At 40.1% G+C, this 70,509-nt stretch overlaps 2 protein-coding genes across 7 annotated transcripts in view; one reads left to right on the top strand and one right to left on the bottom strand.

The window, feature by feature from the left end:
* Positions 1 to 3,505: 3,505 nt before the first annotated feature.
* ECPAS (Ecm29 proteasome adaptor and scaffold) lies at positions 3,506 to 53,275 on the top strand. Of its 2 annotated transcripts, XM_026040772.1 has the most exons (49): positions 3,506 to 3,525; positions 3,946 to 4,076; positions 8,573 to 8,689; positions 9,765 to 9,883; positions 11,021 to 11,173; positions 13,411 to 13,582; positions 14,548 to 14,687; positions 16,218 to 16,299; positions 16,548 to 16,667; positions 16,857 to 16,942; positions 17,199 to 17,277; positions 18,332 to 18,381; positions 18,913 to 18,979; positions 19,071 to 19,193; positions 20,330 to 20,433; positions 21,243 to 21,366; positions 22,962 to 23,042; positions 23,791 to 24,019; positions 24,601 to 24,692; positions 25,942 to 26,076; positions 27,766 to 27,931; positions 28,322 to 28,494; positions 29,018 to 29,119; positions 30,652 to 30,775; positions 31,763 to 31,908; positions 32,786 to 32,840; positions 32,944 to 33,058; positions 33,963 to 34,028; positions 34,264 to 34,381; positions 36,208 to 36,375; positions 37,341 to 37,420; positions 38,107 to 38,212; positions 39,443 to 39,490; positions 39,947 to 40,068; positions 41,166 to 41,316; positions 42,325 to 42,390; positions 43,953 to 44,042; positions 44,491 to 44,557; positions 45,414 to 45,505; positions 45,600 to 45,666; positions 45,897 to 46,088; positions 46,988 to 47,196; positions 47,328 to 47,371; positions 47,871 to 48,063; positions 48,551 to 48,695; positions 49,310 to 49,415; positions 49,572 to 49,660; positions 50,776 to 50,847; positions 51,597 to 53,275. In XM_026040772.1, the coding sequence occupies exons 3-49, from the start codon at positions 8,576 to 8,578 to the stop codon at positions 51,734 to 51,736; spliced, it is 5,382 nt and encodes a 1,793-aa protein (XP_025896557.1). In that variant the 5' UTR covers positions 3,506 to 3,525; positions 3,946 to 4,076; positions 8,573 to 8,575; the 3' UTR covers positions 51,737 to 53,275. The 2 variants fall into 2 exon arrangements, with proteins under 2 accessions (XP_025896557.1, XP_025896558.1); XM_026040773.1 differs by lacking the exons at positions 3,506 to 3,525; positions 3,946 to 4,076; positions 8,573 to 8,689 and having other exon boundaries at positions 9,862 to 9,883; positions 11,086 to 11,173; positions 51,597 to 51,736.
* A 3,463-nt stretch (positions 53,276 to 56,738) lies between these two features.
* Positions 56,739 to 70,509, bottom strand: part of SMC2 (structural maintenance of chromosomes 2) — a 17,877-nt gene continuing 4,106 nt past the window's right edge. For 4 of the 5 annotated variants that reach the window (XM_026040777.1, XM_026040774.1, XM_026040775.1 and 1 more), the window contains 18 exons: positions 70,198 to 70,431; positions 69,453 to 69,602; positions 68,548 to 68,781; positions 67,659 to 67,818; positions 67,015 to 67,132; positions 66,137 to 66,275; positions 65,771 to 65,890; positions 65,246 to 65,450; positions 64,410 to 64,545; positions 63,219 to 63,343; positions 62,146 to 62,339; positions 61,710 to 61,853; positions 61,239 to 61,433; positions 60,495 to 60,695; positions 59,713 to 59,829; positions 58,883 to 59,043; positions 57,725 to 57,872; positions 56,739 to 57,283 (listed from right to left, as the gene is read on the bottom strand). In XM_026040777.1, the coding sequence (XP_025896562.1) occupies positions 57,089 to 57,283; positions 57,725 to 57,872; positions 58,883 to 59,043; positions 59,713 to 59,829; positions 60,495 to 60,695; positions 61,239 to 61,433; positions 61,710 to 61,853; positions 62,146 to 62,339; positions 63,219 to 63,343; positions 64,410 to 64,545; positions 65,246 to 65,450; positions 65,771 to 65,890; positions 66,137 to 66,275; positions 67,015 to 67,132; positions 67,659 to 67,818; positions 68,548 to 68,781; positions 69,453 to 69,602; positions 70,198 to 70,431 (2,976 nt within the window). In that variant the 3' untranslated portion in view covers positions 56,739 to 57,088. Of the gene's footprint in view, positions 57,284 to 57,724; positions 57,873 to 58,882; positions 59,044 to 59,712; positions 59,830 to 59,983; positions 60,057 to 60,494; positions 60,696 to 61,238; positions 61,434 to 61,709; positions 61,854 to 62,145; positions 62,340 to 63,218; positions 63,344 to 64,409; positions 64,546 to 65,245; positions 65,451 to 65,770; positions 65,891 to 66,136; positions 66,276 to 67,014; positions 67,133 to 67,658; positions 67,819 to 68,547; positions 68,782 to 69,452; positions 69,603 to 70,197; positions 70,432 to 70,509 lie in introns of those variants that run through there. The other variant, XM_026040778.1, reaches the window with a different exon arrangement.

The raw sequence follows: 70,509 nt of genomic DNA on the forward strand, positions 1-70,509 counted from the left end.
GATATATCCTGTTTTCTTGCTTTTTTAGTTCTTTTACATATGGTGAAATGAAAGTTCTCATCATGTATATAGTGCTTGTTTTTMATTTTTTTCATATTTATATTCATCCTTTTCAAAACATATTTTCCAAAAAAGCACAGTCAACCTGCCTTTCTGTTGCATGAGGAACAGTTCACAGCACTAAGGAAAAMGCTGTGATTTTTCATCCAAAATACATCCAGTCATACCAAAATACTGAATAGCTGTTAAAAAATATGCATGAACTTAACCATAAGGATATTTGAAATAATTGTATTCTTATACTTAGGCAGCTCATTCCTTGCTATTTATTTAATTCTTAGTGTGTGTTGATATTCATAGGTGTGGTGTAGTTACCGTGTTTCTAAGACTATTTCTGTTAAACCAATTATGTTCTTTATAATGCAGTGGGAGTGTTTTCCTTAGGGCTGTGGTTGCATATACCTGATAGCCAGATTCTGAGCGATGTATTGATCACATTTCCTTACAGAAGTTGCAGCTGGTTTTATGCCTGATAAAGGGAGACTTGCAAGAGAATCCCACCGTAATGAATTCAGAGATGAGCTGAATGGCAGTATGGAATTAATCTGATTAAAATTATTCCTTCTAGAGAGACCTGCAGAGCAAAAGGGTCTCTGCTGTTGGCTACCRAAGATGAAGTCTGAGAGGTGCAATGACTTTTCTGTTTTTAAATTAAATACACTTACGGACAAGTTAAGATGAGCTTGTGTAGGAGTAACTTCAAATTCTGAGTTTTATATGATTGGTGATTGTATCCTTTTTGTGGCAAAGCAGTTTAGGCCCTCTTACTTTAATAATTTTTATGCTAACAGAACCTAATAGTCCTACACAACCCTGTTATTTTAGGGGCTCTAAGATTAGAGAAGGCTTTGACTTCATTCTTAACAAGTTGTGAGGTGTGTGTTGCAGCAATGYGAGATGGATGAGCAGCAAGTCCTTCGTCATGCTTGGTGCCCGTTTCCCTCTCCCTTGTGCAGGCTGGAGCAGGGGCCTGGATAAAGCTTGTGGGAAGAACTAAAGCACAGGCAGAAAAGGAGTTTTCCTCAGCATTGMGTCTTGATCCTCTCTCCTGGACCGGCATGTGCGAACCTTTAATATTTAGGATAACAATGCTGTCCAGTAATGAGCACTGAGCTCGAGCGGCAGTCTTAATTATTAGTGAGTAAAACTGCACCAGTGAAGTTTATAGTCCTGCAGCCACATTCCTTTTGTTTGTTTTCCTGCCCCACGGCTCTGGATACAGCTGGCATCTGCAGCACGGGCCAGTGGCTTGGCGTTGATCCGGCAGATTTCTGACCAAGTTTTCCCCTCTAGCCAGGTGGCTGGTCTCCTTGGATTTGATGACAGGTCCTTGCATTTAGGAGAAGGGTACCTGATTGTGGCACTGGGGCATAGCAGGCCGGGTAAAGCAGGCCGGTACCAAACGTGCTTCGCAGCCAGAGCGGACAAGCAAGTAGATTTTGTTCTTTTCCCTCCCAGTCTGTTCTTAGGCCAATGCTGGTTGCTGCCTGTGGCAACAAAAAGCTGGAATAATCTGGGAAGGAAGCAGCTTCTTGCAATTTAATACATTTTTTGCATTTCCTATGGACAGACATGTAGAGGTTCCTGCCSCTTTTGGAAATACCCGTATTATGCAGAGTCTGAGAGAACACGTCCTTGGGAAAATCCCTCAGCAAATTACTTTGAGGATGGTGGAACTGCAGCAACCTGATGGCGTCCTTGGTTCAACCAAGTGTCCCAAGAAGGATCCTAMTGGTTGTCCTGGAGGTGCTGGAGAAAGGAAGTGCAATATGACACAAAAAGGCAGGAGGAGAGAGAAGGGACTTGTTGGGACCTTAGGAGAAAATACAATCTCATAAGGTAGATACCTCAAAGTTGTTGAGCAGCTCACAGCACTAATTTCAATAAAATTTTGTCCGGGAAAAAAAAAAAAAAGAGGGAAGTATTAGCGAATTATTTTGCATTATAGGTGCTGCATAGATTTGTCTTGTAATATCTCTTACGGTAAAACTCCATAGTCCTCTATCTTTGCAGGAGCCTGCTATATTTGTTCAGCAGAAAATAAAATACTGGAAATGATTTCAGTCTGCTTGGACTGAAGCCATAGTGGAGGGATGATGCTGCGAGGAGGCTTAATACAGGGATAGGGCAGATTAAAAAAATAGGACAGTAGCGGCTTCTGAAGCTACATAGTGGGAAGCTTTATAGCTAGAACTATACTTGAATTTGAACATCTTTTTTTATCCACTGGAGTCTGATAGATAATGCCCAGTCTGGTATATCCACCTGCATCTTCTCCGTTTAACTCTGCCCTAAGTTGTGCTTTTCCCCCTCTGCCGGCGGGCTTCCTCGCGCCTGTCCAGGGACTCCCCTCTCCCTGGGAGAGAAGCCTTGGGCCTGCCTGGCTCTCAGCTTGCAGCGCCCGCCTCTTGCTGCGTCTCCGTGGGGATCTTCCCTTTGGAGCTGCAGGATCTCGGGGGCACTGTCCTGCTGCCCTCCGCCSGTGGTCGCCTCCAGCCTCGCTGAGAGCGCAGCTGCGTCCCCGCGCCCAGAATAGGCTCTGTTCCCTTCCTCTGCAGGAAGGCACATGCTCCGCAGCCCTCCTGCCTGAGCTGCTCTGAGGAGGTTTTGACCTTATCTGTTTCCCTGAAATGATCGCTTGCTGGCTGATTGAGAAGGCATTTTGTTTTCCTCAGTTCTTCCTCACTTTATCTGCTAAAAATTGCAACTCCTACGTCTTTGTTGATGTTCAGAGATTTTTTTTTTAAGTCCCATCCTGGGTTTGGGGAGAAGACCTGCTGGTGGGAGGAAGATGGATGAATTCATTACCACTCTCCCACAGCTTCAGAGTGATAATAGGAACTTTGTCTTTTAAGCTGCAGCCACACGTCCTGTGTTCCACAATTGCTGTCTCATTCTCGCTGATGATAATGATGTCTTTTAAAAACAAGGATAACAAATTGGAACAAATCATTAACTGATTCAGTCAAGATTTCTACAGCTTCATAAAAATATTTCTGGGAGAATTAKGTAGCTTAACAAAAAACCAGTCAGAAAAACAAGTAAGCCTGTGTCAAGATGTCCTGTGAATGCATGGCCAGCATTTAGAAGTGATTTTTATCATGCTCCATCAATAGCAAATTTACTTTACCACAATGGTCTCAGGTTTTTGTGACTTGTTTCTTGCTTTCAGGTGTACAGCCTGTTTATTTTTCAGCTGTGCAACTTATTTATTTTTTGGGTGCACAGCCTATTTATTTGCATGCAGCTACCATGGTCCTTGCCTCAAGTTTGTAGCAAGTGCTTTGTCTGGACTCTTTCCGTGATATTAGCTGTTCTCTTGGGCCTATTGCACGCGGTTAATGTTTGTGTTCTGTTTACACAGTGTATACAATAATAGGGTCCTGCTGCATATCTGGAACCYGAAAAGGAACAAGAAGAATAACAAGAATTTTTGCCCCCTAGCTTTCTAGTCGAGTATATGAGGTACGCTTGCTGTGACCAGAATATGACATCAGACATAGCCATTAAAAACTAGCAACCTCACAACTCATACCACCTTTGCACTCACAGAGGGCAGAGCACAGCATAACTAGATATGTTAACCTTTTTTTTCCCCCGTTGACCATGTTCTGGCTCTTAGCTGTAGCATGGTGTGGAGTAGCAGTAAGGAGATCTTGCTTATTTCTGTCTTTGATAGGACTGGTCTGTACATAATTGTGTAGTTCTGCTCTGGAAGCCTTTGGGCTGGTTTCTGCCATCAACAGTTTCTCAGAGAGTGTTAAAAATAGAAGATGGATCTGTGCTGAGTTGTTTACAGATGCATTAGGAGATGTTTAGAAAAAGTTGTTTTCTTGATGCCGTAATTTTGAGATTCAACACTTTTTTTTTTTTTTTTAATTGCAGATCAACTTGAACGTGTGTTCTTGCGCCTTGGCCATGCAGAAACAGATGAGCAGTTGCAAAACATTATTTCCAAATTCCTCCCTCCAGTTCTCCTCAAGTTGTCCAGCACACAGGAAGGAGTTCGTAAAAAGGTAAGGGTGCAGTTTAACATACGACTAAGTTATTGTGATGAGGGAGAAGCAAATGGCCTACATGTTGCTGCTCTTTGATGAGCAACTCCGTGAGGAGTTGTATTCTCTGAGGAAATGTCATAATTTTGATAGAAAGGTGCTGTCAAAACTACCAATGCTTAAAGAAAACCTGAGTCACTGTCTTTATCAGCAAGGTCTTTTGCAGATGTGTGGAGATTATAGTTGTTTCAGCTTGGAGCCAGCTAACTATCTCGGGATAGCCCGAGGCCAAGATTTTTGGCAAGGGACAKCTCTAATCAATCTGTAACTGGCTGTTACGACCATGTCTGTTAGGTGACCGTGTCACTTAACCATGAGGGTATAGTCATTAATGTCATTTACTTGTCTAGTTACGGGGTAGGAACAAGGACCAAGCAGATTTGAAGATAGAATTTAGTATCTGTCTGAAGGAATTCTGTGATGTAGCTGCCTTCAGTAGCAGRAATTCCTTTTACTAGGAGTTTTTTGTTTTTTCCAGGCCAACAGCTTACAAAAGTATTGTGTTATAGATGTTGTGTGATTGTATGARAAGATCAATAAAGCAGATATGACCTGATTTGGATTTTCAGATCGAAATGTTTACTGCTCTACAAGGAGTATGTTACCATAAGAGACCCATGAGGCAGTAGAAGATATTGCAGAATGGTTAAGGTTGGAAGGGACCTCTAGAGATCATCTAGATCAATCTCCCTGCTCATAAAAGATTTGACTAAGTCTACASCCATTGGGTAATAAAGCAGAGGGTGAATTCCTTGCAGCCCTTTATCAGAAAGAGCTGCCTAGTGACCGACTTGAAAAAAATCACAAAAATCTTTTTTTGTTTTGTTTTTTTAGCCCCACCTTCATCTTAAGGAAATGACGTGCTATCACTAGACTTTCAGTAGATATCAGAACTGGCATATAACTAAAACATAGTTATTCCAAGAATTCTGCAGCAGAAACACAGTGTCAGAACCACACCAGAAGTGGTGCAAAGGAGTCTCTACATGGGAACTTTTTCACTGTGCTGAGAAAAGATTTTTTTGTTTTGTTTTTGTTTTCCCAGAAGAGAGTTTTTCTGAGTACATGCTTCTCATCTGCACTTGAAACAGTAAGGAAGGGCATTCACTAAGAAGTGAAATTCCTTGAGGTGTTCATGTATGGTGTTTTTTCATTAGTAAACTGGAATGTGTTACTTGTTTCTSTGGAACCTTGTGGGGTTCAGGAAAGGGAGAAGACTATGCCACTGTGAAAATGTAATTCTTACAGGCCTCCCCAAAACACACATCAGTCTGCTGGTGAGTTGTAATTTTTGTGTTAGAAAAATGAAACAGAACTTGTTTCCTGTTCCTCCTGGTGTATATTTAACCTTTAGATTGTCATTACAAGACGATGGTGGTATCCTAAGCGCTTAGAACAATTTCCTGTGCTTTCTGCTGCCTGTCAAATCCATGGTAATCAACGAAATCACCCGGAATCGCACTCTTGACATATCAGTGAAGGGAAGTTGACTGGCTTAGTAATCTGTTTTCAGAATAAATTCCAAACTGGACTAAAAACCTATTTAGTTGTTGTGCTTTGTATGTCTGGGTGATTTTTGTTATTATTGTTTTTTCTTTTTACACAGGCAGTGAACTGATTTAAATTAAAACAGATGAGGTGAAAAACTGACTTTTTTTTTTCCAATATTCGTTAGGATTGACTGGCCAGGGTGTGTCTTGCAGATAAAGCTGTTCAAGATGTGCATTGCCTTTTTCTGTAGCCTTCATCTAAGCTCAGCTTTCTAGTCTTCTGCTCTTATTTTGCCTGTAAGTAGCTGAGAGGAAAAAAAAGCTCAAGAAAAAAAAAATCAGTATTATTTTTTAAAATGCTAATGACTTAGAAACAAAAAGTATATAGTTGTCCTTTGCTAACTTTGGCCAATGGACAACAAAGAATGTCCGTCTTTCTTCAACTCCAACCTCAAGATCATATGAAGTCAGTGGAAATAAGTCAGAAGATTAATGATTTTTTTTTTTTTTTTAAGGAGCACACAAACCCTTGGAAAACGAAGGCTAATAAAGCAGGTGAAATAGAACAGAAGGACAAACTCTACTCATCCAAGGACTGACTATAAGCAAAGCAGTGTCATAGCATGGCTTGTCTCTCTCTTGCAGTTACTGTAGTGATTAAGAAAAAATCCATGTGCCAACACAGTTAATTGCAGGTTGAAAACTTATGCCAATGTAATTGTACATACAGGATATGACTGTTAATTGTATAATGTGAGCAAAAAAATAACATCTSTGCATTGCCATCTATTGTATGAGGAAAGACCAAGCGAGCTGGGCCTGTTTAGCCTGGAGAAGACTGAGAGGGGGTCTGGTTAGTATGTAGAAGTACCTGAGGGGAGAATGTAGGGACGAAAGGGCCAAACTCTTCTCAGTGGTGGACAGTGATAGGACAAGGAGCAATGGGTAGAAGTTGAAACACGGGCAGTTCCATCTCCATGTGAGGAGGAACTTCTTCACTGTGAGGGTGCCCGAGCCCTGGCACAGGCTGCCCAGGGAGGCTGTGGAGTCTCCTTCTCTGGAGATCTTCCCAACCCGCCTGGATGCCGCCCTGTGCTGTGCGTGTCCCTGCTGGAGCAGGGGGTTTAGACTAGGAGATCTCCTGAGGTCTCTGCCAACCTCAACCATTCCGTGATTTGTTGTGATTCTTTGTGATTGCCAGTATGCTGTTACTGTTGAAGTACAGATCACCAAGTTTCAGTACTTGCCTTTACCCAACTGGAGGAGTGCAGTGCACTTGCTTTAGTATATTGCCTCAGTTTTGTGACACACAAGGCAATATTACTGCCCTATTCAGTTTTTTGAATTCTTTGTCTGTGGAAGTTTTTTCAGGTGTGGGATATAATCGGGATGTGAAGATAAGCTTACAACACCTTTATCTTCTTAATCAGTTTACTCTGAGAGTTAATCCCTTTTCATGCCTCGGTTTGACAGTTGAGTAAATTCAGCACTTGGGTTTCCTTTACCAAATGGCTTATCTCCATCATGGGACTCAAATAAACAATCCAGTGTAAACTCTGCTGATTCAGATGTGCTTGAAGAAATGTTGCACTGGAAATACAACAGCATTTCCACCAGACCAGGTGCAGTCTGTGTCTCTCCTTGCAGTCTGTGTGCGTCTGGCACGAAAGCAGGCCCTGATGAGCCCCACAGACTGCAACATGTGCCCGAGCCAGGCCAATGAGTGGTGCTGGGTGAGTTGCTTAGTGCGTTGGTTGATGCTGGTGGTTGGAGAAGCAGGACATCAGCCAAGCCCTGGGCATACCAGGCCCTTTTTTCAGTAGCCCCCTTGGATAATGTGAACAGGCTCCTGCAGCTCTGCTGTTAGTCSCATGTGTATGTGGTTCTTGTCTTACAATAAAAGATTGCTTTGGTAATTTTTCTTCCATATAAAACAATAGGAATGTCTCACTGTGKTTTTAAGACCTGCATTTTTTTTCTTTTAGCTCAACTTTACTTGTTTTGTTAGCTATGCTCCAGGCTCCATCACATGTTTGTGCTCAAATGTGCTGTTCATCTGTGTTATATCTTGCCAGTGTTATTTTAGTTGTTGCCTCATCAGGAAGTGGATGCAAGAATCATGAGCTGATACCAATCTTCTTTCCATGGCCAACCCCAGTGACAGTAACTTAGCTGCTTTTCACCATGTGTAACAAGCTGGCGAATCACTGAAAGCAGGGGACAGTGTGACACGCAGGGTCTTTGACATGAGTTCCTTGGAGTCCCTGTATGTCTAGGACTCCTTAGGGCTGACTCTGTCTGATCTTAGTGGAGCAGAGGRGATTCCACTTAATGTAACTAATATTTCTGGGCCCCTGTGCTTGAGAATCTGTTTCATATCTGATAGACACATAGATAGATAGAGATGTAATGGAGATTTAGTAGTAGGACAGTTTTGTCTATGATTTATTGGATTCTTCTATTTGGCTGTGAAATACTCTCACCTGAAATACTTCATTTCTGTCTTGTTCAGAACTAAGTATCAGTACTTAGTATTTCATATACTTTTTAAAGACATTTCATATGAGTATTTTTTCCATTAGTTTCTGATACAGTCGCAAGAGAGAGCAGACAGTAGCAATGCAAAATTCCTAAGCGTGGCTCAACCATGAAGGTTTTCAAGTAGTTGTGTGGAATRAACTGGCTGTCCTCAATAATTAGCGTTTCCTGCAATTCTGCTGATGGAAGCTATTGATCATGGAATGAATTTGGGGAGGTTTCATGTGTGTGTCCACGGTGACGTGAGGTTATCAGAGTGGCTCTGAGATTACACAATGAGTAATTGCTGTCATTGTTTTAGAGATGGAGTACATCAGGCACTCTGCGTTGGTGTTTAGCAGTCCCGTGTAGTGTGCTGGGAATATGTTGAGCCCAAATGAAATAAAATTAATAGTGGTGCTTTCAAGTTTGCTGTTTTCTTCCTCTCAGGTTATGGAGCTGCTGGTCCATCTGAACAAGCGCATCAAAAGTCGCCCAAAAATCCAACTTCCAGTGGAGACACTACTTGTGCAATATCAGGATCCTTCTGCAGTGTCTTTTGTCACTGTAAGTATCTGTTCCTCCAAGGCTACTTGCTGATTTACTTGTATCAAGTGGATTATTTTTCAGGTCTTCTGTATTAAGCTGTCACTTATCCTTAGAAGCAATGTTACTGTAATGAGATTGATGCTTTACGTGATTTTTTTTATTCAAACTAAACTTTATAGTCAGTTGTTAGTGAAACTTATTTCAGAAAGCTGCTATACCACCGATCAAATTACTGATAATTACTCTTCTCATTTTTGTCTTTTATGAATGCATGACTTGTAATTGCTTTTAATGTAGAGGCCCTATTGTGCAGACAGCTACAGAGAATCAGTCTTTATCCTACTATGTGCAGGATCAGGTCTTAAGTTAGAAGAAAAATTGCATTGCTCTGAACTCATAAGAAAGTAAGCTTTTATGTATTTCTATGGTCAGGGTCTCTGTTGATCAGAAAACAGAGGAAAAATAACTTCTCTTTTGTAGGGAGGGAAAATTGAGTGATGGCTCCATTTAATACATGATAAAAAATAGAAGTCGCTTTAAAAAATTGTTAAACTAGTGAAAAAGATTATTGTTTCAACTATGGCATGTCTATTGCAATTCATCATTGTGAAAAGGCAATAAATTCAGGAGGAAATTTTCTTTCTTCTTTGACTATCAAGTCCTATATAGTCTTAATGGAAAATATCACCTCTTAGAAGGAAAGATCTTTGCATGTTAAGCTGTAGTCATATAGAATTAAACTCAGATCGCTTTTCAGTAAACGAGGTTGTCCAGAGTTTGCTTTTGGTACATGGCCAGGGTCTGTAACCTGCATGCATTCTGTGCAGCTGTAAAAGGAAGTGAGAACATTGTATTTGCTTTATTTGAAGATGCTGCTTGGTGCCTTTTAGTGAAAGTCAGTAATTCCAGCCTCTTCTGAGTGCATCCTGTCCTTTGGAAGCTGCAGATTCTGAATGATTTTAGAGTTAAGGCGCTGGACCTTCCAAAACACAAGTTGTTTCCAACACCAGTTCAGTAGCATAACTTAAGAGTTTAAAGAATAGCTATTTCCTTTGTGCTGTTACAGTACTGTGTTATTTTCCTACCCTTTTAGAATTTTACCATAATTTATGTTAAGATGGGATACCCTCGCTTGCCTGTGGAGAAACAATGTGAATTGGCTCCAACTCTACTCACTGCAATGGAAGGGAAACCTCAACCTCAGCAAGATAGGTATAATTATTTATTTATTCATGGAGTGAACTGTTTGTATCATTTTAGCACAGCATGAATTTTCCTCATGGTTGAAGCTTGGTTGCTTAGGATATTTTTGATTTGCACAATTCAGATGAGTTTGGCCAGAACAAAGAAGTAAGATAATGTAATAATAATAATAATAATATTGTTATTATATGTAATAATAATAGTACTACATAATAATAATATATGACATGCACTGCAGCCAACTCTCCTTATAAGAGGTCTGTGATATGATGTATATGACCGTCTATATCCCACATCTTCATCAAATCATGAGTTTGGGTTTTCCAGGCTAGCRCCTGACCTTCAGAAAATACTTTCTGTCTAGCAACAGCTGTAAACGTCCCATACTGATCACTCTAAATTGTGAAAATGTCAAAAAAAAAAAAAAAAAAAAGGCAGGACGACAAAGGTTTGAAAGTGCTGTGTACCAATCACTTCTAGAAACTGCATTATTAATTATGTGCTGCTTTTTATKTATGCTGAGTCTGGTTTCCATCATGTTGGCAGTGGAAAGCGATCTCAAAATCCTACCTTCCTTCATTTTATAGCACTGTGACAATATAAAGATACTTTAAAATAACCTTACTGCAAGGTTMTCTCTGCTCTGGGGTCATGATTTTGCCCTGTCTCAGAAGCAAGTAAATATATTAAGAGATCTTCGGGCAATCTGTATTGTTCTAAAATACATTTGTTGGCTTGTGCTGTTTTGTGAATCTAGAGAGCRTGGATCACCTTCTGCTCTATACAGAGTCCCATCAGAAACTTAGGGATGAGACAATCCTAGACTATGCTTTGTAAAGCTGGGTTTATAATGTACTTAAAAACATTCAGCGCGTGGACACAAGCAACRACTTCATCTCGTTAGACTTGTGTGTTCATATGTAAATGTTTTGTTTTGAGTTCAAATTCTATATTATGTCCTGCCTTGCAGTGTTAAGTGTGTTAGGTGGCAAATAGAAGCCACTGAGTTACGAGTCTGTGTGGGATTTATAATGAATTTTTGCTGTTTTAAGAACCAGATGTATTCTTAAAAGTTTCTCTCTTTAATGTTATGACAAAAAATGTCTTTTTTAAAAAATGGTTGCAGTAAATACAATTGTTTTTCAGCCTAATGCATCTTCTAATACCAACCCTTTTTCACATGAAATATCCTGCTGAACCACTGAAAGCAGCAGCTTCCCCATTCAATCTTGCTGAAAAACCAAAGACTGTACAGCTGCTTTTGGACTTTATGTTGGATGTCCTTCTTATGCCTTATGGGTAAGTACAAGTAGCAGTCTTGTTGTGTTATGACACGTTCTCATGTGTGAAGAATATTGCAACTGCACTTAGATGTTGAACTGTTCTGCAGGTGATGTCCTTTGACATCAAAAGGAGACTGTAAGATATATGGTCTATATAATAAAGATATAGATTAAGATATATATATAAAAAAAGATATATAAGAATATAAAAAGATATCTATATCTATATATATAAAAAGATATATGCAAGATATATATATAAAGATATCTATATTTTTTATATATATATAAAGATATATCTAAAGATACAGATATATATCTTTATAGATAAAGATATACAAAGATCTTACAATAACTTATAAAATAAATATYCCTTTCAACTAAACTTACAAAATAGGATAATCAAATCATATGCTCATCTTCCTGCAGTTGGATTTTGTTGCTTAGTTTTCCATGGTCATAAGCAAGTGYTATCTTTCCAAAATATAACATTCAAAGACAAGGTTGGTCTTGCAGTGAGAAAATTTTAATTGTAACGGCTTGTTTTGGTAGAAACACTGATTCTAAGAGCAACAATTATTAGAGAGCAACTTGAATTCCTAAACAGAGCCTTCTCAAAAGACAYTTTCCATTTTTTGTGTATGTGACTTTATTTATATTGCTTGGGAATTTTTGCTTTGAAGTAGGGAAGTAGAAACAATTGCAATAGAACACTTCTTTTTGGATAATTCCTTGAATCCAGTAAGGTTTCTGTTAGATGTTGGATAAACTCTAGCTTATCCAAGTGGATTAACCTCTTCAAAATAACTTCTGAAATAGTGAGTATGTGACATATCTCTTAAATGGCGTAGCTCTGCCAGAGGCTGTGTTCCTGTCAGACTTCTTAGGAGTAACTTCCTTACCCTTTAGGTGAGTGGCCTGCTGTAGTTTACWGATTAAAATGCACAGCCTACTTCASACAGCTCACAGGCTGCATTTTGCCCCAACTTTACACTTTAATTTCACCTCAGCACTCCTGTAGGTGTAGCTTCAGGAGAGAAATCCTCTGGTTCTTTAGTAAGATCATAGTTCCCTAGGTGCTTTTGTACCCTGCAGAGCATGACAACTGATTTTTGAATACTTAGACCATAAAAAAGGTGGGGACTGAGTGACAGAGTTTTTTCCAGTATCATTTTCTTTCCAAAAGGTGCTCAGACTGTGTCTGCAGTTGCCCCCTGGCTCTGTCTCTTTAAGTCTTGGGCTCTGGAGTCAAGTGGTTTGCAGCTGTTTACAGCTRATTTATGCCTGGTAGAATTTGCTTAGTCATTACCTGGATGTGAATTAGTCTCATTGCTCTGCAGGTGGTAAAACAACAGAAAATTTAACTGTAGGGCTTAAAGCTGAAAATTACGTTCAAGTGTTCAAACTTTTGACTACTTCAGAAATTTCTCTCCAAAATTTGAGATGAACATTTATGAAGATGTGCATTTGTCTTCATAAGTAAGCACTTAGATAGGTACTGAGACTTACTTCCTTTCTTTTTATTGCTATAATCTGTTCTAGCAGATTATGACATTTTAGAGCAAAATAATTCTTACTGTTCTATGGTTTTAGTGTCTGTGTGTTTATCCAAACTCATGGAGAGTGGCACTTTTAAGAGTGGATMCATGTGCACCAGGTGGCTGGACTAGCCAGCCTCTAAGAAGATTCAAGTATGTGAACTTAATCTATCTGGGTTTTGCCTTCCTTCCYTGCTCAGCACTAAAACAGTGAGCTATTTCTGGTACTTTTTTTTGTATGTATTTTTGATATGAAGGATTGTTTACTGGTGTTTCTCCCTGTTACATAGGCTTCATTATTTCCCTTGCTGGCTTTCAGGCTTTGAAAGAAATCATGCAAAATTTGCTAGAGCTTTGAATATAAATTTGTTAAATCTAGTATTTCTTGGGTAATTACTTCTTATGTAGTGGATAATTCTTGGTGCTTCATTAACCACTAGCTCTTCTCAGAAATGTCAGTGAGCCCTTCCCTTTCTATATAAAGATTTATTTCCAAACAGTTGCAATGAAATCCCTATGGCTCTTGCAGTATATACTAAAATAATTGGTTGTCAAAGCCCAGGTGAGTAAAATTCATGTCAGGGCCACAGGTTTAATTAAAGAAGAATATTTGAAGCTGGACAGGTTCAATTTATTCCTCTGTACCAGCATCTAATTCAGCTGTTGGTGTGGATTGGTAAAGCATTTAACAACGCTCCTTTTCTGTCTTTCCTAGGTATGTATTGAATGAATCTCAGACTCGACAAAACATGCCCTCAACACAGGGCTCTTCATCCAGTATTAACATGGCAGGTCCTGGAATCCCTCAGCCTCCTCCAGGGATGAGCTTCTATGCAGCTAAAAGGGTAATTGGCGATAGCCCGTGGACACCAGAGCAGCTGGAGCAGGTACTTGGCAGTCACAGAGGCTTATCCTCAGTGCAGTGGGGTTGTGACAAAACTAGTTACACACAGGGAGGGGTAGAAAAAGAATTGRTAACTGTTTCTGATAAGGTGCTGAAAGGATTTGTTAGGAAACTGTTAACTGATGAATTAGGAAGTTCAGGATAATGAGATGGAAGCTAAAGGTGCCTCCCTCAGCCTGCAGTAGTTCTTCAAAGCTGATCAGGGAACATGCACAACTACAATCTACTCCCATTTTCTTCTTAAAGGTTATAAGGTTGCCAAACTACACTATGTTGACAAAGTCAGTGTTTTTTAGAAGAATCACAGAATGTTTGAGCTTGGAAGGGACCTCTGGAGATCATCTAGTCTATCACTCTGCTCAAGCAATGTCACATAGAGCAAGTTGCTGAGATCCTTGTCCAGGTGGCTTTTGAAAATCCCCAAGGATGGAGCCCCCACAACCTCTCAGCACAGCCTGTTCCATCACTCTCACAGAAAAGAAAGTTTTCCCTAGATTCAGGTGGAACTTCTTGTGTTTAAGTTTGTGCCTGTTGCCTCTCTTCCTGACACTAGGCYGTACTGAAAACGGTCTGGCCCCAACCTCTTTACACCCTCTGTTTCATTTATTTATGCACAGTGATCCCCTGCTTAAGTCTTCTCCAGGCTGAGGAGTCCAGCTCTCTCTGTCTTCCCTCATAAGAGAGATGCTCCAGTCCCTTAACCGTCTCAGCACCTTTGCTGACAGGCAAGGCCACTCTCATGTCAATATGGTAATACTCAACTGCAGATGCAACTTTGACAGGAGGCAAGAGGAGAGTACTGCTAAAAGGTGGAAAGCATGTTACCTTCTATATAGCAAGCAAGAGCCAACATTCCAGATAGTTGAATAGTTGAGTTGCTTTGGTTATCGTAACAAATTGGAACAAATGCTGACTTGAAAGTAATATTGCCCTTACTTTTCACAACAGTGCAAGCTGGGGATTGTGAAATTCATTGAAGCTGAGCAGGTGCCTGAACTCGAAGCTGTTATACATCTGGTTGTAGCCTCCAGTGACACAAGACACAGTGTTGCCACTGCAGCAGACCTTGAATTGAAAAGCAAACAAAGGTATGGCCTTGGGTGTTGAGAGAAGATGCTGCTGGTGTTTCCAGCAATGTTAACTGAAAGTGATGTACTGCTCCAGAGGGGTGCACTGGAAGGCAAGGGGCTCTGGACCCCTGCTTGGCTCTGGAGCTGTCACTGTGTGTGTGTTCACACAGGGTTGGAACGGGCTAGGCAGTGCTCTTTGCAGCTGGGAAGACACTCAGCTGTGGTGTTTAAGGTTGATCTCTCTGGCTTCAGTCTTCCTTAGTATTGCTTTTGTGCCATTTCCTTAGCCCTTGGTTTCCACATTGCTCTGTGTGGATTACTGGTAGCTTACAAGGCCTTAGTAAGTGGACCATATCAACAAAGCTACGTGGAACCATGGAGAAGTGTATTTTAATGTAACTTAGTAAGGGAGTAAAGAGGATGAAATAGTAAAGGCTGACAGTGGACCACAGTCTAGCTGATGCTGTCTGCAGTAGTAAAGCTTCTGGCTTGTCTGCAGCCCACCTTTCATCCCCTGAAGCACGAGGCCAGAATTGCTGTTGCAGAGGCACTGACCACGTGAGGTTCATTGGCCCATGTTGGAGGTTTGGAATGGGATAGGCCTGCCCGTGCAATGTGCCTTTGAAATGTGTGGGTGGCTTCTGTATTTTTGGAACTATGGAACTAATTAATTTTAAATCAAACATGTCATAATGCTATGTGAAACGTCTGCTCAAGTCTGTTCATGCACCTCAGTCATGACCAGGGAACAATTTTGCTAAGTGATGACAGTGYAGTTAGTGAAGTCAGTCTGTCCTTTGCTGCTTGTCTCTTCTTTCCCTTTGTGGTGATACTTTGCTATGCTTGCTCAAAATGCCATTAACTATGCACACTTGTTTGGAAATCTGAAGCCTTAATGAAAGAGGCTCATCTGTCTCCTTTCCTGCTGAAACATGAGTGCTTTTCTTTTAATTTTGTGTGTGTGTGTGTGTGTGTGTGTGTGTGTGCGTGCTGTTACTCAGGAGAAAGTCTCAGCTCAGAGATTCAAGCTCCATTAGATTAGAGGAACATTGTTCTGATTTGCTTGCTGAGAAGTTCTCCATGTGACACGGAGCTGAATCAGTTTTCTCCTGTAAATGGATTTGTACTGGAAGACTCAGAGTAGTGGTTACCCTGTAGGCTGACAGATTTTTCCTGAGAGAAAGTGAAAGAATCCTCTTACCTGTACTGAAATGTGGAAAGGTTTGTTAACAAGTGAGTGCTCTGTGTTCATTCCATAGACCGTCACAGTCAATGTATCTTACTTCAGTGAAGGACAAGGGATCTTGTAGGTTTCTCATGAATTACTTAGGATCTTGTTACCTGAGTTTGTGCAAGTGATTTGTAATCTCTTTTTACCCTTTATTTGGTGATTATCTGTTATCTGGATGTGGGAAGAGTGGCTAGAGTTCAAACTAGATAAAGTTTAGGTTACACTGTGAATATTGTGCAAAATGATGTAAAATTTATGTATATTGGAAATTAATTTAGAGTAAGGATCGTAACAAATTGTTTTTTCTTTCCCTTTAGTTTAATTGACTGGAATAATCCTGCTATCGTCAACAAAATGTTTAAAGTGTATCTTGGGGATATACCACTGAAAACCAAAGAGGTAAGTGTTCTTTTCAGAGTTGCAAACCTGCTTAATAAGAAAACGCTTTATGTTAACATAATTTATTTTCTGGTGAAAATATATAGGCAATTAAATTTGTTGCTTTCTTTGATATCAGATTTTACTGAACATTTTTGCTATTGACTAATTTTTTTATGTACACTCTGATTTGCTTGGAAATAGCTTAGCCAATTGATAAGTACTTAAGACTGACGATCACGATGTTACTTAAACTYTGTTTCTGACAGGGAACTGTTCCGAAGCCAGAAATGAAACGAGAATCGGTCAGCACTCGAGTTAAATTGAAGATCGTTCCTCATCTCCTGCGATCTAGACAAGCTGCAGAAACGTTCCCAGCCAATATTCAGGTAGTGCTTATGGTCCAACGCCACTCATCCCAATGACTGATAGTTCAGTTCTCCCAATAGCTAGGGGAGGAATTGTAAGTTAGTTATCAATGACAACACTTCAAGGAGAGGAGTCAGAAGCCTCTGAAAGTGAGGCAAGCTACTCTCTGATCTATGCTTTTTTTTTTCTATGCTTTTCCTTCTGTCCAGGTGGTCTACGATGGACTCTTTGGTGCAAACACCAATACAAAACTGAGAAGTTTATCCTTGCAGTTTGTGCACCATATTTGTATCATGTAAGTGAGAATGAATACAGTGTTTTTAAGCTATAAGCTTGGAAGTTGTCCTATTTACTAAATGTAAGACTTAAGGGCAGAGAACACTAAAACTCCACAAGTATTTTTCTTGAAAATTCCTGAAAAATAATTTCGGAGTTTTTTTGTGCACATGTTTTCAGTGTAGCAAAGGTGGGAAAAAAAAAGTGACAAAACATAATGTTAAGAAGTTCAAAAGATAGTCTAATATTTTCTTTGTTGGTGTCTTTGATTTCAGTTGTCCAGAAAGTAAAATAAAACCATTAGGCCCAATGCTTTTAAATGGACTTACAAAGCTGATCAATGAATACAAAGAGGTAAGTTGAAAGGATTCTTACGTCTATGGTTATTTCTAAAATGCAATCAACAAACAACGATCTTGGATAAATCTCTGTAGTTTTTTGAGATGGTTATTGAAGGACAACCCTTCATGGGAAGTTTTTAGGAAGGAAAGACATTATTTCTTTTTTAAGGGTATTGTAGGGAAGCTGTATATATTTGTCTTAACAACTGTGTGTATATGTAGGTGCTTGGACAGCATTTGCAAAGTCTCAGGACATAGTAGTATTGTTAATTTAAAGAGTGAGGCCACAGCAGCATCCAACTGCTGTAACTAACTGCTAAGCGAAGAGCCTTCAGCCCCAGGCGCATGCCTCACTGTGACAACATCTCTGTGAGCCTGTTTGTAGAGCCTGCCTCCTGTTTATCCAGGGAGCATATTAGTTCCTGAAAGGGTTACCAAATGCAACTGCAAATTCCCCAAGATACTTCCTTACATATCCTACCAAATGCTGGTTTTTGCAAACCTTTTCTTGCCTAGCTTTGATCCTCTTCTTAGCTCATTGAAGTCACTGGATGTGACCTTATGGACTGAGCTGCTGTTTGAAGGTGTGGGGCTCCCCTGCCTTTGCAAAGGGCATGTTCAGGAGGGAGCAAACACTTGTGTATTTTTTTCTGCCTTGATCATGTCTAGGATACTCTGCACGGGCAGCTTTTGTTGTGAAATGCTGCTGATTAGGGTCTGTGGAAGGTTTTTGTTCCTTTTTTCCATTTTTTTTTTGTTCCAGTTTTGCTACTGTTTCACATATGTGTATTTTTAGTTGTTGAAAGAAAAAAAGAGTACAGAAGATCTACTTTTTTTCCCCCCCCATTTGTGATTTCCTGTTTTATCTGGAAAATACGCTGTCTTTTTGTTCCGATGTGATAGTTTAATTCTTGAAGGCAGCCRTTTTATTTTCCAGGGTGTTTTGTTCATGGAAATCTGAGAGCTCTGGAGATGGGATTTGAAGTATATGTTTAACTATAAAGAAAGGATGTACCTTTATGTATTTTGTTTTTTTGCTGACTTAGTTTATTGTTTTGTCATTCAAGGATTCCAAACTGCTGTCAATGGCATATTCAGCTGTTGGAAAACTTTCCAGGTAACTAAAGTGCTTAGGTAATGGGATGTGAAATAGTTTCACCAGACTGATCTGTTAGTTTGTCAGCAGCAAGCATTGTGCCACAAAACAATTTTGCAACTGAATGTACACTGCAGAGAAAAGCATTTGTCTTCTGACATCTCCATAATGGAAAACAACGTTGGCTGATGGCTTTGCTTGCAGGGATTAATGACATCTGATGAATTATGCATAGAACTTAAGAAATGGCTACACTTTCTGGATTGCCAGAAACATAAGTCTGAGGAATGTGCAGCACAGACTAGATTGCATGAAGGTGGGCAAGTGTCATGTCCAGAAACAGACCTGTGTGCCAGTGACCTGAATTGCTGCACACAGAGTATCTTCATTTCTGAGCTATACTGAGGGATGCTCTGCTCTGTGGTGTAAGTGGATAAGGTAGAGCAAAATCTGACTGTTAAGATGTAGGGCAAGGGGAAGAGCAATGTAATGTAGGACATGTTTAGTGAAAAAAACAAAAATAATTTCATGAATGAAATGGTCTTGTTTCAGCCGAATGCCTCAGCTCTTTACCAAGGATATAGCACTGGTGCAGCAGTTTTTTGAAGCTTTATGCAAGGTAGGTGCTGATGTGGCTTTGGGAAAAGTTTAGTACTATGTGCTGTTTTTCTTCTTAGTTAATGTAAAACTCTCTTTTTTCTGTATTGCAGGAAGAGGCTGACACCAGGCTTGCCATTCAGGAGGCCTTGTCTATGATGGTTGGAGCATATAGTAACTTGGAAGGAGCCCAACGTACTCTGATGGAAGCCCTTGTGGCTTCCTATCTAATAAAGGTATTCTCAGTGCAGACAAAATTAAGTAGTTCTAAAAAAGCTTTACTGTTTAGTGTTTTCCTGTTTTCTGACACTATTAGGTGTTTTGGCTTCTCTTTTCATGTTGAATGTATATCTTTCTTAGGGGGGGTCTATATGCTTAGATTAAATATTTTTAATGTRGTACAGTGCTTGAAATTGTAGAATCATGGAATCATTATGACTGGAAATAATTATAAATACGTTCATTTCCAATCGTTATGATTGGAAATAGTTAGCAGTACACTTTTCTGCATCTGATTTATTTCCTAAAGATAYATATTCTCTGCAAGTGCGCTGGGTGTCTCATAGCTCCTCCTAAGACAAATTGATGGAGGAGTAACTGCTTCTGGTGAAAGCTTTATGAAACCAAGAGTTCTGTAGAAAGAATCATTCACTACCAAGTCAAGATTTCACTGTAAAATATGATTTGTASCATTGTAAGGCACCTGGAGACCTTCCTGGACCTTAACCTTGTGATGCCAGAAAACAGATTTCACTGATTTTCTTACTTGTTTTTTTGCTTATATATAAGAATTTCCCAGGAGTCTGGGTCTGGATTTTATTCAGAATCAGTGGCTGTTCTATACTGCATGTTTATATGGGCACCCAAGGTGACTGCAGAGATGTATCTACTTCTAGTGATTCACCAGTAACCTGTAAGTGATATTTCATACTGGTGACTTTTCTGCCTGTGTTATTATCTACATCTCAGAGCAGTTCCATTTTAAGACTTTCTGAACATGCAGAGAATGACTTTCATGAGCCCTTTTTTTTAAAAAAAAAAAAAAAAAAAAGATGTGCAGTTCTGTTCTCTTGTTCAGCTTCTCAGTGTTAGTCTTCATTTCCAAGTTGCTTGGATTGGGGCAGTTCAGATTTGTAAGAACTAGAGTTAACTAATTGGTGATTCCTTCAAGTATGCGTACATGTAAATGAACATTTAATTATCCATCTCTGTATATGTGAGAATCTAGCTGCTTTTCTTCCCCTTTCCTGCTTCAGTCACAGTGSCGTTGGAGGAGAATAGAGCTGGAATGCCGAGTTGCACAGTGTGTGTACCCATCATTAGAGTGTTCATTTAAACTCAACTATATATTTTTGTGCCTGCTTTCTCTTAGCCTGAAGTTCAAGTACGTCAAGTGGCTGTGAAATTTGCTAGCACGGTGTTCCCTTCAGATCATATCCCTTCCAGATACTTACTACTCTTAGCTGCTGGAGACCCGTAAGTTTTTTGGTGGGGGGGGCGTTATTTGTTTGCTTGTTTGGTTTTTATGATTTGTAATCAAATATATGTGTAAGGTAACATACTGAAAATCAGGTATGGCTCTTTGGAAATTTTTCTTTGTATAGTGGCATTTTTGACAGTCCAGGGGAGTAAAATTACTACTCTTTGTAACAGTCTTTGGCTTGGTTTCTTTTTAACGGCTTTTTTTCCTGGTTTCAGGTGAACCGCCGTTAATACAGCAGTGTGTGCTAATGATCAATAACAAACATTAACTTAAATCATCTTTGCAAGGGCTAAAAAAAATATATTTTTTTACTGGTAAATTGTGACAATCTGTTTTTAACTTTCATTTACCAAGAGTCGGGACCATGTGCACGTGAAAGTTCTCATCCTCTGCTGAGAAGGAGGTGACTCATTAAATCACAATAATAATTTCATTTGCAATTATCTGTTCCTGCCATTCAAGTAGTCTTTTAATCAACCTACTTTACCACATGCTTAAGTTGTGATCTGTGTGGCTATTGTATAGCCAAAGAAGGTTAGCTGATCAGTTGCAATGAACCTTTATCACTGCAGAGAATCTGCAGTGAGCAAGTTCCTCTAGACTGTTCCACAGAGACCGCTCATCACCAGCTTGCTTATTCTGTTTTTTGAAAAACTTTTTTTCTCTTTTTTTCTTCTTTTAGAAAAAAAAACACTTCCTGTTAAATATTTTTTTCTCTCCTGAGCTGTGAAAGATATCTCGTTAATCAGTAAATGCCATTTGCTTCGTAAAAATAATGTCTGTTTCTCTTTTTTTGTGGAAGGCGGGAAGAGGTACATGGAGAGGCTCAGAGGGTCCTGAGAACATTTCCTGGTAAAAACGAGAAGGAGAGTGCTGGGAAGCAGATGCCCTCCTTCCCTGAAATGGTCCATTACATCCAAGATAAGGTACAGTGGTTGGTAACATGATAAGGTAACATGGTTGATCCTCAGGCTGGTAATTAAGGGCTCTCTTCCTTTCCTGTTGAATTCTCCTTCCTCTCAACCTAAAGAAGCAGAATTGGCTGAAATCAAACTGAACATCACATATACTATTAAAAGAATCCGCTGTCAGGATTAGCACTCATAGGTATTTTCTACAACGGATCCAAGTGCTAAATAAATCCTTGGCCCCCAGGCACTGTTTTTCACTGGTACAGTTTGTGTAGCTGTATGGAGGTGAGTCTTCAGTGCTGACAGTTCTATTTGTTTCACAAGCACAGTTTAGCCACAGGTTCTTAAAGGACTAAGTAGATTGTTTCCTTGATACATCGTTGAAAAATAATGCTTTGTGTAAAGCAGTAGAAGGATTGAAGGTGGGAAAGGAGATAATGGAACAAATGGTGAAGTCTGATTTGCAAAGTCAAAGACTTTAGTTATTAATCTTTATTGCAATCTGTGTAAATAAGGGCCAGGCAAGTGACCTTTCGAGAGTCTAGCAGTGTTCTTGAACAGGAGAATGGGACCAGGTGGTCTTCAGAGATCCTTTCCAATCCCAGCTATTTTGTGTGGTTCCACCTCTGTGTGACATGCTAAAAGCCATACTCATTTGTTSCTGTGCTGTTCGCACTGAGAGATTCCCTGGAAAGGTGCTAAAATCCAATATTATACACATCTGGGGGCTATAAGTTACGTACTTGTATGAGCTATTTTAAGAATCAACTTAGTCTGAATTATTACTGAGAAAAACAAGATGTCATCAATGCTGTAAATATTAAAAAAAAAAAAACCTTTTAAAATCTTCCTTATATGTCCTTAAGACACATGAAGAAATATACCCGAATATTCTTTTTGGTTTGCCGTCTTGAAATGTTAATTTTCACATGCATATAATGAATTATCTGCAGGCATTAAAGATTTTTTCAGAAGTTTATATGTATTACTTTGTACAGCAGGCCGAGATGGAAATGCTTTTCTCTCCTTCTGCAAGGCAGTATATTTGGAACAGATTGCTACTCTAGAAATTGATTTTCTGATAGTGTTTTTCAGCCTTCAGTAACAGTTCTGGTTACCTTTGAGTTTCTAGCTCAGCAAAGGAYCTAAAAATATTATTCGGTCTAAGAACTATTAATTTCAGTGCAGCTAATGTATGTGTTACTCACACGTGAGACTGCATTACTGACCCCAGTGCTAGTGCTGATATCTAGGAAATACTGACCTGCCCGTCTGGCATTTTTGTCACTGGCAGCTTTCCTGCTGGTGTGTTCCTGCCTGTCAGAGAAGTGGGGGACAGTGTTTTTCCTACCACTTCTTTGCATTTACCTTCCATGGACTTAGAATTTACATTTTGCAGGTCTAATGCAGAGGTGAAGTCGATGGATCTACAGTGTGCCGAAGTCTTTTGAGCTACATAGTGCCTTTTTATTATAGAGCTCTTGCWTTTTTTTGTGGGATTAGTGGAGCATAAACATCCAACTGCATCAGCAAAATTGTTGAGCTTTTCAGTAGTATGTGTGCTCTTCATATGCCTGAATATTACACTCCTAATATGTTTTGTTGTTTAGGCCTCTCAGCGAATGAAAACTCCAGCTAAATACATGACTGGAACTGCAGCCTTGCCTTTCAATCCTGCAACATTTGGGGAGGTAATTGTCAGTGTTACACTTCCTTGGTTTAATGTACCGTTATTTATTTAGAGTGGTATAGGAGGCTAATGAAGAACTATCATAAGTCACCCTACCTTCTGAAGTGTCTCTTATATGTTGGAAGGAGCTCTGTTCCTGTTGTTTGTCTGCCATGAATGGGTCTGAACAGGATTTTCACGGTGTTTGGGGCCTGTATTTCTAAGAGAGCTGCTTTCTGTCGTTTATCCAGCATAATAGCTTCTCAAAGGAAGCAACTGACAATACTGTGTTGTTTCCTGCCATGCTGTCCTTGAGGCTGTTCTCCTCCTAGCAGGTTACCTGGCTTCATTGGACCTTAGACACTAATTCAGATACGATGCAAGGTCTGTGTGGGTAATGCTCTGGGGTAAGGTCTGCCAAATTGGTGTAAAGTACAGGCTCAGCTGCCTGAAAGGAAGTGGAATCAGCTTACATGGAACCAAAAGTCTGTGTATGATTTGACCTCTAGGGTATGTTGTAGGCAGTGTGGGGCTGTCTACTTACACAAGCATGTTGCAGAAACAGTTCCTAAGGTTGTATAACCCCATCTAACATATAGCACATCGTGTAACCCCATCTCATTGCTGCCTACTCTGTCTAAATTTGGTCAAAGAAGGAACTATCTTAGTTAAGTACAGCATATTCCTTGTAATTTTGTTTTGACTCTTCCATGATTTTACAGGTTCTTGTGCACTCATGAGAATCCCCTATTTTTATCTCCTCCACTCAGATAGTCCTGTACCTACGGATGTGTCTGGCGCACAGTGCCGGTGTGGTGCCAACTTCCCAGAGCTTGGCAGATATGCAAGATCATGCTCCAGCTATTGGGCGGTACATAAGAAACCTCATGTCTGGCGACCACATATCCTTCTCTTCCTCCTCCTCTTCAAAAACTGGAGAGACCAACCCTGTGCATATATATGTTAGCCTTCTTCAGCAGCTATTATCTGCAGTTGGAGGTGAGAAGCTGGGTGCCACAGCCTGTTTAAGAGAGGAGTCATTCATTAGAAATTAGCTGTTGCACACAGTGCTTTGTGATTACTGAAGTCAAATTCAGTATTGCAACATAAATTTATCCTTTTCAGTGTTAAGTACTCCCTTCTGTGCTCTGTATTTCTATACTCTGTATTTCCCTTCTGTTTTCCGTAGGCTAGAGAAAGTAGCACAGCACACTTCTACCATTGGTTGAGATAGTGCTTTAAAATGGTCAATTTGTTGTCTGTATTTTAGTAACCTCAGCTATGAGTGCTTCCTATGGTCTGATTTCCTCATTTTGATCTTAGCACATCTGACACAAGTGTAATTTTGAAGTAAAGATATCTTTAGAACAAATTGCTACCAGAATGTTTGGTTCTGTTTGTTTGTCTAGTGTCGCTAAGAAATAATAAGTTGTGCTGTTCTGTGTTATTTTGTATCCCTAGTAAATTGAAAATGGACACTTTAAAATACCTAGTGTTACTTACCTCATTTTTGTCAGTGATTGTTACATTGTGTAAATACTGTTTTTTTGAAATAGCTTTATTCTTTAATGACTGTTCAGGTTTGCCAGTCATGTATTGTCTCCTGGAAGTGGTTTCCGTGTATCCAGAAAAACTAGCCGCCAGATTTATAGATAAAATGGATTGGATAAAGGTATGTTGAAAACTTTTGTTTGTTTTCTGAGAGTGGAAGAGGCTTAGCATTAGCAAAATCTTGCGTTTTCTCAAGGGGGAATGGAGTCCTTTCTTTCTYCCTTTCCTTCTCTCTCTCTCTTGTCTAGTCTAGTCTTCCTGGCAACTAACTGTAGTCCAGTGAATCTCATACAGTCTGAGTGTTTCTGTCTGTACTGATTCACATGACTTAATGCGCCTATTCAGATGTATGCATTGAATTTCAAAGGCGAGAACTTAAAACACCTTTTCCCCCTTTTCCTTTTTTTGTTCTGCTTATCACTTGCAGAAAAAAAGCTTTCTTTTTTGGCATGATAACCACTTGCTAAATTATACTTACAGGGATGGTAACTGATACTACTTAGTTACAAAAATACTGTCATAAATCAAGCCTAGTGTGATTTTTACTTGGCCAAGTAGTAGTAATGAAGAAACGGGTCTAGTCACTTGTCAGTCTCATGCAAGTTTTGAATTGAAATTGGAGTTCTATTTTCAAGAACTTAACAGATCTCATTACTTTTTTTGTTGTTGTTATTTCCTTGGGTCTTTTTTCTTTTTTGCTTTTACTTTTAGTCACCCAAGTCATTTAAAGCCTTGAGTATGAATTTTTCATACAAGTATGTTGTATTATATATCAAATTAAGGTCAGAGGTAAGGTTATATATGAAAAATAAAGGCCTGAGGCTTCCTAAATTAAACTTTCTAACAACCTAATTGTTGAAAGGTTCTATATGTGAAGTGGATGCATTTATGCTGAGAACTGATTCCTTGCCCCATTTTTTATATCACCATTGAATCACATYTTTTTACACTCTTAATTTCTTTTCCCTTTGATTAATAAAAAGATAATTGAAGCTTCTTATTATGCAGGAAGAGTGATTATTTGCAGTTCTGTAGTTTTTTWTAATGTTAACTCAGTTTGGAAGTGAAATGTGGAAGTTCTTCATTGAAGACAAAACTCAGCAAAGTGTTCAGTCAAGGTGTAACTCAAGCAATGAGCAGACCTCTTGTGGCCAGTAGTAAYGTTCCTCCAAAAGTCAGTCATCCCTGGCAGTAGGTGCTGGGCTGAACTGAGTGCTTCATTTGCTACTTCCTAATGATTCCCCTTCRAAGAAAGGTTTCAGAATTAAGTAATATTTGCGTGACAGTTGTGCTTGTCCGTGGGAACACTGTATGAACAGACTTTAACAAATTGATTGCATTTTTCTTGTGTCTTTTCAAAACTTCCACAGAGCCTGATGAACACAAACAAAGAAGAAATGCGTGAGCTTGCAGCCTTGTTTTATTCTGTAGTGCTGTCTACAATGTCTGGAGATGAGCTTAGGGCCTCTGTAGAGCAGCTGATCAAGATGACAAAAGACAATCATGTAATTACATTTCTCTGTTTCCTTTTTTTTTWAAAGTGTAATTTAGCTAACAGGAAACCTGATTCTTGCTACTTTGCTGTTTTCCAGGATGTATTAACCTATTATATAAAATTAAGTACCTGTCTTCTAGTTGTCAGTTGGAAGAGATTTTTTTTTGTGGGTGGCTGGAACATACCTTTAAGTAACAATAGCTTCAGAGGTTTATTTAAGATTAGTAAGAGGGTTTTTTTGGAGACAGTGCTCATAAGCACATCCATTACATATTTGCCAGCTTTAGTCAGCTAAGTATTCTTTGTCCTTTTGATTGGTATAGGGTCTTACTACTAACTTAGGAGTCCGTATCCATGAGCAGTTAAGGTACCAACAGAACTAAGGAAGTGTTTAACTTGTTACATACACTCTAGACCAGCCTGTAGCACCCTCATGGGTGAGGGCCTTTGCTAGAGGGGGAAACCTTTCTTCCACCACCACAGTTACTGCTCAGCAACCCTTCCCCTCCTGTAATTAATTGTAAGGCTGGCAGGTAGGTTTCCCCTCTCTCTTTCTGGAGCTCCTTCTCCTCATCAGAATTTTATCTCTGGATTTTACCACTACTAAAACTGAGAAGAGCTCAGGAAAAAAATAATAAAAACTCCCCCCTTGAAAAGAAATTGAGCATATTTCTTTCCTGATGTCTTGAATTCTGAAGGTTAGGGAAATTGATAGTGTTTTCAAATTGCATTCCGCCCCACCTCCTAGATGCACTGATGCAGCTTTTTGCAGGTCCAGGGTAAAAATAGATCACCCAACTACACCCAACTAATCTGAGTGTAATCTTTTTTCTTTTTTCTTTTTTTTTCCTTTTTTTTCTTTTCTTTTTTTTCCCTTTTCTTCCTCCTTCCTCCTTCCTCCTTCCTCCTTCCTCCTTCCTCCTTCCTCCTTCCTCCTTCCTCCCTCCTTCCTTCCTCCTTCCTCCCTCCTTCCTTCCTCCTTCCCCTCTTCCTTCCTTCCTCTTTCTCTTTCTCTTATATATACATATTAAGGTTGCATTTCAGTCTCCTTGTCTTACTTCTGCTCTCAGTCTTTTCACTAGATTTCATTTGTGGGAGAAAGCACCATTGTTAAGTGTGCTCTGTRTTGTAAGAGCATTGGAGAAATTAATGTTCTTGCTGTTTAACTGTGATAATTAGGTTTCACAGACCATGACCTACTGAACTGTGTGGAGGTGTTACTTTCAGTGTTAGGTCAACTGTTTTTGTACTTTAAATTATGCAAACCTTAAGTAATTCGACTTCAGCACCACTTTTTATAGGCTTTGTCCTCTTTAATAGGAGTATCTCGAGGCTTTAAGTGGAGAAGTTTGTACCACGTTATATGATAGATGAGATTTAATGTATTTTATTTCATTTATTTTGTTTAATATTGGTAGTCATCAAGAGAGAGACTTTATGAATGTGAGTTCTGGTGATGTTTTTAATGTGTCTTCCTAAATCTCTTAAAAAAAAGATTTGAGCTCCTAAAGAACTCTATTCAGCAGAAAATGCTAGCACTACAAAAGTACTCTTGTTGCATTGTTAGACAGAACTCAGTGCTCTTTATGATGATGCCTTAGCAACTGGCGTCTCCATATGTGCTCTTAAGTCAGTGCTGTTTGCATAGTGTTACTTACTTTGAAAATGAGTTTTTCTGCRCTGTTGGTGTTGTCTGTAGAGCCCGGAGGTCCAACATGGCTCCTTGTTGGCTTTGGGATTTACAGTAGGAAGGTACTTGGCCAAAAGGAAAATCAGAACAATGGAGCTCCACGACATAGAGCCACCAAACACTGCAGTCATTCCGGAACAAGAACAGCTCATAAAGTCGACAACAGAAACAATAGGTAACTTCCCACCTGAGACTTTGCTGCATGTCACAGTCATTTTCCAGTCACCCCGGCAGAGGACACTTCCATGGTAGTCAGTCTATAGATATTGAATCTTGAATTCACTTGTCAAATAAAATTCAATTTAAAAGTGTGAGTTCATGTCATCTCTAGAATTAGATTTTTAGGTCACAGGCCAACATTGCACATGCGGGTGTGGTGCTGCTGCCTAGACTCATATCAATGACTCCCGTCAGTTTCGTTTTGTTCTAGTATAGCATTTCCTACCAGCTGCAGAGAGGATAGGTACTTAGCTTCTTGCTTGGGTAAAATGCAGGTGCCTGCCTGTCTGTCTGCTGCTAAGTAATAACACAAAATCCAAGTCATCCTGTTTGCTTTTCCCTCCAGGTTCTTTCTTGGACAGCACCTCACCCTTCCTTGTGATGGCTGCTTGCACAGCTCTGGGGGAGATTGGCAGGAATGGTCCCTTGCCAATTCCCAGTGAAGGTGCAGGGTTTACAAAGCTGCAGCTTGTGGAAAGCTTACTGGCTCGAATCCCTTCCAGCAAGGAAACAAACAAGGCAAGCTTCTGTAAAATTGCTATGATTCTTGTCGCTTTCTGAAATACACCATCTCCAATTTCACATATTGACATGCTAACCATGGCTGGTTTTTGAAGGAGCTGCTACTGAACCTAGTTAGACTCATCATCGGCTTTAGTGAGTCAAAACTGGGGAAAGRGCTTTCATAAAATCTAGTGCTTTCTGTCTCTTGATAGTGTGTATTTTGTATCATCATAAGAAGGAATTCACAGGATGAAAATTATGGAATGTGATAATTTTAAAAAAAAAAAAAGATCATCTTTTACAATAGAATAAACTAGCCTASAGCATAATTCTCAGAGGTAGCAAGACTTTTCCTTTCTGTGTCATATGAAAAAGTTGTGTTTTAGAAGAGACAGTAGTGATTGATCTGGTAAATGTTTGTCATTTCTGACTTCTCATACCTTAAGTGAAAAGTACAATGGGTTTAAAGTGTAATCCATTGCCTAGACTTGCAGGATAATTGTGTAATTAATGTATGTTGGTTCTGTTTTTATTTAAGATGAAGGAACGAGCAATACAAACATTAGGTTACTTTCCAGTTGGAGATCAAGATTTTCCCCACCAGAAGCTACTGTTGCAAGGTTTGATGGATTCTGTGGAGGTGAGGCAACAGTAACACATTATTCCTTATCCTGGGGTTTATGTTCCCATTTTGAATGCCTTTTGATTATTCTGGAGGCAAGTTTGCAAGTATGCAAGAAGATATTRAGGTGTTTTTTTTAATACTGCACTTGGTTTTTAAGGCTGTCTTAAAACAGTAGAGGTAGTTYTGGGGATTGTTAACTGTGGACATAAAATATTTTTAAATTTTAAAAACTTACATCTTGAAGTCTCTGCCCCAATCTCTGGCATGAATATCTTCCGTTTAGAAGGACTGTATATATGTGCAAAATTTTAAGAACTTCTAGCAATGAAGCCCAGCTTAGTACTTGGACCTCAAAAATACCCTAAAAGTACATAATTCAACCATTTTTTTTTTCTCATTAGAATGACATCCACCAGTGTACCTACTCAAATTACGAGCTTTGTTCCTTCATGGGAAGCTTGATTTTGTCAGTCTGCATGCACCAGTGTTTGTAATGCACTGTGTTCATAGTACTGAAGGGAAGTTTCACATACTGCAGCATGCAAGAAAGCAAAATTAAGTACTCAAGGAGCTTTTTTTTCAATGTTCTTAATTTACAGCTTGGTTTTACCTTTCTTCCTTGATCACACTGTCACAGGATTCAGTTAGTGAGTAACAAACAGACTGGCTTTGCTGAGTCATCTAGGGTAGTGTGATCCAACAAGCAAAAACAGTAAGAACATTGTGTACACATCTACAAAATGATGTTTCTGAGTACAATGCTTTTTTATCCCCTGGAACTGTTAAAGGGCATTGCAGCTTCATTTATAAAGTACGTAGCTGGAAAACAAAAACAAAAAGAAACAAAAAAAMMCCCTAATCTTAGGCTGCAGGAAGATACAGGCTTACTTCTCCCAAAGCCTGAGCATTTTCTGCTTCCACGGAAGCCATTTAGAAGGTGCTSAGCGGATAAGAAAACCAGTTAACATGGTTGGAGACTCATTGTAAGTAATGGAAAAAGTGGCAGAGTTCTGCACGYTCTGTTCCTGAGGTCCTTTGGTAACAGTGCAAAGAGAACAGAAACAAAGCAGAAATAATGCTTTGTTTTATGTGGAAAACAAATTTGTTTCTCTTAGCAGTGATCAACTTCTAAATGAAACTGTAGGAGGATCTTATGCTACTGCTTACTATAACAAGGTCATAGTTATTGTATTAATAATTGGCAGTTCTGTTACTGCTTTAACTTTTGTTTGTATTACTTCAATACTGTCTCTCCAGTTCCTTTTGTTCACTAATTTGAACTTTCACAGATTATCAAATACTTTGTTGGAGCCATATTGCATAAACAGGTGTGGAGATTTTAGCTCTCATCATGTGTTTTTAAGAGTTGGATCGTGGCTCTTTTTCCATCCACCTCAATGGGCTGATGCTGAATAGTTTCAGAAATTCAGCACAGATGGGGTCTTCAGACTAGTGCTGAGAGGGAGGAAACTGAAGCCTTGTGAAGCACCAAAAGTTTATACAGTAAGTACCATCGATCAGTGAGGTTCTTTTGTGGTTTTTCTTAGGCCAAACAAATAGAACTGCAGTTCACTGTTGGTGAAGCTATTACCAGTGCTGCTGTAGGCACCAGCTCAGTGGCTGCACGTGATGCATGGACAGTCACAGAAGAGGAATATATCCCTCCTCCAGGTAGGCATTTCTAGTGCAGAAGGCTGGTATGATGAACATAAATCTCGCTGTTGTGTCCCAGCATTGGCCCAGTGGAAGCAAGAGGCCTTTTACATTTGTTAATGCAGTTCTATGTGTTTTGCAGTGCTGGATTATTTATGCATTCCTTTCCTCTTCAGGTCCATCTAGCTGAAGGGCACAGGGTTTTTTACTTGCTATTTAAATAGCTTCTGGATGAAATCTCATTGTCATTTGGCAATATTTGTTTCATTTTTTTGTTGGAAGTTTCCCATGCTGAGTTAACTTCAGATTTAATGCATAAAACTCTTTTTAAAAATAACATTTTGAAGCCTGAACTGGAAAAGAGAGTTGTAAGGTTAAACTTCAGGTGTTTTTCCAGCAACTTGAATCACTGTGATAAAATAACATTTATGTGAATCACTGTGATAAAATAACATTTATGTGAATCACTGTGATAAAATAACATTTATGTGAATCTGCACATCTGCCTGACTGTGGGTAACTTGTTTAAAGACTGAAATTCTAGCTCAACTAAAATATAAGGATGATAAAACGCTAGCTTCAGAATAGACAGATGTAAATATCAGCCTCAGTAGGGCAAATAGGTGCTTAGCATTTTGGTCTTGGATCTGAAGTTTCCATTTACTTCAGAAATTTTGAATCTTCCTAGCAACTAACTGTAGTCTAGTGAATCTTACAGTCTGAGTTATGCTGCTTCTTGGTCTTGTGTTCTGAAACACTTTACTGCAAGGTTAAGAGGCCTCTCTTCAGATGAATTTTGTCCCTTTTTCCAAGCACAAAGGGGTCTGTTYCCAGTAACTCCTGTGAAGACTTTCTCTCAATCGGCACAGGTGAAGATGTCACCTGAGTACTCATGTATTGATTAGGTCTCCATTGGTTTTGCACATTATATTGAAATTAAAAATGAACATGACTGATGTTTAAAGCTCCTTCCTCWAGACCTTTTCGTTTGTTTGTTTCATACAGATTTGAAAGTGAATGATGTAGTTCCATGGGTTCTAGAGCTTATTTTGAACAAGCACATTATCAGCCCCAACCCACATGTCAGGCAGGCATCCTGCATCTGGCTTCTGTCAATGGTGAAGAAGCTGAGCGTACACAAAGCAATTAAGGTAAGAAATATGCCTCTTTCCAACCACTTTCTTCACATCCCTGTTTTTAATCCTCACTTCCTTTAGGTACCTTCTTTCCCTTCCCTTCACTGGGTTTCCCAGTGCTGCTGCTGTCTTTACTGAGGTCTTTTTCAGGCATGGTTACTCTTATATTACATGGGGAGCGTCTTTGTTGGCAGATGGACAAGGCCATTTGCCGTCTTTGTAAACATCTGATTTGTGTTCAGATCAGTCTGGAGTTGATATAAATAGCTGCTATAAGATGACGTGCTACTATGTATTCCCTTGCAAAGAAGAGTTTGGTGTCTGCATATTTTTAAGGATTTCTTTTTGGAAAATGTTGAAAGGAAATGTAGGACTTTTCAACCCATTGCTTCTTATACTTGGTATTTTTGGTGTGCTTTCATGAAAACCTTATAGTTAGGGTGSTTGTCTGTGATCAGAGAATCGTTATGTTTGGGTAAACAATGTGTCTTGCAGGATACACTGATTTGCAGGAATGGCAAAATCCTTTAATTTAGGGATGGAGGGAAGGTGTTCTGAAGAAGAGGGCTGCCAGGTCTGGCTGCAGGCCAGACTTACAGTCTGTCTATTACAGATATTTATTAGACAACAAAAATAAAGCATGTAGATGGCTTGGAGCTGTAGAAGTTTAACACATAATTGTTTCATTTTATGAGCTACAGTCAGGCTTCTGCTTGCCTCTCTGAAGGCAGAGTAATTCTTATTTTAGATGTAGCTCAGGCAACTCCTGTGTTAAAATAACCTCTGTTTATCTGTTAGAGACAAGCACCTCAAGAGATATCTGCCTTGAGACAAGCAAGGTAAAGGATGCAAAAGCTGAAATAAAATTAATGTCGTTTTTCTCATCTTTCAGTCTCATCTCAAGGATATTCAAGGTGCATTTGTTTCAATTCTGTCAGATAGCGATGGTAAGTAGAATTCTAAGGAGTTTTTTCTTTTCATAGTTTGTTTATTAATGTGTTTATTAGTGCCTACATGTTGTTCATTTTTACTTTTTAAAATCTCTTGCAGAACTTAGTCAAGATGTTGCTTCAAAAGGTCTTGGACTGGTATATGAGTTAGGAAGTGAACAGGATCAGCAAGAGCTAGTCACCACACTCGTTGATAACCTGATGACTGGGAAAAGGTATGGTGAGCTCAGCACTAACTGAAATAGTGCTCTGGTGTGTATATCTGATGAGAGTTTTTCATTTTGAGTTCAACAAAGCTTTTAAGGAATGATTCATGCCGTTTCCGAGCTGTTCAATTTGGTTTTGGTTTGGATGGATTCTCTACTTGCTGCCTTATGTGACTGCAGAGGTCGGTAGCCTCCTGCAGCAACTCTGAACAAGTGCATGTTGCAGAACTGGGGATTTGTCCTGTGTCTGAAGTGCATACATCTTTTGCTGAGGAAATATTAATGATCACTAGTTTTAGTGCCACAAATGCTGCTCTTAAAAGACTGCTGGCAATTAGTCATGTTGGATCTGTGCTGGAAATGCTGTTTCTGCAGCCTGTTCCTGTCTAATCCAGTGTGGATGTGACCAATGTGAATGGCAAACATCGAAGCTAGGACTGTGGGGAACTCTAGTGGCTGAAAAGTGGAAGAGAATAATCCTTTTAGTGGCTGAAAAGTGGAAGAGAATAATCCTTTTTTTTTTTTTTTTTTTTCCAATTAGTTTAAAGTAGGGGTGTGCTCTTTCTGTATAGATCTAGTCTCTATGATGTAACTTTTATCTGGGCTGAAATAAAAAGCTGTTATTCAGTGTTTTGGCTTGTACCTTATCACTGCATAGCAAAACCCTCACTCTGCAGCTTTTCCTTAATAGTGCATTTGATGAGGGTTGATAAGATTCCTCTCAGAGTGTGTGATTTTGTACACCTCTGTGCTTTTTCAGGATTGGAACCTAAAGAACAGACAGTTACTGAATTAGTAAAGCAAAACATTTGTTTTAGTAAATTAGTAAAGCAAAATTCATTTGTTTCTTAGTGTGTGGGCCATTCAGGGACAGGGTTTGGCAAAGCTAATACTATATCTCTTTTACCACTAGAGCTAAACATGAAATGACTGGAGAAACTGTGGTGTTTCAGGGTGGCCTGAGCAAGACTCCAGATGGGTAAGTTTACTCTCAGTCTCAATGACAACACACATAACCTATGTTAGAACCATATTCCCTTTCATTTAGATCTATTCCCTGAATTTTTCGTTCCCACTTGTTTTCTAAGTTACTTTAGCTGTTTTCTTGTAGCACAGATAAAAAATCTTTAGACTGTGATTTGAATATAGCTGTAGATATTATAGCATTTCTTAGCTAAAAACAGTGATACTGATTTTCCTTCTGTTTTCCAAAGTCAAGGTCTTTCTACTTACAAGGAGCTTTGTTCACTGGCTAGTGATCTTAATCAACCAGATCTGGTGTACAAATTCATGAATCTGGCCAACCATCATGCCATGTGGAATTCACGGAAGGTAATTTTCTCCTTTTATCTCACTTCTGTTCTGTCTGTGAACTCTGACACAAAAGCAGCGTTTCTCTAACTCTGCCTATGTTGTCTACATAGAAATGCCTGTGGAGGCTTTTATATGCTGGTACTCTGGTGTCATAGCTAATGCAGGCTCACCAGTCTAAAAGGCTACTTCAAAATTGAAATTCTTACAACAAAATAATGATATCTCATTGTTCAAATTATCTCGCATTCCATCTGTGATTCTCTCCTGTTACTTCTGGGAGTGTTTAGAGGCCATGTCCTGAGCTGTTCAGACAGTGAGTTAGGATTTTCAAAACTGAGTGACTTTTCAGATTCAAGAGAAAATGTGCTTTGTTATATAAGAAAGCAGAGCACAAACTAATCAGGAGCAAGTGTTTAGAAACACATTTCCCAAGAGATCAGTTTAACCACTGTTRTCCAAAGATTGTTGTTTTTTAACTTAACAAAAAGCTCAAGTCTTGGTATTTTAAAGCTGCTGTAGCATTTCTCAAAGCCAAAGGAAAAAACAAAACAAAAAAAAYCCRAAAAACTACTGGATTTACTTTYTACAAAAACATAGCATCATATATTTTAAAATTTATTTTTCCTGCAGAGGGCCTGTTCTTTTCACTATCTTTACCTAAGCTTGTAAGAATTTGTTTTGTTCCTGGGAGCAGACAGAGCACCTTTCCTGTCCTTACAGCCTACCTGAATCTTCTAAAAAAAAGTCCCAACTTTAACTTTTGTCCAAAGTCTGACAAGTCAGACTTCTTTTTCCCTGCATTGGGACTCCAGGAGCCACAGGTGTGCAGCCAGGTCCCTCATAATAGAATTTTACAAGCCAGGATGAGTCAGTAACATCTGCTCAGCGGCTGTAGGGTGAGCTTCTTCATTTCAACAGATTGTACAATTGTTGAATTTGGAAGGAGTGTCCGGTGGTCCGGGACCAGCCCTTCCCTCAAAGCAGGGCTAGTTAGAGCAGGCTGCTCCCTTACATTTTCTGCAGCTTCTCAATCTTCACAGCATTGGTCATCATTGGGAATAAGGGCAGGATTTGTCTTTTTCAGTCTTAATTTTCTCGGCTGTGACGAGAAAGTGTGACCTGTCCTCTGAATCCGTGAAGTGGGGTTTGAGTGGCAGTGTTGATGCTGCAGGTCAAGTGATGTGGATGTAGCTTCCAGAGGCTCAGTACTGCTGCCACTGAACAATTCCCCCTTGCGTTATCTTGCCAATTCCCATATGATTCCATGGTCCAGTATCCATTSTRCTGTRTTACAATGGACACAGCAGCCCTTCTGTAGAATAAAACCAATATGAATGAATACTTAGATTTAAAGCAAGTTTGGCACTTGCAAAATGATAATTCCCAGAATTTACGGAATGTGCAGTTTAGGATGGAGTCATTTCACTTGTAAGTTTCTAAACTATTCCCAAAGTGTCTGGTTCTTTGAAATGTGGCTGAATTGSGGAGAAGCAGCAACTACTGTCATCAGTCTTTTAAAAAATAAAAATGTTTTTGGAACAACCTATTCAAATCTTCCTATGTTTTAATTCTTCAATACTACTTTTTTTGAAAATAATCGAACAACACATCTTGAAATAAGACAGGTACTGGATTGGAGAGTTAATAAATTTCCCTGTGTGATACTATGTATGAATAACCGTTGTACTGATGAGGGTTAATTCTGTTATTACTTTAGCTCTTTAATTCTGCATTATCTTGGTATCTAAACTGTTTCAATGAGCTTTGCTGCTGACTACAGCATGTCCTGGACCAGTACCTGAGTGAGTAGATTGTTTCAATAAGTTCTTTTGTCCTCATTTMAGGGAGCAGCTTTCGGTTTCAACGTGATAGCCACCAAGGCAGGAGAACAGCTGGCTCCATTTTTGCCACAGCTTCTTCCACGACTCTACCGGTACCAGTTTGACCCTAACCTTGGCATTCGACAGGCAATGACCAGCATTTGGAACGCCTTGGTCACAGACAAGTCCATGGTGAGCAAACATCAAGGGTGTTTAAACCCTTGCTAGGGGGTAAAATAGTGGACTTGCTGCTCATGTCATCACATGGAAATTGTCATGAGAAGGGAATACCTACGTTTTTTAGTGAAAGGGTTTGTAAAAGGAAATGAGGTGGTGTCTGTGAAGCAAGAGWTGTTGGAATGCAGACATAAGGCAGAAGATACTCAGAGACCTTGTATTGTCTCCTGTGTGAAATAAGATATTCCAGAGCTTTTTTGTGTAGTTGTTGTTCAAGTCTAAGACTGAGCTGAAAGTGCAGTCTTCTGCACTTGTGATATTRGTTATAAATTCCTAAGAAGTTATTGTAGCTGAAGATGCCATTTCCAAAGCATAGACATTTAAACGTGGCCTCTCAGGTTTTAGGTGGAGAGAAGCTGATGGGAAGAAGCTGTGCCATCAGTTCAAGGACAATTCCTCCAATGACAGTTTCAGGAATAACTTTTTCAGCACTTCCCCTTCCTCTTGCTCTGAAAGATCTAGAATTGGATTTGTGAAACTCTTTTCCAGCCAAGGCCAAGCTCATGAAATTGTTGATTCTTCATCAAAGAGCAACTGCTTTTCTTATGAGGTGCATGATTCGCTACCATTTCTAAAGCCTTCTGTTGAAAAACAGCTGACAGAACTGTTGTCTTTTGCTGTAGTCTCACCAATAAGCCTCTACCTTAGAGCAGCAGAGAGAGAGAGAGGCGCTTTTAAAGCAGTAAGAATAGTCTTATTCAAGGTCATCTTGTTGTCAGAAAGCAGACCATGTTGCCCCTGTGTCACGTTGGGGTTTTTTTGTTGGTGGGTTTTGGGGTGTTTTGGGGGGCGGGGAGGTTTTCTCTTTCTCTCTCTCTCTCTCTCTCTCTCTTTTTTTTTTTTTTTTTTTTTCCTGCGGAGAACAGTACTGGATATGTGGTCCGTGCCTGTTTTATGATTATGCCCTTTTCTCGTAATAGGTTGATAAGTATATGAAGGAAATTCTTGAAGACTTGATCAGCAACTTAACCAGCAATCTCTGGAGAATCAGGGAATCCAGGTACTGCTTGGAAAAGTAACAGGTTTTTCATCCAAATCTCGTCTCTCTTATTCACCATAGGTCTGTTTAACTAAGGAAGTTGGGGGGAGGGAGACACGTGTCTGTTCAACAGAACAGAGCCCAGTTCTGCAGTCTGCGTTTGAGGTGTGATACAGTCCTAAAGYTGTTTGTTTTATGGATTTTTTTTAACCACATGTAACTTGAGTATAATACTAAACAATCTAATCTGAAGGAGTTTTCTCGTCACAAACTTCTTGGCTATCCTTGCACCTGAATAAAAGCTAACATTATGTTACAGTTGGTGATGTGGCTCCATATGTACTTGACAGCAGGATGCCATTCAGTAAAACATTGTTGATTTTTTTGTTTGTTTATTGTTATGCTGTTTTTAAAATATTAGTTCTAATCTGAGTTGCAGACTTGAGACCACTATGCTTTTTATTTCCACTAGCTAGAATGTCAGTTGTGGTGGGCTTTCTCACCCACTATCATTTGGTTTAATTTTCTTTTTCTCTCTGCTGAAAGACATTCTTTTAGCAGTTATTTTATAGTTTGTGAAAATGAGGATTGTGCAAATATCAGTTTTTTTAAAGCATGTACTTAATATATAAATATATATATATTTATGTATACCTCCATAACAAAAAATATCCCATATAATGGAAGTAAAACGTTTTTGTTTGCAGTTGTCTAGCACTGAATGATTTGCTAAGAGGAAGACCTTTGGATGACATTATAGACAAACTTCCAGAGATCTGGGAAATCCTGTTTAGAGTGCAAGATGACATTAAGGTAATGAAAGTGATAATTCAATAGTAATTGCCAGCAGAAAGTAGGGTAATCAGACTGAAGTATTCAAAAAGAGTTTAGAAAATAGTCACTGAAAAGAGATTCTCTGAGAAGCCAAGATGAAGCCAGTAGGAGTTTTGGTTATTAAGTGGACCAAAAGCTCAGACCACTCACAGTTAGCATTTCTTTGTCCTTTAAGCGATACTTTTCATACTGGACAAGCTTTTTCTTGCATGTTCAGCAATCTTTCCTGAGTATGAAAGAGTTCTTAAGCATGTGCTCCATGCCCTCCAGGACAGAAGTACTTATTTTGAATTGCTTATGTTACTAAAGGCATTGCAGGTCAGTCAGACTCCTTGTTTCCTTCCAGGTTTGAGCCACATTCTCCCTGGGATCAGACTTTCTGGCTCCAGCTTAAGCTGAGCTGTTGCCCAAAACACACTAGCTTCCATGCTGGTAAATCCAGTGTGCCCAGAAATATTCCTGGGCCCTGGAGCCACCTGACACAGAATGTCCTACCACTGTGCTAGTGAACTGTACTGCATCCCCAGACARAGCAGCTGCCTGCAAACTGCCTGTTGGGAACGGTCCCTGGGACAACCTGATTCCTGAGTTTTATCTAGGAATTGTCTAGCAGAGTCTATTTGGAGGGGGCTGTGGTTGAGCTCAGAACAGCCTAAGAAGTTAACAGTCTAGACGATTGTCCTAGGAATATTGCTAGATGTTGCTTTACTTCATCAATACATCTCAGATAAAGGCAGAGTCTGGTGTCTGGATGGTGATGGTGTCACATGCSACTGGGGCAGCACAGGTTTTCCTGTTTGCTTTTAGTCTTTCTCTCTAATCCTAGATATTTAGTTAAGTGCTAGGCAAATGCATTTTACTGAAACAATGAACTATATACATCAAGCATTATATATGCAAAGGATTATATACTTCTTTTTGTAGAAGCTTTTTAAGGTGAGGAGGAGGAGAGTAAGGAGGACGACCTAACAGCAGCACAAGAGAGACAAACGTGAAAGAAACATAGGCAGTGGTGTYAGGCAGCATTTCTAATGTGTTTAGCATCCACACCAGATAATAGGTGGACAAAAGACAAAAATTCTTTAGAAGTTATTATGTATTAGCCTTGAATATGGTTTTGTTGTTACTGCARTTTCAGTTGTCCACAAATATGAACTGCTTTATATAAGATTTTAAAACACTAAGAATAGCTGTTGACTTCTTTTCTAGGAGTCTGTACGAAAAGCAGCAGAACTAGCTCTGAAAACTTTAAGTAAGGTAAAAATTTACTTTGAAGATGTGTGCATGGAGAGGTGTGTGTCGGTGATGTCAGATAATGATTCACTTTTGTCTCTGCATGAGTGATATTTCTGTTATCTTGAAGATATCTTTAGTATGAAGCGCAGCAATGAGCAGAACAGTCCCCTAGAAAGTACACATATTAGTCTTGTCCCAGTACATTTTTGTATTTTTTCTGCATTTTTGCTTATAATGTTGGACTTCTGCTGTTGAGGTGAATGTTATATATCACTTGAGATGATACTGTRCTCTGTACAACTCAAAAATTTCTTGGGGAAATACTGATTTGGGGAAATACTGATCCCATTATGGATCTCTGATGGCCCTGTAGTTGCTGTCACTTTTTTATTTTCTGCCTGTCAGGGAAGGTGCTTTAATGTAATCTGAGAGGGGATTTTGAACTTGCATGCAGTCCYGATTCTCATCTGTTGCCAGGTCTGTGTGAAAATGTGTGACCCGTCTAAAGGAGCAGCAGGTCAGAAGACGGTAGCTGTTTTGCTCCCATGCCTCCTAGACAAAGGAATAGTAAGCACGGTCACCGAAGTCCGATCTCTCAGGTTGGTTTTGCATCCTGTAAATGTCCTGATGGTAAGGGCACAATTTATCCTGAGGGGACCCCGTTTATGTATTTGAATCACAGAATATGCTTTGTGTTTTATGTCAGAAGTTCCTCCATAAAAAAAGCCTTCCTGCTGTTCTCTCCCTTTGCTTACTGAGCTCAAACAGCAGTGCTGAGAACCCCACCTGTCCTTCAGCAGCGTCCTGTTTAAACAAGCATAAACAGCAACGTTAACTAGATTTAAATTGTGACCTTCTAGTATCTGACCTCTTTGTAGATGTCCATATTTGAATCCCATCAGGAAATTCTTTTGTCTTCATGCAGTTGGTAAACTGATCTGCGCAGAGGTTTCTGTGCTTGAGACTTTCCTTCATTTTGTAAATGGAAAATGCCAAGGGTGAGATTCTTGTCTTATTTCACAACTGGTTCTGAGTAATGACACTTCACGTCTCCGGGGCAGCTGCATTTGGTCACACAGTTAAAACAAGTTTTGTGGGTTGTACAGTTAAAACAAGTTTTGTGTCCTGTAATAGTTGAGGTCCCTTAATAACGGTCTTTATGTGCTTGTCTCTTTGTAACCTTCTTTATATCTTCCTCTGCTTGAAGGACAAAATAGTCCAAGTCTGAATGATGAAGTATAGCTGGCCTTTGATAAAATAACTTTCGTATTTTGAAAATGATTATCATGTTCAGAAATTTTAAAAAGCTCTCCCAAAATTAGGGTATGTATTTCTTGAATCATTTCATTCCTTTTGAAGGTTTGGAAACCCTGTAAAAATTCAGCCTAAGAGATGCAGCTGAACAGTGAGATTTGAACAGGTTGTTGTTGTTTGTTCTTTCTTGGTCAGAGACTTATTTTTGGGGTGACTTTGCCYGGAACTTCTTTAAAACATGCAAAACTTCTTATTGCATATGTTTCTTTGGCCTCTCTCTTCAATATTCTGTGGCCAAACTAAACAATTTCTGTGCCCAAAATAGTGTCCATGAACGCTCAGGGATCTGGGTATCATCTTGAGAAGCAGGAAAATACAAAGTGATTTTTGTTTGAGAGAAAAAACGGTTTTCATGGTGACTATTTCTTTGTTCTCTTTCTAGCATTAACACTCTTGTGAAGATCAGTAAAAGTGCTGGATCTATGCTGAAACCTCATGCACCAAAACTTATCCCAGCCCTGCTGGAGTCTTTGAGTGTGCTGGAGCCTCAAGTTCTCAATTACTTGAGTCTTTGTGCGACAGAGCAGGAGAAAGTAAGTGCAATTATTATGGGAGAGTGTCTATAGAGGAGATAGACAATGATTTAGAGCTTCATTTGTTATTCTGTAGTCATGTGCAGAAAAAGAGCAAATTTGGCTCAGAGATGTTCAAAGGTGTCATAAGAAATGTCTAATAAGTCACGGAAGTCATCAAGTTTAAGTTTTAGAATTCTCTAAAAATAAGATTCATACATTGGAATATGGTTGGATGATTTTTTTTTTTGTAGGGAGAGTGAGGATTTTTTAATATATTTCTCGTGCATATTTCAAAGAGCAATCTCAAGTAAGAACTGCTGTTATATATTACTTCAACTCCCTGCACAACTGTATAAGGAGTGAAAAGTGACTCTTTAATAATAAGTATCTGTACTGCACCTGTGCTATCAGATTTTGCATCAGATTTTGCTGTTTTTTCAAGGAGCTTAACTGCACGAAATTGCACATATGTAAATGCACATACTGCATTTAAAGCACATAAATTGAAAGGTATGCATTGACACTGTGGGCTGAAGCAGGATGTTCCCAGAAGTAYGCCTTTTAACCCATTCCAGAGAAGCATATTAACTAGTTCCAGTCTACTGRGAAAGTGTTTGAAATCCCACTGCTCAGAAGCCAGTTGAGCTAATTCTGTCATGTAGGGAGAAAGAACAAGACACTGCCCTTTCCCAGAAAGAAGCAGGTGGATGTAACAGACTAAACCTTTCTCTCTCTCCCCTCGCTCTTTCTCCCCCCCGCTCTTTTTCTTTTTTTTTCCTTCTTCTCGTTAACTTTCCTCATAGCAGGAGTGTGTGTTTCAGCTCCTGTGTACCAGCCAAAACATCTGTCTCTTCCCTAGATGGGAAACATTCATAGTCTGCAGGAGTAATGACTCATTGTCTTCTCATGTCTGAAGTTGGTTCTGGTTTGAGTTTGTGAGAAAATGAGTTGTAACTGATGCTGGCATTTCTACTGGTTTCAAGTTGACTTCAGTTTTGTATTTGATCTTTTTCTTCTTTTATTTAGACTGCAATGGATAATGCCAGGCTTAGTGCTGTAAAATCATCTCCCATGATGGAAACAATTAACATGGTAAGTAATGCATTCAGGAGGGTTCTTATTTACTCTTTACTGTAGGATAAGAGAAATTAAAGTAAGGCCTTAACCATATTCCTCTTTAGACTCCGTTTTATTTTCTCATCTCATCTCATCTGTCAATCCCTCTTCTTTAAATTACTGAGTTCTCTCAGCCTATCCCTATGTGAGGGGCACAACTTGTCCCTCCCATCAATTATAAACGACTGTGACTCAATTTAGAGTCAGAGAAGTTGTTTTACCACCCCAGAACCTGCTTGTTGCAAGAAGAGGACATCTTCCAAGTGGTCTTCTGGGGATAACGCAGCTGGTTCTAGGATTTGCAAGCTGCTGTTTCTCCTCGTCTGTGGCCCTGATGCTCCACAAAACAAACAAAAAAAACAACAACAAGAAAAGTAATAATAAAGTCATTGCTATTACAGCTCATGCTGTCCAAACCTTGGTTCTGGTGCTTCACATTTAGCTCCCTGAGCTTTGCCGGTGTTTTACGTGATGGAAACATTTTGATGTTATTGAAAACCCTGTCAGCAGCTAGGATGTGGCATTGCAGTTAGCTGCAAGAAGAAGAGCTGCTGATGCCCAGACTGTGCTGCAAGGCAGAGCTCGCTGCCAAGTGTTAGAGTCTGCCCCTTCCCAAAGAGGATAATGCCCCCTGTTTTGCACTCAGAGATGTTGGGAGCAGGCATGGTGTGCAGGCACCTGAGCTCTTCCAGGGGAAGTGCTGCCGACAGAGCTGTTCTTTTTTTCCTGGGCTTACAGCAGCAGCCCCTTCCATGTTTAGCAGCATCTGCAGCTGCTAGTACTGCCTGTGCCATGGGGATCTGCATTTTGGTGTCAGATGGAGCATGCTCTAAAAATAGCCTGTAAAGCACATAGGGATGAATGATTCCATGTAAAAACCTCTCCAGTTGCTGCGGGTYGAAGCAGGTGCTGCTGTCCCTTGTGCTGGCTGCGTGTTTCCCGCTCCCAGCCATGGGGACAGTTGTGCTGCCCTCACCGTCACTGCTTGAGACTTCCAGGCGAAGGGGAGAGATCCCACAGCTCCTTAGGGAAGCACAGAGATGTCCTGGTTCTGAAGTACCCATCCCTCCATCCTTGTTTATCTGAAACAGGAGTAGTTACAACTTTTCATGGGTTATAATCAATGTCTCCTTCTGCCTTTGCTACACGGAGGGCCAGTAACCTGAGGCTTTTTGTTTTGCCTGCTAGCATCTTAGGCACAGGACACTGGAAATACTACCAGTAACACCTCTGCTGTATCCCCCCAAAAAGAGGTTCTTGCTAGCGTGTTGCTTTCGTTTTTCTAGAGAGGTGAAATGTTGGAATATATCCATTCCAGCAGTACAAATAATAATTTCATCATGATCAGTGGGACAAGGAAATCTGCATGTGGTGTAAGCTCCCTTATGGTCCCCTTCTCTCACCACACAAACTCCCAAACTGCAGCAGAACAGCAACACACAGAAACTGAGACAGCCCACAGGTAGAGGCATATCAACTTACGTGTTTCAGCTTTAACAGTTTTTTTTTTTTCCCCCCTGTTCTTTGGCTTTCTGCAGAGCTTGCAGTACCTGGATGTGTCCATCCTGGGCGAGCTGGTTCCTCGGCTCTGCGAACTRATCAAGAGTGGAGTTGGCCTTGGCACGAAGGTATGCCTGTAATTTAAATGGGCTGCTTGGAAAGGGAAAAGGAAGAACAGTAACAGTAGTAACAGAAGTAACAGCTTAGCTCATTCAAACTTCAATTGTCTTAGACCTGAGTCTCAGTTCATCTGCATTACTTGTTGTTTTTACACATGTGGCGACCTGTCTGACAGATTCTGAGGGAGCAATGCAATTCCTTTCCTTAATAACTCTGGATCTCCTAGGAGCATCCATCCTGAGTGTGGTCCTGCTAGCTTGTTACTTCTCATACGCAATTCTTGTAATTCATCTGTTATAAACTGTTCAGCTGCTTCTAACACTGGCTCCCTTTGTATCTGGGCAGAGGTTGGATAGTTCTAGAGAGTGTCACACAAGTGCATGCAGCACCACTCCAAGTATTGCAAGGTGCCGATTTGATTTTTTCTAATATTTGTTTCCCCTTTTAATCTTCCAGGGAGGCTGTGCCAGTGTAATTGTGTCATTAACCACACAATGTCCCCAAGACTTAACACCTTATTCAGGTAAGGCTCATTACTAGTGTAAGGTTTTAAAGTTGATTTTGTGTCTCTTTCCTAGACAGTTTCTTTCTCATTGTCTTCCCCTTGACACCCTAATGATCTTTTTGTGTGTTAATTGCCTTAGAGAGCTGTTTGAAGCTCCTTTGTGCATATTTTGGAGGTAGTTCCTTGGGATTTTAAATATCTCCACCAAAACTGAAGGAATGGAGGAAAAAGATGAGGGAATTCCCTAGTTTTCTATAGGACATACAGGCTGAAATATCTCTTCAGTCTTTGCTGGAACAGACTAGCAGTGCCCATGTTAGTAACAGGGCTGTAATAAGGACATATTGTTCAACTTGTGCAACCCAACGTAAGTAGGGATTGCATTCCTCACCTGATGTACAGCACTTTTTTGATTGCTTTATTAAAAAGCCTTTGTTAAAAGGCTTTCTTCTAAAAAAATACAAAATGAAGAAATTTCTCTCAACATTAATGGAGCTATTCTATATCAGACAGGAAGTCCTTTGCTCTGGCAACCTTTGTTCGTGAACTTGGACTTTATTGACCTTCAGTGGAATCTTAGTTTTYTTTTTATAGAGATCTTCTTTCTGTTGTAAAGCAGAAATGCAGCTGAGCACACTGAGCAGCTGTGGGTGCCCACGTCAGGGGAACACTACTGCTTTAGGTGTGTGGACTGGGGCTTGCTGCCACTGTGAGCTGTGCTACAGTGTGCACTTACATAACACCAAACAGACCCAGTAAACACAAGAAAAGAGAGCATGCGTAAATCCAAAATGCAGGCTGATAAATTTCTTGTTACAGCAATAAAAACGTGGTGTTTCAGACCAAGTGAAGTCTGGCTTCCCTTTTCCAACAGGCAAACTAATGAGTGCTTTGCTCAGTGGCTTGACTGATCGTAACAGTGTGATACAGAAGTCTTTTGCCTTTGCTATGGGGCATCTCGTCCGGGTGAGTCAGCATTTGAAGTGGCTTTAATTTTTATAAAATTTGAATGTGTTATTTTTAATGTGTTTGAGTGATTTGAGCCTCTTCTCTTTTACAGACTTCCCGGGACAGTAGCACTGAGAAATTGCTGCACAAACTCAGCAGTTGGTACATGGAAAAGGAAGGTATGTGGATTTGAATATTTGGCTATAGCATATAGTGCAGAATAGAGTTAATGGCAGAAACTGGTAATGAAATATTTCTATGTAACAATATTTAGTTTTGCTAGCTGGAGAACTCCGGTGCATCATTGTGCAATGCTGTTCTCTTCCTCTGCTTCCAAAGAGGCTGCTAGCTGTGAAATGAAAGTTCTGCTTCCCAGTCACCACACAGGATGATTGTTTTCTCTCTTTAGAGCCAGTTTACAGGACAGGCTGTGCTTTAACTGTACATGCCATGGGACGCTACAGCCCAGACGTGGTGAAGAACCATGCCAAACACATCTTGCCACTCGCTTTCCTTGGCATGCACGAGGTCTCTGATGAAGAGAAAGGCGAGAAAGAGGATTCTGCTCTGTGGACTGAAGTTTGGCAGGAGAATGTACCTGGTAAGTTGCACCATTTATGTGCAACATGAAGTATGAAGTAACATGTTTTCTGCAAATTCACTTTGGAAATACAGTTTCCAAAGAGCTGAAGTCTTCCTGTGTGATTTGGGGCAAGTTATTTGGCCTCTCTAGTTGTTTAAAATAAGAGTTGCTGGCTGCACAGCACAACAAAACCACAATTGGGATACATATTTTAAGACTAAGGGACACGTAATATCACTGTAATACTGCACACATCTTGCTGCAAGTAGCCGGACTTGCCTGGAAACSTTGTTGTCATCTTTAAAAGAGTGAAGCAAGCTCTGAAGTTGTAGAGGACTTTGACTTCTCCCTAGAGCTGATGATCTAATCTGGTCCTCCAGTGGTGCCTGTGGCTTTAAYTTCAAGGTGAATCTACCCTGTAAAGGCTAATTTGCCATGTTTTCTGTCTGAAGAGGATAGTGAAATAACTTCTTTAGCTCCTACTCTGACCTGATTTTGAATCTGGTCCCCATACACCAGGTTGCTTCTCTGGTGGTGGAAAAAGTATTTCCCAAAGAAGTTTCCGAGTGATCTGCTCTTAACAAAAAGTTTATTTCCACTGGATCAGAAAGAAAAATGGCTAGTTTATTACAGCATGGACTGGCATGCTATTTTGTCCAGGTGCTTTTGAAGCACCTGGAAAACAGAACCTATCTTCATTCAACCTTGGAGGAATTTTTTGTCCCCTTACCTGAAGAAAGGCCTGCTTTCCAAAAATAGAGTACAGCATAACTGCAATAGGTACTCCCTCCCCCCCATTTTTTTTTTTTTTTAATAATAATCTTTTTTTTTTTTTTGGTGGGGAAGAGAGGGAAGGGTTTTTGTTGTTGTTTGCTTGTTTGTGGCAAGATCGCCTTTTGTCTCTGTTTGCCATGCAGGTACTCAGGGTGGTGTCAGGCTGTACATGCAGGAGTTGATAGTGATTACACAGAGAGCGCTGCAGTCCCAGTCCTGGAAGATGAAGGCCCAGGGAGCAGCTGCCATGGCATCGATTGCCAAGCAGACGGGCTCCCTGGTGCCACCACACCTGGGAATAGTGCTGTCCGCCTTGCTGCAGGGCCTGCCCGGGAGAACGTGGGCTGGAAAGGTGAGAAAACATTGAAAAAGAGCTGGCCCCTTGAGGACTGGTGTGAGCACCAGCGTTCAGAGTAGCACTGGGCCATTTGGCTAGGGAGGATTTTTCRGTGTTTTACTAATTTACTGTTCTACTGGTTGCAGGAGGAGCTGCTAAAGGCTATTGCCAGTGTCGTCTCAACGTGCAAGTAAGTGCTTAGAAAAACAAACTTCCTTCAGGTTCTGAGATCCTAAAAAAGAGGTTCTTTTCACAGAGCTGTTGGCTAGTTGGTGCTAGCAAAGAGGCGAGAGATAGTATGAAGTTGTGAACACTACCCTGGTCTCCCATGAGGAAATGAGCTGGGCCATGAGAGTCTCTGGTGAGGACTGGGACCAGCAAAATATGCTGTGGAGCATTGGTAGCGTTAGGGYAAGGTGGAGGATAAAAGGCCAGGTGCTATGAAGAGGACAGTAAGTAGAAGATGGGTGAGGTGGCAGAGTGCATTGAAAGCATAYGAAGAGGAGCAGGAAAAAAAAGTGGAAGAGAACAGACATGGTGGAAGAGAAGCACCACGGTGTAAGATTATTTACAGATGCTGGCAGGCTGCCCMGTGCCTGAGTATGGGAGTTTCTTGCTGTCTGTGGGAAAAGCTACTTTTGGGAAGGGATTAATGGGATCTGAGAACCTCTGTGGTCCATGTGCTTCAGTGCAGAGCTGCAGATGTGTGTTCTTGGCCAGCCCAGCGTGGGCGAGGTGGTGCAGGCCCTGCTGAAGGAGTGTCGCAAGGAGAAGGTGCAGTACAAGCTGGTGGCTCTGCGCTGCGCCGCGGATGTGCTGCAGGCCACGGAGCAGGACCACTTCCAGGACCTGGCAGAGATCCTCTTCCCCATGATAAAGAAGGTGACTGCTCTGTCTTTGGCTCTTCCCTCTTTAWCAGATCGCCCAGGTACTGACAAACCAGCTGTTGCTGTTAGAGGCACCTCTGCCCAGAAGGAGCCGCTGATGGGAGAAATACCCAAACTCATCYGCGTCCTGGTGGGCACTGGGATGGCCTGGGAGGGTGGTAGCTGCTGCCYGAGGTTTGGATCTCGGATCTTTGGACCACAGGAGGCCGGGTCTGCTCCGCTGGGTATGTGCAGGGCTCTGCAGACCAGAGCCTCACAACGCAGGGAGCTGTTGGAGTGTGAGCACGGGCAGCCTGGTGATCTCTTCTGCAYGTTGCCAGTAGTGTCAGAGATACCAGCGTGCCCCACATGGCATCTGGCTGGGGTCATGGCCTAGGTACAAGACTAGCACATGGACTAGGTGCACAGACTGCAAGARAAGACTAAGCCAAGCTTACCTCACACCCCTGTCCAACACACACCTTCTCTGGTGGCCTCCACAGAACTCTGCTGAGAGCACAGGCATGGGATCACCAAAGCATGAGGAAGAAGATGAGGACATGAGGGAGAAGGAGATGCAGATGGAGTCCCTGATCTGTGCCTTCGAGTGCCTGGGCAAAGCCTGGCCAAGGAGCCTGGAAACGCAGCGTGAGTCAGCGGCGCGAGCTCTTTTCCTTGACACTGTCTCACCCTAGAAGTAAAAGCAGAGTGGAGAAAACCTGAAGATTGTATGGAAGGTTGCGGGGGGAACTGCAGGATTTCACTTCCTGCAGCTGGCAAGATCCTTTCAGGTGTTCAGTGAAAAAGCTGACCCAAAAACTTMCATACAGAGTAGATATCCCTGGCTAAACTCCTTGCTCTTCCCTTCCTGGAACTGTGCCGAGTTTGTAGGAACATAAGACTTGTAGGGTATAATCTTCTAATGCAGGGTGCCTGATGTGGCACATTAACCAGAAAAAGTCTGGTTCTGATGGCTACAGTTACTTTGCATCAAAGTTGGCAGGTACAAGGTGAAAGAACTACACAGATCTGAAAAAACGGGCCGGGGTTTCAGCCTGGGTAGCTGAAAATGAGGGGTATCATGTTGCTTTTAGGAACGTGACAGAGGGAGTGTGTGAATATTTATATTCTAAAGTTTGTTAATCAAGGGGTTGTTCTTCTGGGGTCCCTTGGTACAAGATGTAGCTCAGTGTGGGAGGTGGAGCAGGGAATGTTTCTGCTTTTTGTCTTTGCAACACAATGACATCCTTGCTGCCCGGCAGGTTGCTATCGACAAGAATTTTGCAGGTTGATGTGTGAGCGTCTGAAGCTCAGTACGTGGAAGGTGCAGCTTGAGGTGCTCCAGGCCATGAATTCATTCTTTAAAGGGTAATTTTTATAACTGTGCTCTGACTTGATGTTTTCCTTGACATGTGAAGCTGTTTTGTGAGATTGTGGCAAAGGTAGCTCTGTTGTCTCAGAGAAAGCTGAGCAGATGTGCAGAAGGGYGTCTATGGGTGTCTCACAGTGATTTGCATTTGGCAGGTTAATGCTGTTCGATGAGGAGCACTCGGATCCCGAGGCTTTGGCGGGAATATTGTTGGAAACCTGCTCATCTATCACCTATTCTTTAGGTAAATGGACTTTTCCCAGTTTGTGTTTGATGATGGATTACTTTTTATACTGCCTTTCTCTGAAGGCTGGCAGGCAGAGGAAGTGAAGGATAAATGTAGCCTTCTGGAGATGACRCTTCACCCATCTTTGCATCACACAGTGATTATTTTCATTGGGCAGTAGCTGTTCAGGACCYGCAGTGTACAGGGAGACCCAAAAAGTTAGGTTTGTTTGGTGAGAGGGAGCTTCAGAGGGAAGGGAAGGAGAATAATCCTGCACAGGTACCTGTCAAGAATATGAACCTGAAACTCAGTGCTTTTTGTTGTTGTTTTGTTTTTCCCCTGTAGAAAATTAACCCCATCCAATCAAGCTATTAGTGATGTAGTGAAAGAATACTTTCCTGCTCCCTAGGTTCAGACTTCCTGGGTACATTGCCTGGAGGATACCCCGGGACGGGACGGGACGGGGCGGTTCGGGCAGCCTGGCCCGAGCCGCGGAGCCGCGGCGCTGTCCGTGCGGGGAGCGCGTGTGGGTGCCACCGTGTGYCCTGCACAGCGTGACCGTGCCGGGGTGTGGGGCAGCGCGGGCAGCTTTCCGGCTTTGTCCTGGGACTGAGGCAGTGCCCACACGTCCTCACATCCCGYTGCAGGGGTGTGCACTGTGCAGCCAGACCCGCACGCACAGGACACACAGGACAGAGCAGTTTGTTATAACCGTGGAGTGGAGTGGGGTGTTTACAAGACACAGCTTCTGAAGACTGCAGCCTGCTGCTTGATTTGCCTAGGGTTTATCTACCCTCCCTTCATACTGTCTATTGATAGTGGTGGTTCGTAGCCATTACAGTTCCTTAAAAGCCAAGTCCTACACACAGAAACGGTTTGTGATCGCGCTGCAGCGGGGCCAACGCGTTCCCATCAGTATGAGGAAGACAGAGCCGCTGCCTGAGCCTTCATGTTCCTGTTGGCCCGTATTTGCGTACTCTCTGCCCCACACATGTGATGATAGGGAGCCCTGCGGCACAAAGGAGCTCCGTGAGCTGAGGAACAAGAGCCCTCTGGAGACCACGGTGCTTTTTGCTTCTTGTGCAGTTAGTGTGCATTTGCTTCTGAATGTGTGATACTTTTTTTCCCTTTAGAAAACAAAAGCTACACATCCATAAGAACAGAAGCTTTGTCCGTGATAGAGCTGCTGTGCTCCAAGCTGAGTGGTGAGGATCTTCATATGTTTCCCGGTGGGAAAGTCAGCGTGTGGGGACGGCGGCGCATGGCCCAGGGCCTGGAGAGGGGCAGTTCTGCTTTTGGGCTAGCTGAGCAGTGTGCATGGAGCTAGGGAAGGATGTGTGGGACATGGAGCTGGGAAACACGGAGAGGGCCTGAAGGGGAAGCCAGGGTGTCCAGGACCACCTCCGGGGAGCGTGGGACGGGCTGGAGAGGCTGTTCCCAGCTTGCAGGCCTGCMCAGTGTGCAGGCTGCATGAGGAGGGGGCTTTGGCTGTGCAGARCTCCAGAGCTCGCTCCTCGCTGCCCCCTTGGAGTTCATCCAGGGCAGGATTCCCCCTGTGCAGGGAATCTGCCCGGGTGCTGGTGCGCCGAGTCTGCAGCTGCTCCCTGGCGGGTGTTTGCTGCTCCCTGCCAGCCTCCTGTGTGTGCTCTTCATCCCTCTTGCATAACACAAAGGCAGAAACATTCCTCACGTGTCCTGGGCTTAGGAGTGAGGTTCAGCCTGCTTTAAACGGGCACAGCTCCCTGTGCAGGAGGTCGTACGTGTCCTCCCAGCCGAGGCTGCTCTTTGGTAGCTGCCCACTCGAGGATTTGATGTGAGTGAATTGTGAAACAGTCTCTTCAGAAGAGCCTGTCCAAGCATTGAGAAAATGTTTAGGGCTTTTTTTTTTTTTTTTTAAATTTATTTTCCATTCTGGTATTCCAAGTCCTGTATCTGTCTCTCTTTATCTACGCAGAGGCTAAACAGTGGGGATGCCTGGCACCAGAAAGCAGAGACCGCCTCATTTGCTCCTTATCCGCAATGGCATCAGACAGCAGGCCCGAGCTGCGGGAGAAGGCCTTTACACTGAAGAAAACACTTGAAAATATTGACTAAATTGTAAACGCAAACTATAGAAGTGCCATGTAAAACAAACAAAAAAAAGTGCAGTGGTCTGAAAGCCAAGTGGGAAAGTGAAGATTACTCTGTAGCATGCATCGTTTCTGGCCAAAATAAAAAATGCCTTAAATTCTCTTCCCCATTATTATTATTATTCCCYTATTTTTGCTCTTTTTAAGCTACCCAGGTAGTTATATATCAGTGAATACCTCTAGCGATCGCCCTAGAATGCTTGCAAGCGTGCAGCACGAAGCGGCGCTCAGGGCGAGACGCCTGTGTGATTTTTTTCTTTATTTAAATAGGCAAAAGAATGTTGCTCAGATCCCCTCTGTCCCAAAGAGATGGTTGGAAACCGGGAGCAGGGCCCCAAGAAGCAGGAGGGATCCTGCCGGGTGCCGCGTCCCTCTGGCCCCGGGATCGGATCCAGTGCCAGCCCTGATCCYGGCCGTGCCCGGAGCCCCCCAGGCTCTCCCTGCTCCTGCGGGGCCTTGGGAGGTTCCTTCGGGGAACGTTTGCTTCTCCTCAAGGGATGCACAAGAGAGCACTTTATGGAGCGCTGCGGGACACGTGGCCGGCTCTGCTCGGGTCCCGGCGGAACACTGCTCTTCTCAGCGTTGTTTTGCATGGACACTCCTCAGCTGCAGGAAAAAATATAGGGATAAATAAGTAAAAAGCAGTCTTTTCTAGATATGTTTTTGAAGATTGTTCGGAGTTTGCGATGATACATCTTTTGATAGTAGTAATCTTTCTTTTCTTCTTCATGTTTGTAGCCCTGTTCTTGCTTTGGAAGCCTGTAGTGACTTAGACTCGTCAGTGTTTGTAACAAACTGAATCATCTGTCATTTCACAGCAGCCCGATCCATACTGGTTTCTACTTCCAAACTTGCACTTAGGAGGAAGGAACCTACCTGCATTAACTTGGAGTGGAATTCCCAGGTGGTGACGTGGCCGGGCCCGCGCGTCCGCTTCTGCTTCCTTGGGCGACAGACCCGGCGCTACCAGCAGGCGCCCGGCGGGGTGCCGGTGCCGCCGTGCCCAGCCTGGCCTGTGCGTGTAAGCTGTSGCCTGTTCAGCTTTCCTGGGCTCGCCGGTGGTGACGTGGAACGCCGTGTTGGCAACGGCACCCCCGTGGCTCTCAGCAGGGAAAGGTTCGCTCCTTGCTCGTGGTGCCGGCTGCTCCGGCCTGCCGTGGAGCCGAGCATCACTCGGATAGGATTCCCAAGGGATCCCCGGGACGCTGGGATGGAATTCCCAGGAGATACCTGGTATACCGGGATGGGATTCCCAGGGGATACCCAGGATGCTGGGATGGAATTCCCAGGAGATACCCGGTATACTGGGATGGGATTCCCAGGGGATACCCGGGACACCGGGACGGGATTCCCAAGAGATTCCCAGGACCCCGGGATGGGTTTCCCAGGAGATTGCCGGGATGCCAGGATGGCGTTCGCCCGCTCCATGCCCATCCGTCCCATGCACCGGCCTTTTCCTCCAATGCCATTTCCCATCCAGTATTTTCTAGTACTGTAACTGTATTTAGCCGTCTGGTTTTTATCCATGGAAGGGAGGGATGTAATCAGTGCACACCTGGTAAGAGAACTTGGGCAAAAATGGGCAGATCTGTCCGACTGTGGCACTTCTGTAGCAGAAACCTCAGCATCGGATACTCGGTAAGACGCATCTTGTGCTGGAGTCGGTCAGCGAGCAACTCCCTGGTGCGGAGAGCTGGTGCTATAATGCTCTGATTTACACCTTGTTGCAGGGAGCTGCGTTTTGTTTACATGCAGTTTGAACTGTTAAGCACAGTTGTAAATTTTAAAATCTTATTGGGGAGAAAAACAAATCACTTTATGATCTCGTTGAAATCTTGCTCATCATGACATGTGGTGTCATGAGTGCTCAGTTTTTTCTGGATCAGTATTACCAGTGATGCTTTTGCTGTAGCAGTTTCTGTCTGACTCGTTTTTTTGTGGGTTTCTTCGTTTGTTTGTGTTTTGGTTTTGGGTTTTTTTTTGGTGTTGGTCAGCATTACAGTTACAGAAAAGCAAGACTCTCCAGGTCTCTGGTAATTTGATTTTTCACTGTGGACTGTAGTGTGCAGAGGCAATGCCTGATACGGGCAAATGACTATGAGTAGAGTAACTCTAATAGTGGTCAATAGCAACTTGTATTTCACTAATGGGGATTTAAACTATATCAAAGAGCTCGTTTGAGGAAATCTAAAACCAGCTGAATTAACAACCCTGGCTGAGATTGTTAGGGCGGTTAGAGGTTTCTCTGTGAATCACAAAGCAATATGTTCTTGTGTGGTTACAGGATCGATTCAGAGACCCTCTCTGAAGGATGTGCCTATACACAAAACCTACCTGCACCAGAGTTAATTCWGCCACAGGTTTGATTTCCTCTCCTGCTCATTTGTAAACTTGACAGGATTAAAAAAAAAATAAAAAATAAATAAATTGTGGCCTTCCTAGAGTTTTTCCTCTAAAAGTGATTGCACTATGTAAAACACACTGTACTACTTAGCCCAGCGTGGGCGTTTCGTGTGCTGCTGCGCTGCTGCTTTGTGCACCCGGAGCGAGGTGTGCGCTTGGACATTAGCGCRCCTCCTACCCAAGAGCTGCTGTTGCTTACGTGGATGTATATTGAGAAACGTTTTCTAGTGTTGCAAGGTCTCCATCAAACTCACTGCATTCTGTACGTGGCTGTTGAAGTATGTAAAGGGATTGATTGAAAGGAAACCCTCCTGCTTACCAAAAAGGTAAAAACTAAATAAAGTTGCATGACCTGTCCTTGGAAGAAACTCGTGTTTGTTTTCTGTCTGTGCCCCTTTCACAGTATTTCCATCCTCTTAYGTTCAAAGCAAACCTGTGTGTTGTGCTCTTAGCTGGTGTGTTTGTGCTTTCCAAACATGCAAAGCCAGATTCCTGCCTTTCATTCACAGAGCATCCCAGCGAAGCGATGCCGTTTGTCTTGGTGGAGGGATAACTCACAGCATGGGGTTTTTTTCACTCCCTGTCAGATTAGCTTTTATTTCAACAACTAACTCATTTCTCACACTTCCAAGGAGGAGGTTTCTGCAGACTATGGAATTAATTCCTATGTGAACATCTGACTGACTATCAGCATGTGAGGAATCTGTCCCGTTTCCACTAGAGAAACATGCAGTGACAGTGAGGTGAAACATTCCAGAAATAGGTCAGTTTAGGGTACACTGACCCTGCCTGAAACAGGAGCACATGAGGGCTCCTTTTCTGCAGTGATTGCTGCTCTTGAGGTCACAGCTGTGAGATTTGAATTAACTAGAGGATGGTTTTTCTGAGATAAAGCCAGTTGGTTTGAGCTAATGCCAACCAACCACCCTGGGAAGTATCGCTCGGACACTGTTTAAATGGAAGCTGATTGAAAAGGAGTCCCAAACTCCAGCTGTGAAAGTCAGGGCCTCAGCAAAGCTGCACTAGTCCCAGGCAGAAAATGGTCATACCTGCAGTGGAAACAGGCAGAAACAAATTTGTATGGGATGCTGACAGAGTTAATGCATTTTGTGGTTTGAATCACACTGCGAGCTGCTGGAGGGAAATCACGGCACCGGGGGCCCCGCAGAACCTCAGTGCCACCTTCCTCGTGCAAGTGCGAGAGGAACCRCAAGGCAGATGCTCTGCTGGACCTTGTGCTTGTGACGAAGGAAGGACCAGTTGGAGGTGGGAAGGCTGGGGGCAACCAGGGCTGCAGTGACCATGAGGTGATGGATCCTGCTAGGAGGGAGTGGGGCAGGATCACAGCCCTGAAATTGAGGGCAGATTTTAGCCTCCTTGCAGAGCTGCTCAGAAGAAGCCYGTAAGATAGGACTGCAGGTGGAAATGGGGGTCCAGGAAAGATGGTTGGAGGCCAAGGTCTGTTTGGAGTTTAAGCTGGCCAGGAATGTCAAGGACTGCAGGAAGGACTTCCTCAAACACACCAATAGCAAAAGGAAGGCCGGGAAACGGCCGGCTGCCGGCAGGGCCCAGGACGCAGAGAGGATGGGTGCTGGATTCCTTCCCGGCCTCAGCGCATCCTGCTGAGAGCCCTCACTCAGCCCCAGCCCAGGGCATCRAGGCTTTCCCTTGGTGGAGGCAGATGGGAGGAGTTCCGTTTTACAAACCGGATCACGAGCACGTGCTGAGCCAACGTTACTGCAAGGCCACTCTCAAACATCCTTGAAAAGTCACAGGGAGCCCTTTGTGCCCAGGGMCGGGAGGAGAGGCCAGAGGCCAAATGAAACAGCTACTGTGAGCCCTGGAGCAGGGTGTGCTGGGCGGCTGCTCCATCGTCCTGAGGCTGGAAATCCCTTTGGACACTGTCCTTGACACCCTCCCTGCCCCCCAATGACTCTACCTGGGCTGTGGGGCTGGATGAGGGACAGTGGTGCAGGGAGGAAGGGACCTTCTCCCCTCCAACAGCAGGGACTGCAACGGCTTCTTCATGAACCAGGACAGCAACCGGCTCAGGTTAGAAGCTGGATTTTCTGATTTGAGGGTTAAAGAGTCTTAGTTAGGAGGAAAAAGTGTTTTAAACAAGATTGATTTGTTTTTCTGGAGCCTGAGAAACACAAGGGCCGTGAAGATTGAGTGTTTGCCCACTTAAATTTGAGTCTAGAGGAGCCAGCTTTGCTACAGCCCCCCCGCTGAAGAAACCCAGCTGCAGCAAGTCTCGCTTTACCTTTCATGTTCCTTGTAAAAAGAAGAAAAACATAAGTGAAGAGAAAATTACAAGTTAGCATTTTCCAAATGTTTGCAGTTTCTATGAATGCTGTAACCCAGAGTTCACAGACTGCAGAGAACTAAAGAATGAGGGTTTAATGAATAGAAGTTCAGAATTGATAAAAGATGTTCACTTATTAAAATGCACATATAGAATCAGAAATTATTTATTAAAAAATACATTCATAGAGAAAATTGTRAAGTATTCATCACTCAATTATCTTGCTTAAGAAAAAAGTTACAGTAGTTAAAAGCTGTCACCTTTTTCCTATGGACTGACAAGAAAAATACAGGACTTATACTTGGCGATAAGGTTCCTAAACTCCTTAAAATATTATAAGTAGTATTAGATCCTTTCTGCATCTGTTCAAAGGCTATAGTTACTCTTGTTCCTCTGCAGAGCAAGCTACTGCTAACATGCATTTGTTCGGAAACACTAAGAAATGCAAATTGAAAGTACATCAAGTGGTCAGTTCTGTGAGCATTAAAAGCAATCTGCCATAAAGAGATAGAAGGTGCAGATGTGAAATAAACTTTACCTAGAAGCAATTTAAAATGTAGCACTACCAATAAAGTTCGTCCCTGTGGGTTTGCCCACGAGGTCCCCGTGTTAGTTGGCGAGGATTCCCCGTCCTGGAACCTTCTCCTTCGGCAGCCCCTTGCTCTCTTTGCTGCTGGTCGCTGTCTTGTTTCTGCTCTGAGTTTGGTCGTATCTTGCGACCGTGGAGACCCCGTCCACAAACTTGGTCTTGTAGAGGACATTTGCATTGTTGAACATCCCATCCTTCAAGGATACCACGATAAACTACAAACAAACAAACAAACAAACGCTTAATGGGGTAAATGCTGCTATTTGAGTGAGGTACTTAGCAACTGAAAGAGTCTCATAGAAAGATCCTACTACTTGACTATGATTGTGGCGCTAGTTCTTCAACATACAGAACACAACTGAACCACATCAGAATGAGCCATGTAGGTGAACACCTGCTACTGCTCTCAGGTCTTGACACACCAGTCACTGCAAAACAATGTCACCAGGTTTATGCAAAGAATATGCAGCATCTTCCAAAGTCCCAAAACACCAATTAAATGATTTCACAGTACTGGTAACAAAAGTTCTTGCCACCAAGCAGAGGCAAGCATACTTTTCATGCTTGTTTCAACAGAGTCCAAAATAAGATAGCTGAATTCAACTGAAAGACCTTCAGATCAAGATAATAATAATGTGATACCCCAGTATCATTACCTGGGAGTGTCTGAAGTGGTTGTGCAGCATCTGTCCGATGTTCTGGGTATGAGAGAGGTCAAGGGCTGCATCCACTTCGTCCAGGATGTAAATTGGGGCAGGTTTGAAAAGAAGCATGGCTAAGATCAAAGACAAAGCCACCAGTGACCTAGGTTGGAGAAAAAGAGAATTACATTTTACCTTCTGGTTTGAAAAACTTTCTCTGATGAAAATAACAGTTTGGTTGAAAATCTCTCAAAAAGTTTCACGCTGAGAGTCCTAGAGAGTGTGAATGACAGCTCCTAACAACGAGGTTCGATTTTCCCATTTATGGGAAATGGGATAGAAATAACATTTTCTTCTGATAAAAGATAAAAGTGTACTTAGATTACGGTATTTATGTTTTTACCAGTTTTCAATTGTGAGACTTACAGTATGTACTGTTTCTAAAACTTAAAATTCTTGAAATCTTCAGGATATTTATTCTCCAGAAGATTTACCATCTTATATTTCCCCTTTTCCTAAATTCTGTTTTTACTGCTAAACTTGTCAGATTTTCCGTAGAAGCTGCTGTACTCCTGGGAAAGAGCTTGTAGCCTATGCAGCAGCTGAAATCTGTCCTAATGGTACTAAAGGAAAAACAGGTAAGAAAATCTTGTCACCATACTATTTTTGAATTCAGTTTTTGAACTTGCCTGCAGAGATTTTTGAGACTCAGAGATGGGAACATTTAGCATCAACACTAACTCCCTATTCCCTAGAGTTAATACAGTCAGAATTCATTTTTGTCACTTTTGTGGATTATTTTTCTGCTATTATATGCTAAGCAACACATTGTGTGTGATGTTCTAAGTCACATTCCTATTGTTTATAAACGTCTCTCATAGGCGTGTATATTAGTACATTTAACCTGAACTATATTATGCTTTCACTTTACCAATTTGCAATTGTGAGATTTACAGTACTGTTCCTAAAACTTACAAATCTATACTGATCGAGTATTAAACCAGATTAGAAAAGCAAAAAATGATTATTTTTACCTGGAAGGAGATTGGTCAAAACAGGAACTCCCTCCTTCCGGATAAAAGAGATTCATTTTTGCTTTGGGTTTATCACATACATAACTGCAACTTAAAAAAAAAAAAAAAAAGGAGAGAGTGAGACAGAGAGATCACAGACCTTTGGCCTCCACTAAGTTCTGTTAAATTTTCTTTCCATATGTTTCCTAAGGCCACTCTGAATTCCAGACCTTCTAAGATATTCTGACATTTAATTGCTGCCAGCATAGCCTTGGCTCCTGGTAGTAACGTGGAGAAAATTGAACCGAAGTCTTTGTTCACCTAGAAGTCAAGAGAATCACAGATATTTGTAAAGACCTGAGACCTGCTGTGTGCTTCCAGTGAGAGCTGCAATGGCTAGACACGTTATGCTCTAGCTTTCTTGTCCAACTTAGCTCTTACATGATGATTAGCTCATTTTGGATATACGCCTGAATAAATCTTCTGAAAGGACAAGAACTTTGAATTGCTCCAATATTACTGAACTCACCAGAGTCAGGAGCTGTGGCCCAGGCCCACAGCCCCACAGTTGTTTAGGGCTGCTATATAGTCAAAACCAGGATTTTTATTCTGAACAGAGATTTAAGTACACAAAGAAGTTGGAGAAAACAGCACTATGATATCAGTCTATGTGTGAGGCAATGATTTCAGCATGCAAGTAGCTTAACCCTGTTTCTATCGGCAAACAGTGAAAAAAAGGTAACCTAATTTTCTGTTGTCTTTATAGGTGTCAGACCCAGTTCATCTTTAGTTACAGAAGTAAGAGGAAAATGTAGAAGAAAAAGCAGTATTTTTGTAATCTAGATACAAGGGAATGGAGACTAGTTCAGGAATAAGATTTTAATAGAAATATTCAAAACTTACATGTCTATACTAATACTAAACTAAGGAACTTGACTGTCAAGAGAAAACATATTCTAAAAGGTGAAAAGGAGATTTTGAGGGGCATACCTTTTGCCAAGCAATGTACAAAGCTTCATTTTTCTTCTGGTCAAGCTCTTCAATAGTTGCAAGAATTTTAGACTTGTCATTCTCAACAATTCTTTTTTTCTTCATTAAGTCATTGTACTGGTGCAATGAGAATGATTTCAATATATTTTGAGCAAATTTCATAAAAATTATAGAAAATTAAACTGTACGTATGAAAGCTATTATTCACAAAATTGAAATTACAAGCATTCACTTAACCACAGCAGGATTCAGGTTTAGGATATTATTTATATTTTACAAGTCTTGAAGAACAAGTAAGGTTAAAATGTCAGCTGATTTACAGCTTTTACACAGTCCTGAATTACCTTTAGGATAGAGATGAAAGGTTGCAGATTTAAAAAAAAAAAAAAAAAAAAAAAAAAAAAAAAAAAAAAAAAAAAAAAAAAAAAAAAAAAAAAAAAAAAAAAAAAAAAGATAATTAAGTATGTAATTCTAAAATACTTCAATGGATACTCTAAAACTCTCTTATTGTTGCTGTAGACAACTTAGAATAAATACACTGATGTAAGGGAAGGAATGAAATCAGACTTTTTACTGTCCAAAGTTAACAGAGTATGCCTAACCTGGATTATTAAACGCACAAATAGTTTAATCATGTAAAATTAGTATCAAAGCTTCTCCTGAAGATGTCCTGTTATGACATGAATTTTTACTATTAGTCTTAGGGGCATGCAGCAACTGAGTATATTGAAAACAGCGAGCTAAACTACCTAACCTCTAAGGATAAAGCACAGAACATTTACCCTCTCTTCTGCCTCAGAAAGCATATTCATGGCTCTCATGTTCACGTTTTGTCCCAGCTTCTCTTTCTTCTCTTGCAATTTCTGGAGCTTCTGACCAGCTTCTTTTGGATTGTTAGTTTTGAAGTCGTAGGCTGTGTTTGGCTGACCGAAGAGCGGCTTCTCTGAAGCTATCCATTCATATTCTTTCAACATTTTGGCTACCTGCAAATATACGAGTAGTAAACATACTGAGGCTGTATTTTTTTAAAAAAGAATTAGCAAATTAACATCCTAAAATTATTATACAACATTATGTTTATCCCAACCCATCATGCATGGGTATCTTTACAAGATTTCACATGATTTCCAAGATGGCAAGAGAATCAAACATTTAAGGGATTTTCTGTATGTATTTGACACTTACTGCTTGAAACTCTTGTTTTTCCTTATTTGGGTAAGACACTGCTATTGACTTTTCATGTTAGCTTTTTTAAAATTAGTATCTGATTGGTCCAAAAGATCAGTTTTCTTTTCATTGACTGTCTTTCTATTCTGGTCTGTTTTCTGCAAGTCTATACTCATGAGCTCTTTTACAACCCAGAGATGAACTCTTAAAATTTCCATTGCTTTTTGCTTAAAATTTTTCATAGAAAGATCTACCAATATGACAGTGCSTAGTATAAAAGTCTAACCTCTTTGCCTGCAGTGAGGGAAATAAGCGCTTTTATTTACTTAGATGCAAGGAAAAGCACATTTTTCAAATACCTTAGCAGCAGCTTCAGCAGCTTCTTGCTCGTGTTTACTGATGTTGTGTTCTAACTCTTTGACTTTCAGCTGCAATTCATTGTTCTGTTCTCTGTATGCTACAGTCTCTGCAGATTTGTCTTTTATTTCTTGATCCTGTACAGCAATGATTTCCTTCTGCTTGGCCAGCTCCTTCTGAGCTTTCTCTACAGACTCCTGGAAAAAATATAGGAATGGCATGGATTAGATCTCCTCTTTTTAAATAAACTGCTGTTAGATACGTGGTAAGACAAAAAAAAAAAAAAAGACAGAAAAAAAAATCCCACAAAAACCATAATAAAGCCAAAAAATAACTACTTAGACAAAACATGCGTTCTGAGAAAAAAAAAAGGTCCAGATAAAATCCAAACGAGATGCACCTTATAATTAAAGCTTTTAAGGTTGATACCTCAAATCACATCGAACCTAAAAATGAAACACATTCACTTTTACCTTGTTCTTGGACACTTCAGCTGCCATAGCATTAACCTGTTCCTGGAAGGACTTGATAGCTTCATTTGCAGCCTCCATCTGTTGTTTATAGGAGCACTGTTCTCGTTTTAACTCTTCAAGCTCCAGAACTAAGGCATCAACTTCCTAAATAATTGTGTTCAGAGTACAAAAGGTTACATTTAAATGGCAACAGTAATTCCCAGATCAATGTAAAAAAAATGCTGCACAAAACACCTGTAGAAAATGTCATAGTGTCTGTTCTTCCGCAGTACAATTATCTCACAAAAGCGAATAAGCAATTTCTTCATGTCAGTAATTACAAATTCATGTTTTCTGAAACTGATGATACAAAAATTTTAGGAGAATCAAATTTTTGCAGCTCTATTTTGCTTATTGCAAAAGCTTTTTGTAGGAGAATTGCTAACACAGATTTTACCTGCTGCTTTTCTTTCATTTTTTTGCTTGAGGCATCTGCTTTTTTCTTTGTGTCATCCAGTTTCTGCTGGGCATCTTTTAGTTCTTTTTCCCGCTCTGCTTCTGCATTTTTCATTTTGTTCTCCAATACTTTGTATTTTTCTTCTGCTTTCTTTTGACTCTCTTTAGCTTTCATTAAAGTTTCTTCACACTGCTCTGAATCAGTAATACAGCACTTAAATTGGACATTGTTCTCGTCCTTAGGTTTACATACTTAATTCCAGCTGAAATCATCTGTCTTTCTCTATTAGATAAAAAGCTTGCTAATTATTGCAGTCAGCTATTTTAACGATTGCTCTTTTAAAGACAGCACGCTACTGCTATCAAGTAGTGGTAAGGCAGCAAAGAGAAACGCATCCAACCGCCAAAGATTCAAAACAAACAAAAGAAATCACACACACACAGAGTCAAGAATTATTAATCAAATGGCTACAAAATAAGTAACATATTATCTTTGATATATCAGCTCTACCCTCTATTTTTCCTTTAAATGTCTGCTTAMTGTTGCAGTTCCTTCCTTTTACATTGCTCCCTAGCTATATGAACAATATTTTTCCAATGATTTCTTATCAAATCACTTATATTGCAAACTGAAGATACCTAAAACCAATGAATTTTGGTGAGATGTGCACGACAGGAGGGAGACAATAAAAAACAAAAAGAAAACAAACAATAACAGCAGCATAACCACACTTATATAAAGGATTTTATTCCAAATATGAATCAACCTCCGTGCAACATCATTTTTCTAGTTATTATAAAGGATATAAAATTCCAATAAGTATACAAGCAATATTGCAAGAGAATGAACTTTACTTTCAGAATTTAACTTTGTCAGAATCTCTCCATATGCTAATCAACTACAATTTTTATTTGTTTTATATTCCAAGATACTCTAAGACAGTATTTTGAAAGCTAGAAATATGTGCTTTGAGAAGCAAGTATTTTGCTGTGGAGACATCTGGATGTTCATGGCAATATCCATCTCATTTTCAGCAATAATTTTTCAGTTAAATTAGAAGAGATTTGTCTCACCAATGGTTTTCTTCAGGGCATTCAGTTCTTCCTCTTGTTTGTGATAAGCACTCTGCTGAAGCTTGGCTTGCAGTAGTTCTACTTCTTCGGACTTCATCTCCCACTGCTGCTTCAATTGTTGGTACCTTTGGGGAGAACAAGCGATAAACTCTGCTTTTATGAAGGGTTCCCAGCACTCAGCTTCTATGTTGAAACATAGAAATACAGAAGAATTTATATTCCCAGTCTAAGATGCAGTGAGATACAATGATGCACTGGACAAGTGACAGCACTGACAACTACCTGCTTATGAAGCTCGTAAGGGCTATGAAACAAACAAGCCCACATAGATAAGTGTCTGATATTGTTTCTTTAGGGACCATCATGAAGTATAAGTATGTGCAATTCAATACAGTAAGTGTAAGTATGTACAATTACTATATATGTGGACTCAAAAGATACATAACAACAAGTGCAATAGATGAGTGAGTCTGGCAGCAATTCAGAGGTCAKGTTTTTCAACCAGCAGGATGAAATATTTTAGACAGAAATACTAAAGGAAAATTACAACCGAGTAAAACCAGCTTTTTCCTTTGGCCATATTTCTGAAAAGTGATCATGATGACAGATTAAAAAAAAAAAATTGAAAAATAAATCCACAAATAAATATCATACAAAACCCACAGCCTTCTTATGGTATTTTATAGGACAAACCAATTATAGGTTATTATCCATCTGTCAAAAGTATCTACATAGTTAATTAAAGCTGAAATCAAAGTACCTGAGAACAACTATTCTTAAAATATTGTAATTTAAGTCTTTTCAACAGTATCTGCCAGAAATTCTCCTCTAGCAGCCGTATTTTTTCTGATAGCTCAGACTTCTTCCAAGAATCTGTAACAAAATATGACTGAGGCAAATCTATTCTTTGGTATATTTAATGTGAACTTTGGAAACTTTGAACATATTTCAAATAGATGATATCACATGATAAAATTGTTTTTATTTGTTTAAACCATTATTGTTATCCAAAGTCAAGTTTGTTGGTTCCTTCTGTTTTTCCTGTAAATTGTATCCAACAATTTCTGTTGGATAGAAAAGAGTTCATCTGTTCTGCATAGAGAGTACAAGAGACCTGATGTCCTCTAAAAGTCTTTCTTAGAATTACAGTCATATAAAAAATAACAGGTATTTATATAAGATAGCACTTACTTTTCAGCAACATTCTTTAAATTTGCCAGCTCTTTTTCTACAGCTTCAAGTTCAGATTCCTTTGCTGCAAGTTCTTTTTCAACCTTTTTAATTTCTTGAAGTTTAGACAATATTGGTACAGACTGTGAACTTGAACCTGTTAACAAAATAAAAAGCAAAATCAAGCTATTTGAAATCAGTCTAGTGAATTCAGCACCAGCAACTAATAAAATCTAAATCATATTGATAAGGCAGACTGCAGATTCATATTAGTTACAAAAGAAAACAGTAAGACAGCAAATAAAAAGCAAACAACCCAAAACAAACATGAAACCACAAAAAATCTGGAAAGATTTAAAATGACTCTCAGTTGTGATAGAGCACCTTTCAGTACGAAAGGTACCGTCCCCAAAATTCTAAATACTAAAAATACATTTTAAGTATTTAAAAAAAATATAATATATATTTATCTATTTTATATACATTTTAATGTAAAATACACCAACTTTTCACTTTCATTTACCTCATATACAAGTGCCTAAATTTAAAGTATTTCTTCTCAATATTCCTTAAGAGGTTTCTGAAGTCAAATAAGTATTTAAGTATTTAAAATCAAAAGTTCTTTATGCAAATAGTTTGTCATTGCTGTTCCTTTTCCTATTCAAATTACATTCCAAATTCAGTTTAAAGAGATACAGAACATGTCTTTGCTCAAAGAGATCATATTATTCTATATATGAGTCTAACTACAATTTCACTGCTCATTTTTATATTAAAAAAGCAAACAATAAACATGCAGAGCAGGAAGCAAACCAACACAAACACGGTATTATCATAAGAACAAAAACAGTAGTTGCCTCCACTTAGAGTGCCCCGGGGGTCAAAAGTTTCTCCATCGAGCGTAACACTTTTTATCATTATTCTTTTGTCAAAGGTCACTCTCTTGGCATTAGTCATGTTGTCACAAACCAAYGTTGTTCCAAACACATATTCCATGGCCTTCTGCAGTTCAGGTTCATATTCAACTAGACAGAGCGCCAAATGCAAGCTATCATTGCCAACCTAGGAATTGAAAGAAACGAAGTTAGTATGCCTAATATTATAAGCTTTTGCAATTCCATTTCTGGCATCTTTTGATAAAGATACTTTGGAGGAACATTGCCATTTAAGAAAAAAATGTAATTAAGAATGAAATAATAATTAAACATTGTAAACTATGATGTAAACTAGGCATTTCAAAATTATAAAGTAAACAATTAGATCAGGAGACTCTCAAGCCCCAAAGAAATGTTCTTAGATATAAAACTATGAAGAGTGGGTTTTATCTATAAATATACAAATAAATAAAGATATCAAGCAAAATAAAGTACTTATTTACATACCAAGTTTTTGGCCAGTTTGATAGTTTCTTGTGCAATACACCTGGCTGAAATTTTGTTTAGCGGAATGACAGTGTATCGTCTCTTTAGTCCACCATTTTCCAAAAGTTTTTTACCAGTAACCTAGAGTAAAAAACATTATATAGCATACATGAATATATAATTCTTTTAAAATTAAGACAATATGAAATTGTAATAGGAATAATACAAGTTTACTGTTGTTAACAATTGTACTTGGCAGTACTGATCTAAAACATACACTCACCCAAAGTACTCTTAAGCAATCAGTTATAAAACACAAGATTTCTAACATGAATCACGTGACCTAACTYCAGTATTTGCACTTTCATATTAAATTAATAAGCATACCTCTGTGTCCACAACAATGTTATAGAGTTTTCCTCCAGCCACCACTTCTAGGGCTTTTGCTGTGGATATGTCTTTCACAATGATAAGACATGCAACAAGGCCTTTTACAAGGGTTCGATTCCAGTTTTTTTCTGGATCCCTTAAAATATAATTATTCATATCAGAGATATGGTTCTTTTCATGATTTCTTTAAAAAATTGTTATTAAAAATCATATGACTTATTATAAATGTATAAGAGATTTAAATTCTGATAGAAGAAAAAGGTTAACTGATGTAATTCACAACATTTTTTTCAACCAATCTTAYAATAAACCAGTACAACTACATGAATATGCAAATTCAATTTTTTTTTTCTTTTTTAAACTTAAAGTACATAACTTCATGCAAGTTTTTGACTGGCCAATAAAGTACAGTGTTGAGTTCACAACATGAATCTATTCATAATCTCTAGGGAAGACCTTACTGTGATATGTAACCACTAGGTTTCAGAGAGATCCAAACAGTAGTTTTCTTTTTTTTTTAAACAAACAAACAATCCAACAAAAATACTGAACTTTAAACTTGAGCTATTGCTTGCAAACTCCATCTTACATTTTTTTTTTTTTTTTTCAATTCAAGTGACTTTGATAAAACTGCAATTTACAAAGTTTTCCCTGCTGGTCATTAATTCAGCTAACATTTTCTGACCTTTAGGCGTCCCCTCCTACACTTGCCTCAGTTAAGATGATCACTATCCACAAATAAAAGGAGAAAAACAACAGCTAACAAAGCAATGGAATCATCCTAAATCACAAAACCCATGCCTAAAGTGCCCTAGGAAGCACTGTTCCTATTAGGAACACCTAAAATCTGTTTTAGGATCACCCTGAGACCTTACCTGTATTCAAAGTGTAGACTGGGGAACTTTGCCATTAAGCTTTCATGTAATTCTCTCAGCCGACTGATATCACAAGTCAATTCCTTCTTTTTTGATGAGAGTGTTTCTTCTTTCATGTCTAAGAGTTAAAGAAAAATAGCCCAATGAGTATCCAGAGCACAGATACAATGCAGATTAAAAAGTAGTATGCTACACTAATAAACTACATATATACAGAAGATAAAATAAGTACTTTCAATTGAGTATTTTTAAATTTCTAATTTAGTCAAAATACTAACACATTATGAAACATATGGAAAAGAAAGTCCCATATGCTTCGCTTCTCAGTGTTATTTCAAACACGAGGCATCATGCTTCTGAGCAGGATAACTTCAGCTTCTACAAATAAAGGTTACACCAAACGAGAAACAAATCTTTACTAGGAGTTTTAAGGGCAGAGAGGAAAGAGAAATCTAAATTGCTACCTTTCTTCTAAACTTAAACTCAAAATTTAGAGGTGTTGATTTCTGTGGAAAGTAATAGAATTGTAGTGCTTTTAATCAAAGAAATTTCCCTGGGCATGAAAGCAGCATACATGCTTTATAGATCCTTCTATATTCCTTCCCAGATTCCCCCTAAATTGTGCACCTAAGGTCTGTACAAACCTTCGTAGTTCAGCTTCTTCATTTCATTTTCAAGTTTTTCTTTCAGTTTTCTAACAGCTTCAAATGCTTCTTGATCTTTCTTGTAGCCCCCATCCATCTTTTTAACTTCGGCTTGTTTTGTCTTTAGTTCTTTTTGTGCGTATTTCAATTTAATTTCAGCCTACCAAAATAAGAACAAAGTTTTTCAAACAATCGCTATACGTATTTTAAATGCTTGCACTAATTTGCTGCTTGCACAGTTGGAGAAACTTCCCACCAGTTGAAGAAATGTGAAAACAAAAAGTATGAGATACAGTGTTTGTTTGTTTATCAGATGAATATGTCAATAAAAAGGAAGAAACAAGGTGAAACATTGACACACGCCTGCTGTCCTTATTTTCCAAGGCAAWCTTTTTTATTTGCTTTTCTTCAATGAGATAGGGAATGTTTACTTTTAACTTTGAAATTTTGAAGTCCTCAGGGAGAACTAGTACAGGAAAACTTAGGACAATTTTAAGAAAATATAAATGGTATGTGTTTTGATTGTGTGAATAGCACATGATTTAACCGAGTAAAAACAGGTCCTTTGAACTCTGTTCAGTCTCAGGCAACTTGATTCTGATCCCATTAGTTTTACTGTAGAAATAGCTTAACGCGAAYGCACATCTTGGGTTTTATGGATTTCTCCTTATCCACTACTGACAATGATGCAAGTAACATGGATCCTCAATTTTATCTTAAACACAAATTTCTTCTTTTTCTTATTGCAACACTATATGGATTTTTTATCCTTGTGAGGATTTTCACAACCTATTTTAGCAAAGAAATCACTTCAATGCACATGTCAACCTACATAAATTTCAAAAGAGGCAGAAAGGGTGCATGAGACAGGCAGAGCTTTGATGCTTACCTGTTTGGATTCTGTTACCGATTTGCTGATTTCATTTTTGCACATCATCATTTGCTCAGCAAGAGTAGCTTCTTCACCRTCATCGTTGCTGGATAGGCCAGCAGACACAGCATTAAAATATTTTTGTGCTGTGGCTAGAGCGTCTGCATCTTTTTTACTTGTTTCCTGTAAAGCATTTAGTCCTTCCTGAATTTTCTTTACTTCTTTCTCCTTTGACACTAATGCTTTAGAATCCTTTAACAAAATGGCGAGGGATAAAAAAATAAAAAGAGAGGTCAACTTTAGTTGCTTAATGTGAAATTTATATTGTTTCTATGAATGGTTTTGTCCGCTAGATTTCTATGACACTGTCAGATTGTGATTTTACACTGTCTTTGCACGTTTCAAACACGTACCTGCATTGTCAACATACTGAAGACTTGTGAGAAGATTAGAAATGTACAAAAGGATGACAACTGCCCAAGAACTTACACAAATAGTCATTTCTTACTAATATCTATCAAAAGATATTTAGTGTTATTCTTGCAATAAAAACTTTATCTTCAAGAATCTGAAGCCTGGAATTTTCCCTTAAATGTTAAGTTTACATTTTCAGAGTGCAAAACATTTAAAGTGTTATTGAGATCTTTCCTGAGTTTAAGAGAAAACTGACAATAGCCAAGAGTTCTACCTTCTACACCTACCCACCCTCCCACACACCGATACCACTTCTGTTTGTAATGGGAACAACTTATATCATACACAAATCAAGCAGTGTCTTCAGCATTTGTTTCTGCTTTCCTAATACCACCAATCTTGCAGATCAACTTTGAAAATGTAAGAACTCTTTTTTACATCCTTGCATTTGAAGAATGCATTTTCACTTTTAAAAGAATATGTAGAAAGAATATATACAAAGGTATTACCTCCTCCATACTTTTCAACAGTTCTTTACGTTTATTTTCTTCACTTTTTAAGTTTTGCATCTTGAGATCAAGAGCACTTTGTGCTCTAGTATCAACCCGCTGAATTTCTGAAAGGGCATGTTCTAATGAACGGAGTGTACCACCAAATTCCTACAATCAAACAGAAGAAATTGGTTCAGCTATGTTTAAACAGATGAAGATGAACATTTCAAGAGGCTGGGCAGGCAGCACATTCCAAGTCAAATGAGTCAAAAACATCTCTTCTTCAGCCAAAACTCTAAATTAGCCTGAAGCCATTTGCCTAGCACATTATCAGTTATCACCGAAAACTGTCCTTGTGAAAAAAACGCATCTAGGCATTTGAAACACCCTCAGACATCTAGTATCCAAACAACTATCCAATCTGCTACCCCAAAACTGGAGTTGAGTATTGGTTTCCTTGTTGAACAAATCCCATCTTATATATTTTTTTCAGACACCAACAAAATGGTGAAAAACACTCTGGCAAAATTTATTATTACTGCATGTACAGAGGAAAGAAGAGGAAATAAATTTTTCTATTACTTACAAAAATTGAAAATAAATCATTTTAATCAAAAACGAAACTGTTAAATGAATGTTTGTAGGCAACTGGTAATATATATTAAAAAGACAATACACTTTTTTTCTAGATTATGTGAATTTTTGTCATGCAATTCCTAAAATTAACATACTCAGATAATTGCATATCTGCTTTCCCACATACCTCATCTCTTTTCTTCTCTATTTCTGCTATTTCTTCAGTGAGTTGTTTTACTTTAGTTTCACTCTCTGCTATTGATTTCTGAAGCTTCTCTACATTAGCCTTCATGTCCTTTAATGCATCAGCAGAGCGCACCTTTGTCTCTTCAGCCAGAACAAACTGGTAAGCAACGTACAGTCGGCTTAAATGCTCTATTGCTCGTGTTACTTTTTGGTACTCCAGATAGGATGATCGTTCCTGAAAAGATGATGATAATAAYAATTATAATAATAAATATTACCTAGGACCATTATAGAAAGTTCCTTAGTGATTCTA

The sequence above is a fragment of the Nothoprocta perdicaria genome, unplaced genomic scaffold (genome assembly GCF_003342845.1).
Source record: "Nothoprocta perdicaria isolate Ctin4 unplaced genomic scaffold, notPer1 scaffold_265, whole genome shotgun sequence".
Taxonomy (NCBI): Eukaryota; Metazoa; Chordata; class Aves; order Tinamiformes; family Tinamidae; genus Nothoprocta; species Nothoprocta perdicaria.